The 72,089-nt window shown below is 43.3% G+C and overlaps 1 protein-coding gene, 1 long non-coding RNA gene and 2 gene segments (V, D, J or C); all 4 read left to right on the top strand.

Annotated features, from left to right (window-relative positions):
- Positions 1-1,547, top strand: part of LOC140716299 (uncharacterized) — a 5,683-nt gene extending 4,136 nt beyond the window's left edge. The window contains exon 3 of the mRNA XM_073028895.1: positions 1,538-1,547. Within this exon, the coding sequence (XP_072884996.1) occupies positions 1,538-1,547 (10 nt within the window). The remainder of the gene's footprint in view (positions 1-1,537) is intronic.
- A 13,193-nt stretch (positions 1,548-14,740) lies between these two features.
- LOC140716298 (Ig heavy chain V region 914-like) lies at positions 14,741-15,289 on the top strand. The segment is given in 2 exon segments: positions 14,741-14,812; positions 14,922-15,289. Coding segments are annotated over 2 exon segments (414 nt in total).
- A 328-nt stretch (positions 15,290-15,617) lies between these two features.
- On the top strand, positions 15,618-29,424 carry LOC140716296 (Ig gamma chain C region-like). The segment is given in 6 exon segments: positions 15,618-15,700; positions 22,290-22,601; positions 23,483-23,782; positions 27,360-27,662; positions 27,748-28,071; positions 29,378-29,424. Coding segments are annotated over 5 exon segments (1,092 nt in total).
- Positions 29,425-29,625: 201 nt separating this feature from the next.
- LOC140716235 (uncharacterized) lies at positions 29,626-31,287 on the top strand. Its single transcript, XR_012096273.1, has 2 exons — positions 29,626-29,956; positions 30,587-31,287. It is a non-coding gene; the product is annotated as an uncharacterized lncRNA (long non-coding RNA).
- Positions 31,288-72,089: the final 40,802 nt, after the last annotated feature.

The following is a 72,089-nucleotide window of genomic DNA, read 5'->3' as shown; positions in this document are numbered from 1 at the left end:
TAGGGTCTCTCTATGCACCAAAGACACAGTGAAAGCAACGCTGTAAGTCATTAGATAATCGGTATTTTGAGTTAAAATGTTAACGCCGATTCTGTTAAAAGTAACGACGGTCGGTAAGGTTTACCTTTTCGTCAGTTAAAGAGTCGGGATAGTTTGTATTGAAGTGTATCTAAAGCAGCCAATGGAGCAGCTAGATTCTGACTGTATGCTGCACTTTAATGTAATGTAGTTATTGTAGTTTTACCTTTGCAAGTATTCACAATGTAAATGTGATATTTAGAAGGGAACAAACACTGTACCAATCTTGTATTGTTTTTCAACAGTTTTCACCATGCGTTAATGTGAAGAGTGAACAGTAAATGGTTAATCTTACTGCGGTCTCGTTTGCATTGATTCTGGTTTATCTCGACGTTTACCTCGGCGTTACTTCACACCCGAGCGAGAACGTTACAAAGGGTTATGGGGAAAAGTCAGGTAGATGGAGCTGAGTTTATGGATAGATCAGCCATGATCTTATTTAATGACAAGGCAGTCTCGATGGGCCGGATGTCCTACTCCTGTTCCTATTTCTTATGTTCTTAACATTGTGGGTTGAAGCGTCTCTTCCTGTGCTGTACTGTTCTATGTTCTGATGAATCTGACTTTAGCTTCTCCCTTTCAAATTGCAGCATGAATTCTATCATAATTTGATAACTGTGTCCTAAGGGTTCCTTTACCTTGAGCTCCCAAATCAAATCTGGTTCATTACACAACATCCAATCCAGAATAGTTAGTCCCCTAGTGGACTCAAGCACAAGCTGCTCTAAAAATCCATCTTATAGGTATTCCATAAATTCTCTCTCTTGGAAACCAAAATCAGCAACAAATTCCCAATCTACCTGCCTATTAAATCCTCCATGACTATCATAACTTTGCTCTTTTGAATTTGTTTTCTATCTCTCATTTTAATTTGTAGCCCACATCCTGCCTGCTGTTTGGAGGCCTATATATACCTCCCTTCCCGGTCTTTTAAACCTTGAAGTTCCTGAATTCTACCCTCAACAATTCTATATCTTCTAATCCTCTTTTTAAGGATTTTATTTCAGTTGTTTTTTTACCAACAGAGCCATGCCACCTCTTCTGCCTACCTGTCTATCCTTTTGATACAATGTGTATCCTTGGATGGTAAGCTCCCAACTATAACAGTCTTTCATCCAGGTATCTGAAATCCTGCCCCTTGTACCAGTTTATCTGCCAAATCATCCTATTTTTATCCTCACAGGCATGTGGCACAGTCAGCAATCCAAAGGTTCCTGCACTGGAGGTCCTATTTTCAGCTTTCTACTTGAACTCCAAGGCCCCTCTGTTCCACAACAACCTCCAGGACCCTCTCGTTCACTGTGAAAGTCTTACCTGGTTTTAACTTTCCAAAGTATTACACCTTGAGATTCCCTGAATAGAACTCCATTTGCCACTCTTCAGTCCATTTATTCAGCTGAACAAGATTCCACTGTAATTTTGATAAACTTCGCTCTTGACTTTACCGCTTATTTTTTAGCGGGCTGTAATCAGTGTGAGAGGTCATTCATTGGTGATACAGAGCAAGGTTTAAAAAGAGCTTGGGTGTTTTCAGGACATTACAATGGTTTGTAACCAGCACAAGATGTCATTCGTTGGTGATGCAGTGCTAGGGTTGTAAAGAGCTCAGATCCTTTTGAAACTTTTCGGTGGGCTGCAATCAGCGTGAAAGGTCATTCAAGGGTGTGTGATGAGCAAACCAAGCTGAGATGGGGTCCAGAGTTGACCCCCCTGTGAACTATGCTGCTAATGAGGGAAAGAAAAGAAGAAGAGGGGGAGTCATCCTGCGCAGATGAGAGAGAGAGAGAGAGAGAGAGAGAGAGAGAGAGAGAGAGAGAGAGAGAGAGAGAGAGAGAGATATGATTTAAGATCATGGCTCCCTGACTGATTGTTTACCTTTTCATCAAGGACTTTGCCTGCTTGTTAAGATTCCTGCAGAGATAGCAAGGAAGGATCTGATTGATGGACAGTTGGTATTCAGCATGGGAGATAAAAAGCAGGTCTGTTGAGACACAGACAGACATGCCACGGGACACTGAAAGAGCATTGTGCACCTACAAGTTGGTGGGGGTTTGGAAGATCCATTTGGTAGTGAATCGATCAGTGGCTCACAGTGTGAGAAGGTGCGACCAGTGGGGACTTGTTTGTGTGTCCACCCTCGTCTGGGTGACAGATCTACTACTGAAGAATGGTTGTACGTATCCTGGTCATAGTCAGTGACCAGAACAGGACTTTGGACAACACCGGGAAGATCGACGGCAATGGCATCACCTCTCATCTCCCTCTCTCTCCAACGATACTCAGCTACCTCAAACTGACTTGAACTTTCTTCATTATATCGTAAGACTGTACCAATTTACCCTAGGCTTTGAAAGTGCTTGGTTTTGATTTCTATTTCCACACTTCTATATATATCATTGCTAACCTGTTCCATATATTTGCATTTTTATAGTACTGTATTACTTAGTTTACTAATAAACACTATTAGTTACAGTAATACCAGACTCCATCATGTGTTCCATTTCTGCTGGTTGTGTAACCCGGTCACAGGGTACGTGACAGATGACACAGTGCAAGGGTTAAAAAGTGCTCAGGTTTTTTGGGACTGCAATCATAATCTATTAGGTACTCGGTAGGAATGAATAAAAACAATCAAGGTGAACATGGAGCAGCCATTATGTGAGTGAACAGTGTTAGAGTGATTGGACTTTGATTAAACAGACTTCCTTGAAAACTAGCTTGGGCAAGCACAGTTGGATGTTCTGAGTAAGTTTATAGTAAGTTTATTTTTTTTCTGTTAGTTTACACCTAATGCTCTGACAATGGGTCCAAAGTTAGTGATATATTCCTGCTGTGAGATGTGGAAACTTTGGAAGACCTCCTGTCTCCCTGAGAACTACAACAGCATGAAGTGCACTGAGCTGCAACTCCTTAGAGAAATTGTGTTACAGAACTGGAGCTGCAGCTCGATGACCTTCAGTTCAAACGGGAAAATGATAGAAAAGAGCTACAGGTGGGTAGTCACCCCTAACTTGCAGGAGGCATGTTCCTGGGTGACTGTCAGGAGAAGGAAAGGGAATAGGCAGCCAATTCAGATTACTTCTGTGGCCATTCACATCAATAATAAGTATACTAATTTGGAGACAGTTGGAGGGGATGACCTACCAGGGGCAGCCACAGTGTCCTGTTCTCTGGCACTGAGTCTGTTCCAGTGGCTCAGAAGGGAAGGTGAGAGTGTGGAAGAGGAGTGCAGCAGTGATAGGGGATTCCATAATCAGAAGAGCAGACGGCAGGTTATATGAATGTGAAAGGGACACCCAGAGGTATGTTGCTTCTGTTATGCAGCAATAGATCACAAATGAGTCAGGTTTGAATGTTAGGATCAGGGATGTCTTGGATCAGGTCGACAGCATTCTAAGAGAAGAGGGTGAACAGCTGGAAAACATGGTATATATTGGTACTAACAACATAGGTAGGAAAAGAGAAGAGGTCCTGAAGAGAGAATATAGGGAGTTAGATGGAAAGCTGAAGAACTGGACCTCCAGGGTAGTAATCTCCAGATTGCTTGCTTGTGCCATGAGCCAGTGAGGGTAAGAATAGGATGATTTGGCAGTTGATTATGTGGCAGAAGAACTGGGACAGTGGCAGTGTTTCAGATTTCTGGACCATTTTGAACTCTTCTGGGGAATGTATGACCTGTACAAAAAGGACAGGTTATACCCAAAACTGAGGGGGACGAATATCCTTGCAGGCAAGTTTGCTAGAGCTGTTTGGGAGGGTTAAAGCTATTTTGGCAGGGGGATAGGAAGTAGAGTGATAGGGCTGATGATGGGGCAGTTGGTACACAACTAGATGTGGTGTGTAGTCAGGCTGAGAGGAAAGGACAGGCAAAATTGAAGTCATGTGAATGAGTTAAAGTGCAATAGGGGCGAAAATCAAAAAAAGTGATGAATACAGGACTGAAGGTGTTATATTCGAATGCACACAGTATATGGAATAAGGTCTTGTAGCACAGTTAGAGATTGGCATGTATGACGCTCTGAGCATCACTGAGTCGTGGCTGAAGGAAAATCTTAGCTGGGAGCTTAACATCCAAAGATGCACATAGTATCGAAAGGATAGGCAGGTAGGCAGAGGGGTTGAGGTGGCTTTGTTGGTAAAAAATGAAATCAAATCCTAAGAAAGAGGTGACATATTATCAGAAGATGTAGTATCATTGTAGGCAGAATTAAGAAACTGCAAGGGTAAAAAGATCCTGATGGGAGTTATATACAGGCCTCTGAACAGTAGCCAGGATGTGGGCTACAAATTACAGTGGGAGATAGAAAAGGAATGTAAGAAGGGCAAAGTTACAAAAATCATGGGGTTTCAATATGTAGATAGGTTGGAAAAATGAGGTTGTTGCTGGATTGCAAGAGAAGAAATTTGTAGAATCCCTATGAGATTGTTTTTAGAGCAGCTTGTGGTTGAGTCCAAAAGTGGAACTGTAATTCTGGATTGGGTGTAAGGTAATGAACCAGATTTGATTTGCGAGTTTAAGATAAAGGAACCTTTAGGAGAAAATTATCATAATATAATAAAATTCATTCTACAGTTTGAGAAGAGAAAATAAAATCAGATGTATCGGTATTACAGTAGAGTAAAGGGAATTACAGATGCATGAGACAGGAGCTGGTCACAGTAGATTGGAAGGGGTCAGTAACAGGGACGATGGCGGAACTGCAAAGGCTCGAGTTTCTGGGAGAACTTTGGAAGGCAGAGGAAAGATGCATCTCAAAGATGAAGTATTCTAAAGGGAGGATGAAACAACCATAGCTATCAAAAGAAGTCTAAGACCACACAAAGAAAAAGAGAAGGCATGATATAACAAAAACCAACACAAGGCTTGCTATCTGGTATGTGCTATATGTTGTTTGTGCTGTATATGTCTGTTGGTGCAGCGTTTTGCACCTTGGCCCTGGAGAAACACTGCATTGTTTGTCTGTACTGATGGGCATTCATGTCTGGCTGAATTATAATAAACTTGAACTTAATTTGAAGGCAACTAAAAAAAGGCATAAAGAGAGAAGAGGTGAAATATGAAGATAAGCTAGCCAATAATATAAAAGAGGATGCCAAAAGTTTTTTTCAGATATATATCAAGTAAGTGAGAGACCAGAGTGGCTATCAGACCACGGGAAAATTACACTGAAGAGGTAACAAAGTGGGACAAAGAAATGTCAGGTGAACTGAGTAAATATCTTGTGTCAGTCTTCACAGTGGAACACAGCAGCAGAATGCCAGAAATGCAAGAGTGGTCGGGGGCAGAAGAGAGTGTCATTTCTATTACTAAGAAGGTGCTTGGGATGCTGAAAAGTCTGAAGGTAGTTAAGTCACCTGGAGTAGATGGACGACACCTCAGGGCTCTGAAAGAGGTAGCTTAAGAGACTATGATGCATTAATAATGATCTTTCAACAGTCACTGGATTCTGAAATGGTTCCAGAGGACTGGAAAATTGCAAATGTCACTACACTTTTTTTAAGAGGGGATGGAAGCAGAAGAAAGGAAATTGTGGGCCAGATGGTTAATGGTTAGTACAGACTCGGTGGTTAATGGTTAGACAGACTCAGTGGGATGATGGGCCTGTTTCTGTGCTGTATCTATCTGGACAGGAAACAGTACAGACTGAGTACAGAAGCCCTTGTAAGTGTTCCCCGGACTAACCATCAAAAGAGATAAGTGTGACCCCACTACAATCTGAAGGGGAATGCAGACCTGAATCAACAGTGATTAATGTTCTTTCCCAGACACTGTCTACCTCGCTGTTTTCTGATTTTATTTTCTGCACTCTTGCACATTCTAATAGAAAATGAAACTTCCTTGGGACTCAGCCCCCGTTCATCATCAAGAACTTTTGTGGCTCATTTGTTGACATGGTTGGTCTGCAATGCAAAATAATTGGACAATGTTACCCAAAAGCAACCACTTGCATTTACAGTGTGGCTTTAATATAGGAAATCATCAGAAGGTGTTTCACTGGAGCATGAATCAGATGTCAGGTCATAGAAGGAGAGGGAATGGCAGGTGAGGAAGTGTCTGGTCAGAGGAGGAATCTGGAAGCAATGCCTCAGTCCAACGGGATGATGTGCTGAAATGGTTTGCACCACAATTTACTGACTCACTGAGACGTCTGACACAGAGTGATGGAAGTGTGAAGGGAATGGAAATGACATCCATAAGATGGATTTAAGAGAAAGACACAGACTGCAGGTTTAAATTCATTTGAATGAATCTGTGGACTTTGTTGAGGAAGCTCCTCAGTCAGAGTAATTGACAGCAGTACTGGACTCCCATATGAAGGAGGGTGAGAGGAAACTCAGGAATCATTTGAGAATGAATTCATGGGAAAACATCAGTAAAGTCCATGTAAATTATTTATTTCATTTAATTATTGGCATACAGCATGGAATAGGCCCTTCTGGCCCTTCGAGCCACACTGCCCAGGAATCACAATTTAATCCTCATCTCATCACAGGACAATTTACAATGACCAGTTAAAGTACCAAACTGAGGTAGTTTAGACTTTGGACTGTGAGAGGAAACCGGAGTACCCGGAGGAAACCCACACATTCTTGGGGAGACATTACAAATTCCTTACAGGCAGTGGCAGGATTCGAACCCCAGGTCACCCGCACTGGAAAGCATTCTGCTAACCACAACACTACCATGCCGCCCCAAATGCTGGGTTCCCCAGCCTGTCTGTTGGATTCATTAATCAAAACTTAAACTTGTGTTGGGTCCTGACGGTTTTGCAAACTAAAGTACTTCAGCAATCAAGAAGGGGCATTAAAACCTGCTGCTTATGACCGCTGAATACTGGTAGCAGACATTCCATTCAAATTCCATTGCTTACATTAACAAATAAGATCGTCTCTATTCGAGCAATGAGATACCCGCGACTGAAACTGGGAGTTTCCAGGAGATACACAGGCAATGGCAACCCACTGAATAATTACATGTATATAGGTAATTATTTAAAAACACAAACAAACATAAGAAAATTAAGCTACAATGAAGATATTAAAGTGGTACCATCCCAGTACCTTTGGGACCATTATTTGCAGTTTGTGAGATCTGTCAATCTGTCCTTACCAGAATTGATTCAGAGTTTAAAGAGACTCAAATCCAGTTCAGGTGATGTTATTTTATTCAAGGTGAACACAAAAATCAAACATACAGGAATAAATCTACAGATTTTACTATCCAGATGCCAGGTAAAAGGTTTGGTAGATATCTATACTTGCAGAACTCAACAGCTCACGACCTTTCAATGACAGGTTATTGATTCTCTCTGAATATGCAACATTGTTATCCTTGATCTTCAGGGCCTGAGAGCTTCCAGGCCAATGATAACCCTTAGCTCCCACAGTGATCCATAGTGATAGTGGTATGTGTTGCTTTTCAGTGTAAACTTGATTCACCGGGCAGCTTTCATTCTCATCAACAAACATCAGATCCAGAATGTCACACAGTGATTCTGTAATGTTGACAAGGCAGTCTGTGGCATCTTTTAGTTTTTCCTGCTTTTTCACGTTATTGATGACAATTCACAATTATCTGATCACCAAGATGAACCTCTGTGCTCAGTTTGAGTAAACACACTTTAAGTAGTTGGTGGCAGTCTCCCAACTGCTTCAGAACATAAAGTGCAGGTGTACATATATTTGACCTGCTCATTCCCACAACATAATCAATGAATAAATCAGTAACAGTCAATCATCACTACTGTGAACCCGTTTCTGACACGTGGCAAATGCTCTGTAATGAGAGGGTCTTGCTCTCCCTGTGTCTTTTGCTCATTGATTTTGATTCACTTTGTCTCATTCTGTGTGATAAACATGAACCTGTTGGTTGGTGCAAAGCACAAAGTTAGAATTGTATTTCCATATGTAAAGCAGTGTGTTTATTCTTTGTAGTAACACAGCTCCACTGGGAGGGCCCCCCTGCTCAAATTAAACCTGCCTGTGAAACCGGAGAGGAAGTGTAAGGACTGAATGTTAATGTTATCGCAGAGTTTCAGACATCTGTCAACTATTAATAACAAATAGTTACTGATGACTCTGATGCTTTTATAAGCCTCTATCAGGTTGCCACTCAGCCGACGCTCCCAAGTAAACAGTCAAAGATTGTTCAACCTCTCCTTACAGCTAATATTCTGTAATCCAGGCAACATGCTCGTCAACGTCTTTTACACCCTCTCCAAAGTCTCCACATCCTTCTTACAGTGGAGCAACCAGAACTGAAGGTTCATGAAGTTTCACCCATGAAAACCTATGCTTTAACTTGGACAAAAAGCAATCTGTACTCCCCTCTTACCCAGTCCCATGAAATTCTCCCAGCAGGGACACTGTCTCCTTGATGGTGAAATGTACTGGATTCAACTTTTGGGCTCTTTACTGTGGAAACAGGGACACATTTTTAACCTCATTAGTAATACGTGAATGGTTTAGATGCTCAAATACACCCTGTCATGAGGGTCATGAGAAGGTTGAAGGGTAAAGCATATTTCCACCTCACAGATAATAAAAATCCTTGATAGGGTGGAGGAGAACAGTGGTTCAGTCTTCAGGGGGATTAAAACTATTGTAAATAATCACTAATCATCCACTTTGGATTATTTATCCAGAGAGTGGGGAGAAAGTGGATCTCTCCCACAGAAGTAAATGTGGGGAAAGGTGGCAGAAGGGAAAGTTAATCCAGTTGGACAAAGATGGAGTGACTGGAGGTTCATGTGGAAAATAAACTGTAGCATGAAATAATTGGTCTGAATCTGCTCCTGCGCTGTACTTTTCATTTAAATCTGTGTAGTACCAGAGTCACGGGAGAGAAACAAAATCTATTGGGTTTCCTTTCCTTCACCATGTTCCTCTCCCACTCTCTTTATCTCTTCCTGGGACTTTCACTCTCTTGTTCCCCCTCGCTCTCTGCATATCCACATCATTTCCCTCTCATTTCCTCTTTCTGTCTGCCCTCTCATCACTATATCCCCCATTTCATTCTAATGTCTCATTCACTTCCTCCTTCACTCTCTCTGTATGTTTCTCTCTCTTTATTTTCCCTTCACTTTTCTGTTCATCACCCAATCCCAAACTCTTTCTCAGGAACTCTCTGATGTATAATATGGGTCTTTAATGATGGATGTGTCTTTTTGAGGCATTGCCGTTTGAAGATTTCCTCAATGCTGGGGAAGATGGTGCCCGTGATGGAACTGGCTGAGTCTGCAACTCTCTGCAGCTTTTTCTGATCATGTGCAGTGGCCTGTCTGTACCAGACAGTGATGCAACCACATTGAATGCCCCTCATGGTACATCTGTAGAAATTTACTAGAGTATTTGGTGACACACCAGATCATCTCAAACTCCTAATGAAATTTAACCTCTAATGTTCTTTCTTTGTCATTTCATCAATAAGTTGGACCCAGGATGGACCTTCAGCAATGTTGACAGCCAGGAATTTGAAACTGCTCACCCTTTCCACTGCTGATCCTTCAATGATACCTGGTGTGTGTTCCCCCCATGTTTCCTTCCCAAATGCCCCAATCAATTCATTATTCTGACTGACATTGAGTGAAGGTTGTCATTGTGACACCACTCAACCAGTCAATCTATCTCACTTCTGTACACCTCCTCATCACCATCTGAAATTCTGCCAACAACAGACAAATTTGAAGATGGCAGTTGAGCTGTGCCCAGCCATACAGTCATGGGTGTAGAGAGAGTAGAGTGGAGCATGTCCCGTATCTCAATTCAGAATGGGACAAAGAGGCAGTGGGAACTGGAATGGTATAGCGAGCTGTGAGATTTTTAACTTACAGCTGTAAGTCTAGAAAGTTTTAAACAATCTGTAATAAATACAAGCCAATGGTAGGTCGAGGCAGGTACACATGAAAATACTCAGGTGTGGTGAGAAACATAAGGAAGTAAACTGCCCACAGTCACAGAGGTTGTTGTTTGGTGAGCTCGTGTTTCAAGACAGGTCTTGTTTCTGCTGTGTCAGCTGACTGTTGCAGATTCCATAAGGGAATAACAAATCAGTGGAAAGAGGGAATGTGGAAGGTTTACTTTGGATGAGAGACCACTGGCAGGTTTGTGTTCTAATTAATCCTGATGATAAATGTAAGTTTAGGGTTTCAGTGTGCTGAAGTTAATGGGGAAAACAGGGATACAGAAGGGTGGATATTACACTGCAATGGAGTAGAGATCGAATTAGACCACATCTGGAGCACTCTTCCTTGGAGAGGGGTCGTGTGGATGAGGCACATTGAAGTGCTACTGGGACTGGGATAAAATATTAGGTCTGGTGTCTTGTTCCCTGAAGTGTGGAAAACTGAAGGCCAGTGGAATTAAGGAGTTTAAAAACATTCCAGAATGGCACAGAAGAATAACACAAAGAATCTGTAATTTCAGGATATACAGGTCACTGGAAACCTGGAAGTCTCCCTGGAAAGTGGTCACTTGTGGGGAGGGAAGGGAGTGTCAGTTGAAAATTCAATACTAATATAATTTTGTTTGAGTTCGATTATTCAAATATGTGGAGCCAAGGAGGATAAATGGAGCTCAGACACAGGTCAGCTTTAGAAGGAATAGGCTGGAGGGCTGAACAACCTCCTTCTGACACACAGTGCACGGGATAAATTTGAACAGAATCTCTGTATGTAGCTGTTGATTTACCAGAAACACATTTCATATTTTCATTCTTGACAGGTGGGTGAAACTGAGCGGTGATATAGAGACTATATCCTTCTCAGCGTCCTGTTGGAGATGTGGCTTGACTTCATCTGAAAAGGGAATCTTCCAGAGGAAATAGGCTTACTATAAAGAATAAGCTCACTGCTCAAGGCATAGAAATACATTTTTGATTCAGGGACCAATACCATTAAACAATTCTTGTATTACTGAAAATACATCTCTTGTAATACTATAGATGTACCGTGGAGAATATTCTGGCAGGTTGCATCACTATCTGGTGTTGGGGGGGGGGATAGGGGCTACTGCACAGGACTCAAAGAAGCTGCAGAGGTTTGCAAATTTAGTTGGCTTCATCTTGGGTACTAGTCTACAAAGTACCCAGGGCCTCTTCAAGGAGCAGTGTCTCAGAAAGTCAGCGTCCATTATTAAGGACCTCCAGCACCCAGGGAATGCCCTTTTTTCACTGTTACCATCAGGTAAGAGGTACCCTCTCCAAAGCGTCCACATCATTCCTGTAATGCAATGACTCAAACTTTACCTGCTCCAAATGTGAAATTATCAAACAAACTCAAGATACGCTGGAGAATTTTGGAAGGGATCCTGTATGATCTGAGAATTCGGCAGAGGCTCTCCCTGTGGATGCTATCAAAAGCCTTTTCAAAGTCCATGAAATTTATGTACAGTTGTCTCTGCCACTCTGTGCACTGCTCCATGATATGCAGCATGAAGATCCGGTTGACAGAGCCTCTATTCTTCCTGAAGCCAACTTGCTCCTTCAAGCAAACATCAACAGCATCTGTAATCTATTGGACAATGACTTTGGTGAGAAAAAAGTGTGATGCCACACCAGTTGTTGCAATCACTTGGTACTCCTTTCTTGGAAATCCTAACTCCCTTTGTCCTTGGGCACTTGTCCCCATTACCAGATTATAGTAAACAGTGGATGTAGGATGACTGCTGCAACTTTTGGTTCAGCTTTGAGCAGATCAGCTTTCAAATTGTCAATTTCTGGAGCTTTGCTGTTTCTTAATGAATTAATCACAGTAACAATCTCTTCTTTCTTGTCTGGATCTGTGTTGATATCAAGGTCCTCTGTGACTATTCAGTAAATCTCTGAAATACCCTATCCATCATGCTTTGTGCTCTTGTCAAAAGCAAACTGTTCCTACCTCCTTTCCATATACCAATTTAGAAAGCTTTTCTATATTTTCCTGATCACATCGACTGGCTGCTGCTGTGGCCACAGACTCTCCATGCAGACTCTCTTATCCATTCTTAGAAGCTCTTCACTTTCTTTCTAGCTTCAGTGAATTCCAATGGAAGTTTCACCTTAATTCGTGTTAACTTTGCATTGAACATTTTCTTCCTAATTTTCCAACTTTCCTCTAAGGCTGTCCATATTTCCTGCTGTATCCATTCTTTGTTTTCCTTTCCAGCTCTGTAATGTAGACAAGCCCCGCTGCTCTCGATGAACACTGACACAATCTGTTTCCACATAGTGTTGATCTTGTCCACTGACACATTCTCACCAAAGCCTGAAATCTGTTCTTAAATTTAATGGTGACAGTAGATCTCACACTGGTGTCCTTGAGCTTCACAACATCAAAATGTCCTTGTACACGTGCTCTGGTCCCAGTGCTTCTCAGCTTGAGTTTCATCACTGCTACAGCAAGGTGGTGATTACTTCCTGTATCTGCTCCTCTCTTCACCTTTACACCCTGCAAGGGTCATCTCCACGTACCATTGATCATCCAATGGTCAGTCTGGATCTTGTCACTTCTACTGGGTGAGCACCATGTCAGTTTGTGGATTTCATGGTGTGGAAAGAGGGTCCCTCCTGTGACCAGATTGTTCATGGCACTGAATTCCACCAGTCTTTCACCGTTGTTATTCATTGTTCCACATCCTTGCATACACATGACCCTAGTGAAGTCCGAGTTGTTATTTCCCACTTTGTCATTTAGATCTCCCATGATGATGATGATTATGTCATGGTGCAGTGGTAACTCTACCTCTGCTGTTTGTAGATGTCCTTTTCTTAATGTCACTATTGTTATTTGGAGCATAGCACTGGATCACAGTCATGTTCACTTGCTTCACTCTCAGCCTGACTCTCACCAGCCGACTGTTGATTGGTTTTCACTCCAGCGGGCACTTCTCAATGCCTTTCTTCAAAATGACAGCTACACCATCATGATGCTGACCATCTTCCTTTCCTGAATATAAAACTCTTTCACCAGTTGCTGCCTTTAGTCTGCTAGAACCTGTCCATCTGTTTTCACTGGCGCCAGTGTGTGTTGGCTGTAATGACACATTACTGTGGTTATCAAGTCCCAGGTGGTGACTAGGGAATATCATCACACTCAGATGCAGAAGGATGCTTCATTGCTGTTTCCGTAACTGTGAAGAGAGTCCTTGACGAGGACAATTTGGACCCAAATGCTGGAGTATCCAAGGCAAGGATCAGGACACGGTATCAAAATGGATTGAGAACTGAGCACGATTGGCTGGCTGGTGGTGTTGTGGCGTTCTGGAGCAAATGGTCCCGAGTTTGAATCGAGCCAGCTCCCTTGCACGTTTTCCAACCGTGCTGGGTTCAGCGTCGAGCTAGCAACTCGACCTACTAAAAAAAAACTGGAGAATGCTACAGAAACGGCACATGATGAGCAACCACCAAAAATATTGGTGCAAAAAGCTTGTCATGACGGCACCACCAGGAGTTAAGAGCATTCTTCTCTTGCACTGAGCACAAAATAAACACCAGACGATATCATGAGTAAGGTTACAAATCATCACCGAACATCAGTTCAGATATTCTTTAAATACTCAATTCTTTGGGCCCAGCCCCATTTAGCGCCCCTGATGTCTCCGCCAGGAGTCATTCTCTTCTACTGAGCACAAAATAAACACCAGATGATATCATGAGTAAGGTTACAAATCATCACTGAACATCAGTTCAGATGTTCTTTAAATACTCAATTCTTTGGGCCCATCAATACCAGCTATCCATACACCGGAGAGTTAGAGAGTCTGAATCCTGGAAGCTGGCGCTGCTGGGAGCATCTCGTAATGATAACAATTTTTATTTTTACCTAGTCAGGTTCACTAACCCTGAAACTCCGAACCTGGTGGAATGGTGGACCACTCTTTGTCTGATCTCTACCCTTTGACCTGTTTGGCATGGGTGTCCCTACCTAGAGCTAAAGCACAAGGCAACATAAAACTCCAACCAACACAGATCTCTGGGTCACTGAGGCACTCAAGGCTCCAAACCCTACAGCAAGGTTGTGGTCCTTTGGACGGATCATTTTGATTGCTGTCATGGTGGGGTTGTTGTGTCAGGTTTTGGGAAGTTCTCCACCATCTGTCCCAACATTGATCCCTCAACCAGCACCACAGAATGTCTGATCTCTTTATACTTCATTGCTGTGTCTCTAAGGCAAGCATCTGTGCACTGACTCGTGTCTCTCGGGAGTATCTGTCCACCAACTGTTATCTCTGGGTGATATCTATTCATTGACTGGTGTCTCTCAGTCCCTCTCTCTTAGGGGGATATCTGTCCACTGACTGGTGTCTCTCAGTCCCTGTCTCTCAGGGGGATCTCTGTCCACTGACTGGTGTCTCTCATTCTCTCTCGCTGGGATTCTGTGTGTTTCAGTTTACACAAACTGTTCATCGCTGAAATTGATGAATCGAGCAGAGTGTGACAGATCTTTAATCCGGATCTGGTCACTGCCGCTGACCTGCCGCCTGTTGCAGAGACAAACATCTTTTGGGGAATTGAAATCGCTGCTGTGGGCGGGGACAGGAAGCTGCGCCTCTGGTTTCAGTGTGTGAGAGCCTGTTCAAACCGCGGCTCCCTCTCTCACTCACAGCCCACGTCCCTATTTAAACAGCGCTCACTGCGGCTCCGGACAAAGCCGGCCTGAGCTGAAGCTGCCGATCTCAACAGTGTCCAAGTCCGGCTCAGTGTTCAGGGCGATGGGGGTCGTTCCTTATCTCTGTCTCCTCCTGTCTTGTCTGGCAGGTGGGTGTCCCGCGGCTTGTCGCTCACCCGGGACCGGCTGTTTCTCGGAGGCTTTGTGAATCCCTGCCCGTGGAACATTTTATTAATTTCTGCTCTTTTTTATTGACAGGCGTGCGGTCCGACACCGTGCTGACACAGCCCGAGTCAGCGGTGGTAAAGCCCGGAGAGTCTCACACACTGTCCTGTGCAGTCAGTGTGTTCAGCCTCAGCAGCTATGACATGCACTGGGTGAAACAGGTCCCCGGGAAAGAGCTGGAGTGGGTGGCGGCTATATCGGGTGGCGGTAGCAAGTATTACGCGTCTGAGGTCCGGAGCCGGTTCACTATTTCCAAGGACAGCAGCACCGTTTATCTGCAAATGAACAGCCTGACACTGGACGACACGGCCACCTATTACTGTGCGCGAGAGGCCTATGGGGTGGACACTGGGTATATGGACCACGGTGACGGGGAGCTGAACAGAAACTGGTCCCGATAAAGGAGCGTCTGCAGCGCAGTCTGTCTCCACGGATTCTGCATTGCTGCTTCCCAGAGTCAAATCCCCGAAGCCTGACTCGGACTGCTGGGTGTAAATGTCCATTTCTGGACAAATAAAAGCCTAAAAGGATTCGGCTCTGATCCTGGGGGATGGTGGGAGCCGGTGTCCACAGACAGTAAAACTGTGAAAATGTCTCTTTTATTCACACGCCATGAAGAGACAAGAACGGAGATTGGGATGGAAATCCAGGAACCGGCTGCTCCCGGTCCGGACAGGGATCATGTTGACATTTTACTGAGATTATTGGATGTGACGGGCAAGTGAAGTTACTGCACTGGGTGAATGGGGAGACGGAGCACTGTGATTATCTTGATTACTGGGGCGGAGGAACCTCGCTGACAGTGACTTCAGGTAAGACCAACTTCTCAATTGCATCTTCACGGACTAGAATTTTATTTATTTACGGTTTTGGCGAATTCTGTGATTTAACTGAAATCAGTGAGATATTTAGAGCGAGTACATGAATCTCCCCGAACCGGCGGGTTTCTCTAGAGCCCAGTAACAGTACAAGGGTACATACCCCACCCCACCAGTGAACTGTCCACAGACCGGGAACAGGCTCAGGGGAATGGGGTCGGATCTTGTCACCAGACTCTGCCTTGACACCAGCCGGTTGTGCTGAGTGAGCTCAGTGTTTGGTTCAAGTCTGGCTTCTGATCCTCAGCACCAACTGAAGCCACGTTCAGGGGCTGAGCGTTTCAGTGCAGTTGAACTCGTTCCCTGTCAGTGACAACAATGGATCTGTTCAGTGTCAGGTTATTGGGATCGGGTTTTACTGTCGGCTGCTTTCATGTTGAAGGTAATGGGATTGAGACATAATCTGAGGGAATGGTTACACATGTATGATCTGGTTGATGGCTCAATATCCCCAGGTTACAGGTGGGTGTCAGTCTTATCAATTAATGTCCGGCGTGAGGTCCGTCCCGGGATACAGCAAAAGTATCGGCGATATCCCAGGATTAATTGATGGGATTAAGGTTTTAGATTAATACCCTGATGGGTGAAGAGGTGGGCTACGGTGGGCGAGAATTTTGGAGTTGGGAAGGCAGTGGGGAAGTGGTGCAGGAGGGTAAGGCAGGGAATTGAAATCACAATTCCTTCACACATTCCGGGCAGCCTTGCGGAGGAGGGGGGAGTGGGGCAGGTGGGGTGGGAAGGGAAGCGTTCAAGTCAATAATGTGTAATAGGGGAGCATTTAAGTGCTGGTTTCTTGATGAACGTTTGTGATCTGGAACACACTGCCTGAATGATGGTGCTGGCCAACAGCGAGTGTAGAGAGGGAACAGGACGAAATCCGCCTTTTGTAGGGATACAGGGAAGAGCAGAGAGACCAATGGGTTTATTGGGTTTGCTCAGCTAAAGGGAAGCACAGACACTATGGGATGAATGGCCTCACTCTCTGCTCTGTCATTCAAAGGAATCAGTATTTATCTTGTAAATCTGGGAATTTCTTCCGCAAAGGGATTCCAACAATCACTCAAGGGTACACAGAGCACGAGTTAAATGCAGATTACAGCTCCCATGTGCTATCCTGGCAGCCACGGATTAGATACAAAGATCCTTCTGTACTGTCCCATCCCTCCCAGGGCGGAGGCAGCAGAGGTTAGACACAGAGTGAAGCTTCCCCTAACCTGTCCCATCACACACTCACGGGACGCGAGTTGAACTTTACTGTTCAAATGAACTACTTATTCTCAGTTCACAGACGGAGCAACTGCTCTAATTTCTTGCCCTCCTCCATCCCCCGACTGGGTTTGTTTAACAAGTGTTTTCCTACATCAACCAGTGTTACTGGTGATTCAGTGAAAGTGGTTGTGAGATAAAGTGCTGACATTTACAGACACCTTTCATGGTGTCCCCGAGCTCTTCACAGGTAATGAAGTAGTTTCAAAGTACAGCCCTGTTGTAGAGTCGGGAATGTGGAGCCACTCTGCACACAGCAGAATCCACAATCTGCAAGGTGAGAACGATCAGACAGTCTGTTCTGGTGATGTTATTGAAGGAGAAATATTGTCCAGGACACCGTGGACACAGTGATCCAATGGACAGGCTCAAGGTTGGATTCGGAGTGATGACTCAGTTCACCATAATCTGCAGCAGATTTGGATCTGTGGTCAGATTTCCAACATCTTAATAATTGGTATTATTTTTAAATCTAGTCATTAGTAATGATGACCCTTCAGTTTTACTGATGCCCCTCGGGGAAGGAGATCGCTCATCCTTACCCTTCCAGCCTATTTATGTCTCCAGACGCATTAATGTGTTTGTTTCCAAATGCCCTCTGAATGGCAGCTCAGATGTGTAATTCATTCAGACTTTACCGGCAAAGATGAATAAATAAAATTCCCATCTGTTGTTCATACTACCCGATGTTCTATCCACTTACTGCAATACAGACTAAAATCAGACTGTCTCCCCCGATCTACTGATTCAACATCGATCATTTTGTACAAATACTCAAGTGTCATTAATTGAAAATTTCTTCTGAGCTGATCCAGACAGATTCAGTTCCCCTCTTCACCCCAGCACCCCGTGACCCACCCAGTTCCAGTTCCCCTCCACCCCAGCACCCTGTGACCCACCCAGATCCAGTTCCCCTCCACCCCAGCACCCTGTGACCCACCCAGATCCAGTTCCCCTCTTCACCCCAGCACCCTGTGACCCACCCAGATCCAGTTCCCCTCTTCACCCCAGCACCCTGTGATCCACCCAGATCCAGTTCCCCTCTTCACCCCAGCACCCTGTGACCCACCCAGATCCAGTTCCCCTCTTCACCCCAGCACCCTGTGACCCACCCAGATCCAGTTCCCCTCTTCACCCCAGCACCCTGTGACCCATCCAGATCCAGTTCCCCTCTTCACCCCAGCACCCTGTGATCCACCCAGATCCAGTTCCCCTCTTCACCCCAGCACCCTGTGATCCACCCAGATCCAGTTCCCCTCTTCACCCCAGCACCCTGTGACCCACCCAGATCCAGTTCCCCTCTTCACCCCAGCACCCTGTGACCCACCCAGATCCAGTTCCCCTCTTCACCCCAGCACCCTGTGACCCACCCAGATCCAGTTCCCCTCTTCACCCCAGCACCCTGTGACCCACCCAGATCCAGTTCCCCTCTTCACCCCAGCACCCTGTGATCCACCCAGATCCAGTTCCCCTCCACCCCAGCACCCTGTGACCCACCCAGATCCAGTTCCCCTCTTCACCCCAGCACCCTGTGACCCACCCAGATCCAGTTCCCCTCTTCACCCCAGCACCCTGTGACACATCCAGATCCAGTTCCCCTCTTCACCCCAGCACCCTGTGATCCACCCAGATCCAGTTCCCCTCTTCACCCCAGCACCCTGTGACCCACCCAGATCCAGTTCCCCTCTTCACCCCAGCACCCTGTGACCCACCCAGATCCAGTTCCCCTCTTCACCCCAGCACACTGTGACCCACCCAGATCCAGTTCCCCTCCACCCCAGCACCCTGTGACCCACCCAGATCCAGTTCCTCTCTTCACCTCAGCACCCTGATGTCAGTTTGATGGGTGTTTTTATAAAGGCCCAGAGGAACAATGATCCAGACAGAACTGTACTTACCGTCTGCTGGTCCCGGGATGTAAAAGATCCTCAGCTGCAAATCTCACCGACTGACATTATTGTGCCTCCTGCACTGCCAACACTGAGCAGCTCAGGGAACATCTGTGGGGTGAGAAACAGAGTTAATGTTTCACATCAGTGACCCTTCACCAGACTCTGTCAGTCTGATTTCTGGCAACTCTGCTGCTTCCAGTTTTATTTTACTGGATTTATTTTGATGAGAACAAGTGTTTTTCATTGACTTCTGCAACTCTAGAACATCCCAGAGCCTTTCCCAACCCAGCAAGTACTTCTGCAGTGTGTCACTTCATATGGGGGACTAAACCTGCAACTTGTCTGCATCTTGTTCCCACAAACTGAACTACAACATGACAATCTAGTCTGTGTTTTGTTGGAAGGGAATGGTCACTTTTAGCCTGCAATTCCTAAAGCTCCCCACCACTGCAAATTCCTCATCTGGATCTTGATTGTGCCATAGATGAATAGACAGACACTATTTGGTTGTAGGTTGTCCAAATGGTCCCAGATGCTTGGTCCAGCAATTCTGTTGTTTTCAAGGGTTAACGTCGATAAAGAGCAGTGAGGTTCCTCAGACCTCAGCTGACCAGCTCGTTCCTGAGCTGCTGTGTACCTGGGAGGCTGAGGACAGTGTGGGTGAAATGGTGCTGGCTGTGGCTGGCAATTCCAAAGGGAATCACCAGTGTTCAGCCACTTACACTGGAGTCAGTCCCAGAGTTCCACAGACCACTGTACCCCGGGATTTACTGAGTGACAGATGCCTCCAGAGCTGTTACCACACTCTACCACATGACACCGGGTCCTACTGGAATTCCCAGGGTATCACTGGGAAATCCACCTCCACATTTCCCTCACAGGCTGGACCTGACAAAGGGTCACATTTCCCATTCATCTGACTGGGGATTTTGAGCTTGGGAAGGGATGTGGTCAGGAATGATTTCTGGCAGATTATTATAGTTTAGTGCATTTCAGATGTATAATTTTAAGCAAGATAAGATAAATTAATTGTTGCCACAGGAAGTTACGTCAACTTTAATGTTTCCCAGACATTTCAAACCTGTTAAATTACATGACAGAATTGACACAAGACAATCCCTTCCCCACAATTACCAAGCATAGAAACATAGAAAACCTACAGCACCATATATCGCAATGCTGTGCCGAACATGTACTTACTTTAAAAATTACCTGGGGTTAGCCATAGCCCTCTATTTTTCTAAGCTCCATATACCTATCCAGGAGTCTCTAAAAAGACCCTACAGTATCCACCTCCACTACCATTGCTGGCAGCCACCATACACTCACCACTCTCTGTGTAAAAAAATACCCCTGGCATCTCCTCTGTACCTACTTCCAAGCACCAAGTGTCAGGGTGTTCTGGACCCAGAGTCCCAGCAGGGTGCTGCTTAAGGCTATTTAATGCTGATGCCACGATACATCTCACCACAAGCCTACAGCATCCAGAAACCCAGCGGCGTCCCACCTTTCCCTGTGTAGCAGTGTGGGGAGAGTCCCAGCAGGTTAGAACCAGCACAATTCAGCCTGGTCTGTGTGGACATGGTCCAGTTGGCACCGTGCCCTGTGCTTTCTCTCCTGTGACACTTCACCCACAGCATAGGTCAGCTTGTTCCTCTGTTTCACAGAAGTTGTGTCCCTGGTGGGGAGTCTGACATCAACATTTCACTGGTTGTTTCAGGGTCAGTCTGAAAGGAATGAGAAAGGGACCATTTCTCTGTTCTGCCTGTCCTGTCAACCTGAATCAACTGTTTTTGCTCAGGAAGGCAAATGTTCTGAGTTCACAGTCCCCAGAGACACCTGGAAATGGTTCTAAACAATGCAGCTGTCAGTATTGACCAGTCAAATTATATTGATTCCTATTTACTTGTTATATTTATTTACTTGTATTTATTCTATTTGAAACCCAGATTTCAATATTTTATGGTCTTTGTCCCGGAGTGAATACTGTGAACTGAATATCTCATTATTTGCTCCTGATTGAAATTGGAACCTTCCCACCACTCCACTTCTCCTCCTAATGTTGAGTTTACTGCCCTTTTGATAGCAGAATCAATCTGAAGCTTGTGTGTGTCTGTTGACCATCTTACTGTTGGACAACAAAGTCCTCATCTTCTGTAATTCACACTGTCTGACACATACTCTCCCACTAGTCTCCTACTCCCAGAGTTCCTGCATGTTCTGCTGTGTCCACACTGTCTTTTTGGGTGATTTTAACCTCATCCACCATCAACAATCTGTCACTGACAGAGTCAATCATGAGGTAAATGATGTCACTTCGGTGGGTCAGAACAAATCCCATCCACAACACTGTCCAAGGTAATTCCGACAACTGGTCAAACCACATCTCCTCAACATATCCACCTCTCAAAGCTGTCAATGGGTCAATTAATTAATTGATCTTGACGCTTTTACCTACCTTGGTAAGTCAACACATCTCATTTTCCAGTTAATTGAATTGAGAACCAGTGCTTTCAAGTGTATTTTGCACCTTAAGTGGCTGGGAATTGACACAACCCGCATTTCCTCACAGGACTCTCTGGGCTGGTTGTTCAGTGAGAATATCACCTACATCTAACGGCATTTTGAGATTTCTCCATCTGCCCAGGAATCTCATGTGTTGGCCGACACTGCTCCACAGAGTCTGGACTAATATATTTCCACAGTTCCTCGTCCTTTCTGATGCAAGTTACCATTCCCTCCCAGTTACTCAGTAGTTTCCACAGGCTCAGTGGGGTTGAAATTCTTGCTCAGTCACACATGGTAAATATGTGAGGCAGTGTCAGCTGTATCATGTAGTCTGTTGAGTTGAATTTCAGAAGCAGAGTCCATTTCTCAACCTCCACTATATTGCACACATGGTGATGGAGACCAGGTACCACTATATCCACACCAATCACTCCTCTCATCAACAGCAACACCGAACTGATCAGAAGAATTCAAATAAGTTACTTCTAAATCTTACTTCTTCTGTAAACTCCACTGATCAGGGGCTAACAGACTTTTCAGAATCAGCAATTGTATTTGGATGAGAGACAGATTGTCACTTTGGTATTTTGACTGAAATCCGACCAATCGGACATTGGGTCACTGCCTCAGTCCTGCACTGAAGTGTTGGCCTGGACTGTGTGTCCAAGTTGCCACTGTGGGATTGATCCACACCCTCCTACCTCAGCGACACAGACTCACAGCTGAGTGTTAAAGTGATATCAGCTTTGTTTGATGGGGTGAATAATTTTGAGAACTACTGCTTTATATAATGTCTCCTTTCTCTGTCGGTAATGCATTTATTCAGGGAACCATCTGTGAATTTCTTTCTATTTCAGAGGTCAAGTCTGTGCCATCAGTCTACATCACATCTTCCTGCAACACAGAATCTGACCAAGGCATCAGGCTCCTCTGTCTGGTCAAGGACTATCAGCCTGAGAGCATCAGTCAGACATGGTCCACTAACAGTGGGGACATCACCACTGGAATCAAGAAATACCCGGCAGTGTTGGGGCAAAATTCAAAGTACACGATGAGCAGCTTGCTCGAAGTCTCTGTGGCGGACTGGAAGAATAAAGTCTACTACTGCAAGGCAGGATACAAGCCAAACGAGATTGAGACAGCGGAGTGGCAGAAACGTCAACCTCAACGTTAGTATCAGAAATGATTTATATTTAAAGCTGAACTGATGTCAGAACATAAATCTGGAGTAGGAAGCTTTGTCAGATAATGTAGGAGCATGGCAACTAACTCCTTTATTTTGCTCTAACAATGGCAGTGAGAAACGTATGAAAGTCGATATGAGCACGAAACTGGGTATCAGGATCTGCCTCCATTGTATCCACTCCATTGTCTAATTTCAGGAGCCTCTCCACCACCCCCCCCCCACTAAACCCCTCCCTACAGATCAGCTCCTGTACACATACAGAGACCACTGGCCCATTTTCACCCTGCACACAGAACAAAAATTTAAACTTTACCCCACTCCTCCTGCACTTTCCCCTCCACCCTGCAGCTGCCCCCTCTTCTGGTAAAAGCAATCCCTGGTGAATGTGATAAAGGAATCCACCCCACTGCCCTTCTTTAACCATCTTCTCACAGATCTGAACCAGCCTTTGCCGTTACAACAAAATAATTCCCTCCTGTCCATCTGTTCTTCTTTCCCATTGAAAGTAAAATTGTGTTTCCCAAACTCGCCAGTGGAAACAGTACCACACCATGTCCTCCTGCTCACAGGAGCTGGTATCAGTCATTCTCCATTAAACAATTAGATCACGGCAGGTCTGCACCTCAACCCCATGACCCACCTCTCTGCATTATCATAGCATAGCGGGACACACTGCTGGGAGGCCCAAGTGATACACCCAGCCCTCCCACTCACTGGTGTGAGCCATCAGATCGTCAGATCAGCTGTAAATTAACAACATTCTTGAGAGGGCTGGAACTGGGGAACTAGCCCGGTATGAGGGGGAATGAAATCCAAAGCATGGGCCAAGCAATCATGTACTGACAGATATTAAATGTGTTACAGCTCCGAAGCTCAGCTCCCTTGTTCCATCCCGGGAGGTGATCCACAGTCAAACAAACGCTGTCCTGGGCTGTGTGATATCTGGATTCTCTCCTGACAACGTTACAGTGTCCTGGAAAAAAGCTGGATCTGCCCAAGAAGGCATCGTTCTCCCTTCCACTCAGAGATCTAATGGTACATTTGAAACAATCACTTACCTGACAGTGTCTATGCAGGAATGGACCAAGAAACAGAAATATACTTGTGAAGTGAAGCACGCACTTTCCGGTTTCAGTGGTCAGGTCAACATGACGTATCAAGAGGGTGAGTAATGTCTGAAGAAAAATTAATTAACTTACAGCACTGAACTACCTAACTGATACTCCCACACAATTCCTGTCCCTCCTGTCAATCTTGCTGAGTGATGTACAGATGATCTTTGCACTTTGAATCAACTCATATCACCAGCAGCTTTAACCCCATCTACTGGGCAGGAAAGGTGTAAGATTAGGGTCACCTGTCCATTGTGTCTCAATAGTTTTAGTTGTCTCTGTTTGTAGTCATATTGAAAATAAGTTAGTGAGCAAAGCTCACATTCATGCTTTAGAATCTGGAGAAAATCTCCCTTTCCCCTTTTCACTGTCTTCTCAGTGTTAGTTGCTCAAAAAATATCTCTGCAGTTTTGTATTTGCTTCAGTCCCCAGACTTTGTTTCCAGTGTTTCCTGAGAGACTCTTCTGTCGATTGTCCACTCACTGAAATGTAGGTGCCTGGATTATTTTTGAATTGATGCCCAATCCTCGAGTGAATGTTGTGAACTTGTGTCCTCAGATCCTTGACCAGGTTCAGAGAGCACATGCATTTATCATGGCTGACACAACCTCATCTCGATAGGATGCGATATACAGAGGACAGAGAGTGGGAATATGTGGGGCTCCCTTTTTCCAAGCATGGGAAAAGAGCTGAAAGTATCTAACACTTAAATCTATGAATCTTCCATTTCCAGGTGGAAACTGTTCCAGCTGTTTTTTGAAGCCTGTGCCAAGGTTCTTTTACCAGAGTAATCTCAATGCAACATTCTCAGATGGTTCAACCCAAGAGTATCATTGTTCAGCAGGAAACTGTGAAATAAAGTGATTGGCTGTGTATACAATTCGTCATTGATTTCATTACAATCCACTTACTGGATTCCAGACTTGCCCCTGGTATCCATTGGGATGGAAATTTAACAGAGAGAGAAGAAAACACATTATTCAAACTGACTACCTCTCCAATCACATTTCTATTCGACTTACTACTATCCTGAAGGCCACCGTTTTCAATTTGACTTCCCATTCCCATTCTGACATGTCTGTCCATGGTCTCCTCTACTGCCCTGGTGAGGCCAAAGTCAGGTTGGAGTAGCAACACCTCATATTCCATCCAGATATCTGCCAATCTGATAGCTTGAGTTCTAATTTCTGCAACCTCCAGTAATCTCCCCCAGTTCTTTATTCCCCTTTTTTTCTAATCGCCATATTAGATACCGCCTCATTCTATCACTTCTCCTCATCTGCCCATCATCTACATTTGGTTCCCCTCCTCTTGAACACTTTCCTCCATGGTGCACTGTCCTGTCAGATTCCTTCTGCTTCAGCCATTTATCTCTTCCACTTACCCCCCACCAGCTTCTTACTTCATACCCCCTCCCCATTCACATCCTTTCCCCCTCACCTGGTCTCACCTCTCATCTGACAGAATGTATTCCTCTCCACTCTACTCACCTCTTATTCTGGCTTCTGTGCATTTCCTTTCCAGTACCGGTGAAGCCATTCGGCCAGAAAGATCGACTGTTTATTTCCCTGCATAGATGCTGCCTGACTTCCCGTGTTCCTCCAGCATTTTGTGTGTGTTGTTCAAGATCTCCAGCATCTGTAGAATCTCTTGTGTTTCTGGTTGTCCATACATTCATTCATTTGTGTACATTGTTGCTTCAGTGTGACACAGATCCCAATTCCAGTTTCCTTGGCCAGATTCCCTCCTGTCTGACTCCAGTTGGCAAGAACTGGAACCTGTTTTTCACCCAGTGGCTGTGAGGCACGAGGTGATGAAGGTGAACGGGGCAGAAATTCCAAATTGACTCAGTCAAAGGACAGATGACCCTTTGATAATGTTGGGCACAAGACAAATTGGTGAGACAAGGCACAGGGGTCTAACCAGTCTCCTGTCCAATTGCAAAGTTACATTGATCCATGTGCTGGACACTGAATTCAGTCCAAAAGGGAAACTCAGTGATCCCAAGGAATGTCCAAAGGAGAATGTTTTGATAGAATTACCTAAGCATTGACAGGATTATATGCTTCTTGTGGAATAACACCAGCATTCAGCAATAAGGGGAGCGATCTTGACTCGGTCAGATTTTATGAGAGGATCACATTTCCCAGGGACTGCTGAACATCAGGACCAGGCTGATATGGGAACGAACTGAGAAACCTGCAGAAAACATGTTTAACAACATCACAGTGCTGATTAAACTGGGATTCACAATTCTGTGACCCTTCAGTGTACACCTAGGTTTGCAGATTTGTGATATTACACGACAGCAATGATCATCTAGACTACATGCATGGACTTCCTGTTTTAAAGGAAAATTGCTCATAATCTTACTGAAATGGGAAAGGTTAAGAAATACATATCATACTTTGTCAGATGATCTGTCCCAGACAGACTGGACAGTGTGTGTTACATCTGCTCTTTCTTCAGACAAAGACACAGTCTCACTGAAGGACTCAACCATGACACAAACACAATCAGCCTCCATACTAAATGTCAAAGAACAAAAACACCCACGTGCCCGAAGATGACTGAGTGTGTAAATGGTATACACAAAGTGCAGAGAGCTGCAATGTCCGTGAACTGAAGATCGTGCATTGGGAGACGGCCTCAACAACTTCACACAAAACCGACACTAACCCAGAGGACAGGTGACCCAACACTTGATCAAAGAGCTGTTTTATTCATTTATCATTTCCTGTCAATCACTGATCACTCTGGAACTGAGGGACTTGCTGCCTCATTTCTGATGGTGATTCAGGTTCAGCCATGTTGCTGCAGGTCTGGAGTCACAGACCAGCCGGATCAGATGGGACTTCTCTCCGGAAGATATCACAGGGAATGACACTACAAATACCTCCGTAGACATCTTTGTATTTCAAAAAAAATTGATGAATTGAATTTAAACTCCCATCCACCAGGTTGGGATTTGAACCCATTTTGCCAGTTCATCAGCCCAACAACTTAATGATACACTGTGACCATGGCTGCTCATTTCAAGAGAGACAGTGGTTTCAATGTTTGTAAGCACGAATACTAAAATCACAGGCACCAGCAGAAGTAGTGCCCATTTATGAATGAGCAGAGTTGAAAGAATATGATGTTTTCCGAAGTTTGTGTGGGTTTTGAAGGTTGCAGGGATGAGGAGAGGCACAGCCACAGTAAGACTGGAATGTCGGGATGTGAAGTTATTAAACTGAGTGAATTCCAGGCTTAGCCCAGATGGAGAAAGGGATTATCATTGATTCACAGTGTTCATTGATACTGATCAATGGCACTGAGTCTTCAAGCAAAGAATATACTGAGCTGTGTCTCTGCTGAGAAATCTGCATGCTTCTCTGTCTCACAGTGAACTAATTGATGCAGTTATTAGAAAGGGATTCAAAACCGAGTTAGCATATCCTTTGTTCTGATTTTCTTTTCTGAATCAAAACTTGGAGGAATATGAGACACGTGATTCAGCCCTGGGTGTTTCTGTTATTCTGTTTGCATTAAATGCATCTGTCATGTACTGATGATCTGTCTTGACCTAACACATCCAATAGAAATATCTCCATAAGATTCTGAGCATTTCCATTTCTAATCCACAGAATTGTCTGTCTTTATTCAAAGTCCCGACATTGAAAAGATGTGGATCGACAAGACTGCTACCGTGAAGTGCATGGTTCTCTGTACAGATCCTGAAGATATCCACATCTCTTGGCATGTGGGTGGGAAGGAGAAAACTAAAGGAATTCACACCCATCAAGCGGAGAGGGACGGGTCCCAATACAGAGTGCTCAGCGAACTCCAGATCAGTGTGGAGGAGTGGTTCAGTGGGGTAGAGTATGAGTGCTCTGCTCAGGAATCTCCTTCATCTTCCCGGGTGTCAGCACGGACCAACAGTACCAAAGGTGGGCAAGAGTCCAGTGATTAAAGGGCCAGCATTAGTTACCTGAGTCAAAATGTTTGACATTTCTGTTTTCTTGTCTCTTCCAGTCGAGATAAAAGGTCCCAAGGTCAGACTGCTGCCTCCACCTCAGGAAGAGACCAAGAAAAGGCAAACGGCCACACTGGAGTGTGTGGTCTCTGGATTCTTCCCGGACCAAATAAATGTCATTTGGAAGAAAGGCAGCTTTCTTTGGAAGATCACCTCCAACACCAGCGCTACACCGAGTGCTCTGGAGCAGGGGTGGACTTTCAGTGTCAAACACTTCCTGACCGTGAGTTTACAGGAGTGGAAGACAGAATCAGTCTTCAGCTGTACAGTGAATCATCCCCCCTCCAACACCCGTATCAAGAAGCAAGTGAAGAACGTCCCAGGTAAGGTCCTGGTACTCACACCATCATCGAAATTGTTTACATTGTGCTATGAATTCAAGGTAAACACTAAATCACAGTGTAGTTCTGGCTTAGTTAATTGAGGGAACTGATAAAGTTCAAAGTACAAAGTACATTTATCATCAAAGTCTGTGCACCACATACAACCTTGAGATTCTCTTCTTGCAGGCAGCCACAAAACAAAGAAACACAATAGAATTCAGAGTCAAACATCCAATGTGTGAAAATGAACAAACAGTTGGACAGGTACATGGATTGGAAGTGCTCCCAACCTTTTTCTATGCCATGGACTCCGACCATTAACCAAGGGGTTTGTGCACTCCAGTTTGTGAACCTCTTGTTTAGAAGGATATGGGTCAAACAGTGGCAAATGGGACTAGTTTGGATGGGGAATCTTGGTCAGAATGGACTTCTTGGACCAAAGGGTATGTTTCCATGCAGTGTAACTCTATAATTCTAAAATTCAAGTTGTGCAAACAATAAAATTTAAACAAACAATCAACAGAACCTGAACCGCAGAGTCCCCTAAGGTAAATCCACAGCCACGTCACCAGTTCAGGACTGCAACCGGTCCAGGAGACCGATGGCTGCAGGCCACGGCCACGGAACCAGGCTCAGTGCTGAGGTGAGTGCCGATGGCTGCAGGTCGCAGCTGCAGAGTCAGTTCAGTGCTGAGGTGAGTGAAGCCTCACAGAGTAGTGAGCCGAATTCCTAATTCACCTTCACCTTCAACGCCTTAATCTTTTTAATCTCAAATGGCACTGAAAAATGGCCAATCATCTGTTTGTTTCTGCTTTCAACCAACATGATCCAGGCTTTCACCATAGAAATAAGTGTATCCCAGAAAATACTTTCATAACCTGAGGGGAATCTGGATCATTTCACTGGACAGGCACTCTGGAGATCACTGATACTTGTCTTCAAAATGCTCCCTCCCTCTGCCGTTGAACATAATCCCAGCCACTGATTAGTGCCTCAGTTGTGACTGAATTTCCAGCAGAGCAGCTCTCCCTCTGCTCCTGTGTGGGAATAGTCAGCCTGGACAATGTGTAGAAGCCCCTGGAGGGCGGCTTGAACACACAACATTCCGACAATGCAGATGCAAATGTTAGTTACACCTTGAGGAAAAAAGGTATTTTTAAGCATTTGTGACAAAAAGTAAATCTTTCTGCTACTCCCATTTTGAAATATGAAGTGTATTTTCAGAAATATTTTCACTTGAAACTTTGCTCCTGTTCCACCGACACAATCTGAAATACTGGTTATTTTCTGTATTTGTCTTAATTAGTTGCTGGTAACAGTTCAAGTGACCATGAAACTACAAAAACAATGTAAGGGCCAATCTTGTTCATTTACATTCCCTCAGGGTGTTTACCCTGTCTACTCAATAGGGGCGATTCCTTTCTTCACCAATGTAGATTGGTCTCATCTCGCCTTGATGGGACTGGCAAATCATTGACCAGAGATGAACGGAAATGCTGGTCTTGTCAGTGACAAACTCATCTATTGGGGAATGGTGAAATAATAATTATGACATTTCTCCCAGATGAATGTCCAGATACCCACCCCTCAGTCACTTTAAGCAAACCTTCCCTCGAAGAGATCTGGACAAAGAGGACAGCAACCATTCTGTGTGAGGTGGTTCACAGTGATTTACAGGGATTCAGTGTAACCTGGCAGGTGGACGGAAGGAAGAGGGAAGATGGGGTGAGGACTGTGGGTCCAGACAGCAACGGAGGTGAAGACATGATCACCAGCAGACTGACAGTCCCTGGTGCAGAGTGGAACAGTGGGGCTGAGTACTCGTGTGTGATACAGGATGAGAGTTTGCCAACACCGGTGAAGAAATCCATCAGGAAGGACACAGGTACGTGTGGACAGAATTCAATGTGAGTCCGATCTCAGTAATATGACATATTTATCACCATCCAGCAGGGTGATAGACTATAGAAAATGAGAACAGGAGTAGGTCATTGGGTCTCTCGATCTGCTCAACCATTCAGTCTGTTCTCAGCTGATCATCCAAATTCAATTCCTGTTCCTGCTTTCTCCAGATATCCTTTGAGCCATTCACATGAAGAACTATATACAATCCACTCGAGAATGTATTAGATAATAATTCTTCAACAGGTTCTCACTCCCTCTCACACGTACACAGCTGAGACTGCCACCCCTGCTCCAGGGGAGATGGAACAAACAGCACAGGATGATGCAAGTCCAGGGGCTGAGTTCCACTTACTGTCGAGTTGCTGTGTTCAGCGACTCCCATTGATTGAACTGTATGGACTAACCTTGCTGGAAGCTGTAAAATGCAGCAGGTTCAAGATTTCCACTCCACAAATCCCAATGATGAACAGAAAGGGAAAAGCCTTTAGTTTCAGATAAAGTGAAGTCTCTCAGATTTAGAAATTGTTCATGTTGGTACAAGACCAGAATCTGTCGGGTAAGGAGGGAATTATTGGAAGATTCATTCTAACTGAGATTCTCTCTGTTCCAGGGTGTGTTCTGACTCGTCCTCACGTCTACCTCCTCCCCCTTCATCAGATGAGGTAGACACCGATCAGACTGTGACCTTGATGTGTCTGGTCACCAAGTTCTCTCCCACAGAGATCTATGTGGCCTGGATGGCCAATGACACCCTTCTGAAGACAGGGTTTATGAATCAGCCGGTGACCAAGGACCCCAGAAAAGGCTGGAACACAATGACCAGTCAGCTGAAGGTTTCTCCTGAGGAGTGGAAGAGCGGCACCACTTTCTCCTGTGTGGTGGGTCATGAGTCGCTCACAACCAACCTGTTCCGAAGCATCAATAAATCTCACAGCAAACCCACCCTGGTCAATGTCTCACTTGTTCTGACTGATAGTTTTAAATCTTGTGTGTAACACTGTGTGATTCAATCCATGAAACCCTAGTTTTGTTAGTTTTATTATTATTAATTATTAGAGAGGATTATTTAGCTGATTAAAACATGATTAAAATCTGGACCTTTCAAAATAATTAAGAATGAAATTAAGATCAACAACCAAATTAAACTACAAACATGATTCACCACAAATCTCTGAGTTTGTGTGTACATTCTCAGACCTTCTTCTGCCATGCTTGAATGGATTTCAACCCTGTCTGGGACTGCACAATGTATTAAATCTTTGTATCTGTCAATGTACTGATCCAAGTTCAATAAATATAACTTGAAAATGTCTTGGTTGTGATTTTTGGAAATGGCAAATAAGGAACTTTCAACATGAGGTGTCGTTGGTGACCCACACAGTGAGAAATCGGTGTCTTTATATCTCTGGTGTCTAAACCCTTCCTGCATCAGCTGTAAACTAATGGTCAAAGAAATTAGAACCTACGGTATCTGAGAAAGAGTTGAGAGTTGAAACCACTTACCAAACGTCATATCTGTGTCAAATATGTCGGATTGCTGTTTGAGGGCTCCTTGTCCCCACTAAGATTGCTGCTCCTCACCTGGTGCCTGTGTGTCACAAACTAAATGAAATGTATCATTGTTGGGAACTGTACTATTGCAAAGGCGCAGTTAAACCTCCATCTATCATGGCAGACAGTTTGCATCTGTACTGAAGGGGGACTAATATCCTAGTGGGAAGGTTTGCTTGTGCTGCAGGGTAGGGGTGGGGGCTGGTTAAACTAAAGTTGCTGGAGATGAGAACCAGAGTATAGGAACAGATCATGGAGAGGTTGTGGAGTCAGAGTTTGTTCAGACATCAGACAAAGTCAGGAATCAAAATGTTGAGTGTGGTGTGAGTGTTATGTACCCCTAGGTTTCATATTTTCTGTGGTTTATCACTTTAAAATGTCGGGGGAATGAGACTGGCTTTTGGACACTGTTTGGGCTGTTAGAAAGAGAGAGAGGGAGGTGTCCATTGCAATGAGAGAGACAGAAATTGCTCGAAGGATTGATGTTATGGTTTCTCTACAAGTTGTTTACCTTTCCAAGGACATTTGTCTGCTTGCAAAGTTCTTGCAGAGAGAGGAGGATGGTGCAGGTTGATGGACAGCTGGTGTCCAACATGTGGAGATAAGAACCAGGTCCACAGAGACACAGAGACACACAGTTTCGGATACTGAATGAGCATTATTGCGCCCACAGGAAGGTGGGGGCTTTTGGAGGATCGATTTGGGGAAATAGATCAGTGGCTCTAGCAGTGTGAAAAGGTGTGACCAGTGGGGAATCATTTGTGTGTCCACCCTCGCCTGGGTGATAATTCCATCACTGAAGAATGGTCACATGTTATTATAATCACAGTCGGTGACTTCTACAGGACTTCGGAGAACAACAGGGATTTCGGAAGACCACGGAAGACAATGGGAAGATCGATGGCATCATCTCTCTCTCTCTCTACAACGCTACTCAAATAACGACCTCGAACTGAACTGAACTCTCTTCATCAGCGTAAAACTCTATCCATTTACCCCAGGTTTGAAAGAGCCTAGTTTTGCTCCTAGTTCCACACACACACACACCTCTCACTGCTAATCTGTTCAAATATATCTACATTTATAGTACTGTATTGCGTAGTTACTAATAAACATTATTAGTTTAGAGCAATACCAGACTCCAATGTGTTTTCCATTTCTGCTGGTTCTTTGACCCGTCACGTGACAGTGGGTAATGTTCTGAGCTGCGTATATTTCAAAGCAAGTATTATTGTAGGAAAGGCAGATGAGCTCAGGGCAGAGCTCAACACAAGAAATTATGATATGGTGGCCATTGGTGAGACTTGGTTGCAGGAGAGGCAAGACAGGCAGCTCAGTATTCTGGGGTTCCATTGTTTTAGATGCAACCGAGTGGGAGGGATTGAAGGCGGAGGTGTGGCATCAGACATCAGTGAAATTGTCACAGCAGTATTCAATCAGGTTAGACTGGAGAACTCCTCTTGTGAGGCTTTACAGGTGGAAATGAGGAATAAGAAAGATATGGCCATGTTAATGCGGCTATATTGTAAACCATCCTGCAGGATATAGAGGTACAAATTGTGGGGAGATCACACACTATTGCAAGAAACATAAGATTGTGATAGTAGGTGATTTCAACTTTCCACATTTTGACTTGGACTCCCGTACTACAAAAGGGATTGAGTTTGTCAAATGTATTCAGGAAAGTTTCCTTAATCAGTACATAGAAATCCCAACAGAGTGTGTGTGATACTTGATTTCTTATTCAGTCTCTGGTTAAGAAGTACAAGGAAGTGCTCAGCAGGTATAGGCAGGTAGGGACAAATGAGGTACTTATGGAATATAAGAAATGCAAGGGAACACATAAGAAAAAAATAAGAAGGGCTAAAAGCAAGGACAAGGTAGTCCTAGCGGACAAAGTGAAGGGGAATCCCAAAGGACTCGACAGATATGTCAAGAGCACAATGATTGCAAGGGAAGAAATTGGTTCTCCAGAAGATCAGAATGGTAATCTATGTGTGGTGCCAAAAGTGATGGGGAGATCATCAATGGATTTTTTGTGTCTGTATTTATTTGGGAGATGGACAGAGAGTCTATAGAAGTGAGGCAAAGCAGAAGCGAGGACATGGACCCTTTACAGATTACAGAGGAGGAGGTTTACTGTCTTTAAGCAAATTAAGGATTGTGGGGAGTGGGCGGGTGGCTAGCAGAGAAATTTAAAACATCTTTAACACCAGGTGAGATACTGGAGAATAGCTGACGTTCCATAGGTTAAAAAAGGCAGTAAAAATAAACCAGGAAATTTAGGCCAGTGAGCCTGACACCTGTTGTGGGAAGGCAATCGGAAGGTCTTCTAAGGGACTGGATATATGTGTATTTGGATAGACATGGACAGATGAAGGATAGTCAGCGTGGCTTTATATGTGTAGGGCATGTTTAACCAATCTTATGGAGGTTATTGAGGAAGTTACGAGGAAAGTTGATGAAGGAAACGCTGTGGATGTTATATACATGGGCCTTAACAAGGCATTTGACAAGATCCCAAATGGGAGGGTGATCAGGAAGGTTCAGTCGCATGGCATTCAAAATGAGGCAGCAAGTTAGATTGGATATTGGCTTTGTGGGAGAAGCCAGAGAGTGATAGTAGATGGTTGCCTCTCTGACTCGAGGCCTGTGACGAGTGGAGTCTCGCAGGGATCGGTGCTGGGTCCATTGTTGTTTGCCATCTGTATCAATGATCTGGATGATAACATGGTTAACTGGATCAGCAAATTTGCTATTGACACCAAAATTGTGGCTGTTGTGGGCAGCAAGAAAGACTATCAGATCTTGTAATGCGATCTGGAAAATTTGGTAAAATAGTTTGAAAAATGGCTGATGGAATTTAATGCAGACAAGTGTGAGGTGTTGCACTTTGGTAGGACTAGCTAAGACAGGTCTTACACAGTGAACGATAGGACAATGAGGAGTGCAGTAGAACAAAGGGATGTGGGAATATAGGTCCATAATTTATTGAAAATGGAGGCACAGCTAGAATGGATCATAATGAAATATTTTGGCACATTGGCCTTCAGAAATCAAAGTACTGAGTACAGGAGATAGGATGTTATGTTCAAGTTGTATAAGACATTCATGAGGCCGAATTTGAGTTGAATTGAATTTAATTAACTTTATTAATTACATCCTTCATATACATGAAGAATAAAAATCTTCAGCTGTTCAGTTTTGGTCTTTTACCTGTAGGAAAGATGTAAATAAGCTTGAAATAGTACAGAGAAAGATTAAAATGATGCTACCAGGACTGGAGAAACTGAGTTATCAGGAAAGATTATATAGGTTAGGCCTTTATTCCTTGGAACTTAGAAGACTGAGGGGAGATTTGATGGTGGTATGCAAAATTATCAGGAGTATAGTTAGGATAAATGCAAGCAGGCTTTTTCCACTCAGGTTGGGTGGGACTAGAACTTGAGATCATGGGTTAAAGGTGAAATGTTTAAGGGAAACCTGAGGGGAAAATTCTACACTTAGAGATTTGAGAGAGTGTGGAATGAGCTGCCAGAGAAAGTGGTGCTTGCAAGCTCGATTTCAATGTTTAAGAGAAGTTTGGATGGTTACATGGATGGGAGGGGTATGGAGGGTAATGGTCTGGGTGCAAGTCAATGGGACTTGGCAGTTTAAATGGTTCGGCACAGACCAGATGGGCCAAAGGGCCTGTTTCTGTGCTGTACCTTTCTGAGACTCAATGATTATCAGACAATGACCAAGACCAGACAGTCTGCATCTGCATTGAGTGCAGTTGAGAAGAATCCAGATTTCTGGACTCAAACATATCAAATGTAAAAGGGGCATGAGAGGGTAAATGTTGAGAGAATTTCACCTGTCACCGAGCAATAAACAATGAGACAGAGTTACAAGGTAAGCGACAGGACATTTGAAACTGCAATGCAGAGAAATTTCTTCCCTCAGAGGGAATGAATCCCCAGAAATCTCAGCCCAGAGGATGGAATCTGGTGGTCTGCACTTTCTCCTGTTTTCGTCTTGTGAGTTCAGCAGAGACAGAGACAGAGAGAATTGGAAGAAGAGACAACGGGTGAGATCAGAACTGTGCAAATAAAGAAATAGGTGTGTTGGACCCAGGATCGAACTTCAAAGATTTTGACACCCAGGAACCAGAAACTGCTCACCCTCTCCACGGCTGATCCTTCAATGAAGACTGATGTGTGTTCCCATGACTTCCCCTTCCTGAAGTTTACAATCAATTACTTCATCTTACTAATGTTGAATGTAAGGTTGTTGTTGCAACACCATTTACCCAGCTGATCTATCCTGCTCTTGTGTGCCTCCTCATCACCCTGAAATTCTGCCCACAACAGTTCATCAGCAAATGTATAAATGCCACTTGAGCTGTACCTAGCCATACAGTCATGTGTGCAGAGACAGTAGAACAGTCGTTTAAGCACACATCCCTGAGGTTCTCTAGTGTTGATTGTCAGTGAGGAGAAGATGCTCCTGTGGTCTCCCAGTGAGGATGTCAAGGATCCAGTTGTGGAGAAGAGGTCTCAAGGCCCAGGTTTTGGAGTTTGTTGATTAGAACTGAGGGTATAATTGTGTTGAATGTTGAGCTGTATTCAGTAAACAACATCCTGACATACAGCAGGTATTGTTATTGTCCAGGTGATCCAAGGTCGAGTGGAAAGCCAGTGAGATTCCATCTGCTATAGACCTATTCTGGCAATAGGCAAATTGCAGTGGGCCCAGGTCCTTGCTTAGGCAAGAGTTGTTTCTGGCCATAACCAACCTCACAAAGCATTTCATCACAGTAGATGTGGGTACAACTGTGCAATAGTCAATGAGGCAGCTACCCTGCTCTTCTTGGGCACTGGTATGATTCTCACTCTTTTGAAACAGGTGGAACCTCTGACTGCAGCAGTGAGATATTGAAGATGTCCTTTAACACTCTCAATAGTTGGTTGGCACAGGTTTTCAATTCCCTACCAGGTACACCATCAGGGCCTGATGCCTTATGAGGGTTCACCCTCTTGAAAGCTGTTTTGCCGTTGGTGTCCGAGTCAAAGATGACAGGGTCACCAGACACTGCAGGGATCTGCCCACATGTAGTTTTATTTTCCCTTTCAAAGTGTGCTTAAATGGCATTGAGCTCATCTGGGAATGAAGCATCACTGCCATTCATGTTGTTGGCTTTCACCTTGTAGGAAGTAATGGCCTGAAAACTTTGCCAGAGCTGAAGGGGATCTGATTCCTTCTCTAAGCTCAATTGGAATTGTTCAAAGCTTCATTTATTATCAAAGCTTGTATCCACATAAAACTTGAAATTTGTGTTCTCCAGATAGCCATGAAAACAAGAAAGAATATGAAAGTTGTTCAGACAGAAACATCAAACACACCCTTTCCCCTCCATGACCAACAAAAACAACATCCCAACAACATCCCAATAACCAACATCCCAACAACATCCCAATAATCAATCCCTCCCCCCAATATCCCTCTCTCCAAAATGGAACAGGAACATAACCCCCCAAAAACAACTCCTCCCCTGCACAAAAAACTAACAGACCAACCCCAAAACACCTTGCCCTCGTACAACAAACGGAAAAGGAATGGGTGATAAAAAAACACAGAGTATAAAACGTTAAGTCTGAAAATGTCCACAGTCCATAAACACAACAGACCAATTCATAAACACAGAACCACAATACCATCTCCGATATCACCGACATTCATTGAAAGAGCAGAGCGGGACACCACACGAGGCAGAGAGGCTGACCCGCCTGTCACAGCGAGCCACACAGTAACAGGCCGCTCACAGGGCATCTTGTCTAATGCAGGATCACCAGCCTAGACTGCCACAGATCGACCCCTCAGCAGACTAAAAATCTCCTGCTCCATCCACAACTTTTTCTTTGGGTATGTCTGGTATGTTCTCGAATGGACACACTCTCCACACAGGTCTTGATGAAGTTGGTGATAACTGTGGCATATTCATTCCGATTTGAAGATAAGTCTCTGAATATTGTCCAGTTCACCAAATCAAAAGTCCAGTAAGCATACTTCTGCCTTCCCTGATGATATCTTCTTGGTCCTCACTACCATCACTGTGGTCTTTAGTCTCTGCCTATATGCCTGGAGTTGAAGTACAGCCAGTTGATCACCCTTACCAAAGTGTGCCCATGGGCTGACACGGTAACAATTGTTGATGGTGGTATAACAGTGATTAAGTGTTGGCTCCTCTGTTTCCACAGGTGATATGTTAGTGGACATTTTTCAGAGACTTCCTCGAGATGTCCTGGTTTGAATACAGGTGTGCTATTTCATGTTTACTGATCATGGTGCTCAGCTCTTCCAGTGACTACAGAATGCTGGCCTGAGGTAGCTGCCCCCACACCATGCCAGGATCTGCTGTACACTAATGGACTGAAATTGTTTACAATCATTCACCAACAACTCCATTATCACTGTGTCACGTATCAGGGGACTGAACCCAGCAGCATTTAATTGTGAGCAGTGTTCTTTGTAAGCCCTGCAACTATTCACTGATATTACTAATGATGTGAATGATGGGACACAAAGCCGTGTCTATGAGTGTCCAGCAAATGAAAAACAGACCCCACAGTAAATAGAACGGCAGGGAGGTTTAAGGTGTAGAGATGGAAATAGATGAAGAGAACAGGACAACTGTAACAAAGTGAGATCATTGACTGCGGCAGAGAAGTTACAGAGATGAAAGGAGAGATTTTTCATGGGAGATCCGAAAGTCAGCATCAGAATTTTCAATCTGGAGGAATCCAAGGCTCAGTCTGAACAGATATGAGGCAGCTCTTTGATTCAGGTCACTGTCAGAAATGGATCTACAGACTCTCACATGCACCGAGACAAGAAGATTGCAGGAAATGTTGTCTTTGATGAGAATCTGCATCTCTCATTGCAATTCGCTGCTCCAATAGCATATTTCATTGGCATTCCAGCAGCTAACTGTCACGTAGCTGGGCAACTGTCCTGCAGTCCCTGTTGTGACCTGAAAAGGGCCTAAGGAAATAAGCTCCTTGATGTTCGATTTTGTTTTCTCAGTAAAAGGTTGTAAGCAGAGATGAGCAACCCACTCTGCAAACAAACCTGATTTCATTCCAATGTACAATTCTGTACAAATTGAGCTTCAGGATAAGTCTGAGCTGAAGTTGTCAAGCCAGCTGACAGCAGATATTATCCAGTTTGTAAATTTTCTATTTCTCATCTACAGAGTTGTCTGTCTTTATCCAAAATCCCACCATTGAAGAGATGTGGATCAACCAGACTGCTACTCTGGTGTGTATGATTGTGGGTGCTGATCTGAGCCAGGTCCAAATCCACTGGCAGATGAACGAGGGGGAGAAAATCAAAGCAAATGTGACCAAAAAACTGAGAGAGGAAGGAACCCGAGACACAGTGATCAGCCAACTCCAGACCAGTGTGGAGGAGTGGGCCAGAGGGGTGGAGTACACTTGCTCTGCCCAACAACCTTCTTCAACCTCACCAGTATCAGCACAGACAAAAAGTCCCAAAGGTGGGCAAGAGATCAGCGATTAAAATGGACAACATTGGTTACCTCAGTAAAAATGTTTGACATTTCCATTGTTTGCCCATCAGTTCCAGTGGAGACAAAAGGTCCCAAAGTCAGACTGCTACCACCACCAGAGGGAGAGACCAAGAGTGGGAACACGGTCACCCTCGAGTGTGTTGCCTCTGGATTCTACCCGCAACAAATAACCTTCACCTGGGAGAAAGGGGACTCTCTGATCTCTTCCAACGTCAGTGTGAGACCAACTGCTCTGGAACAGGCGGGGACTTTCATTGCCAGCTACGTCCTGACCGTGAGCACAGAGGAGTGGAAGGAAGGCTCAGTTTTCAGATGCACAGTGTCTCATCCCCCCTCCAACACCAGCGTCAGGCAGGATGTGAAAAACATTCAAGGTATGATTCTGAGATTCACTCCACTGTTGACATCCTCTGCCACAGCCACAACCCAGGGCCAAGCAAGGTCAATAGGTAACGGCAAGAGTGTCATTGTTGTAGTTGTCTGAGTGGATTAATAATGCAGAGGCAGAGAGTGGGAAAGAATCAGAGTTCATCCGATGCTTTCAAAACGTGACTCTCTTCCAAACTACCAACACAAGGTCTGTCTGTTCATCAGTAAGTGCCCGTCTGGGCCCCTCTGTCGCATCTCAGACAGATGTGTGAGAGTGCAGTACTCCCTCAGTACTAGTACCAGGATCACTGACCTACAGTCTGTTCCCAAGCCTCAGGACAATGGCGTGAACACACAACCAGAGGTGACTGTGCCAGATTCTAGTTTGAGATTACAAACTATTTCTCTGATGTTCTTTGGTGAAGTACAGTGGCCTTCCTACCCTCTTTACACATATCCATCAGTCCCACACCAAACTCTTCACTGCTCTGTGATTGGCCGGCTGGAGCAGAGCAAGGAATGCCGGCCTTGTCAGTGAGGGAATGATGAAATAATGACTGCAGGATCAATGTTTGCTCACCAGCGTCTCAGAAACATGAAGCAAGTCTATCTGTCAGCAGAATTGGAGGAACTGAGTTTCACTGGAGCAGGCATTGTGGAATGTAACTGGACACCAGACAGTTGCTGAGTTCCAGTAAACCAGAGAGATGCACAGTACTCAGCCAGGCACAGAACTAGCGCTGAAGCAATGGTACACAGTACACTTGTGATGATATCTCAGTGTTAGCCCTTTCTCTGTCCTTAAATGTTCTCTAACCTGCTGAACACTTTCTGCAATTTCTCTTTCATTTCCAAAAGTAAAAACCTTTACATTTTAGATGCAGAGAGATCACTAATGGTCTAAACATTGGCATGGATGGTGTAAGAGCAGAATATTTCCGGTAAACATCATATATTAAAAAAATCCCAAAAGTTACCCTCTAAAGTTACCCTTCCCCACCAGATGAGATGGAAAGAAGTTGGGTCACTGGGTTCTCTGCAGCAGACATTCCCATGGACAGAGTGGCTGACAACTTTAATTGTCAACCTTCAATTGATGGCTGATCCTACAGCAGTGTGGTTCACATCACTGAAACAAGCAAGACTACCTGCAAGTCCTTTCTCGTTAGCTCAAAATGGAAATATGTATTTCATGATTAAATACATCAAAATAAATTACCAACATTTCTGAGATCCTGCAGTTTGTTTTAACTTGCCAGTGTCAGGTCTGATCCTGTTGGAAACTTGTGTAGACTACTTGAGAGGTTAAATGTCAGCCTGTGTTTGTGTAATCAAAGTTCAATAAAGAAAGTATGGAAAGCATTCGGCTGCCAGTGTTCTGTGCCAGTACTTTTGGGATACAATGTGTGACTTAAAAATGAGGGGTGGGAAGTGTTGCCTGGTTGGTTCTGTTCCTCACTGTATAAGCAGATAAACAAACATTCAAGTATATAGGTCTAGGTCTATAGAAATAGGTATATGTGTATTGTAGTTTCCACTATGCAAATGATAGAACATTCTGAAGTTCTACAGTTGTACAGATAGAACATTTGGTCCACAGTTTCAAATATACAAAGTTAATTGAGAGGGAAAGGTATTTTATCAACTTTGTGAAGGCATTTGGTGAACTCATTCAGAAAGTGGAACGTTGCAGAAAGAAGGGACAATATGTAGCCAGTGATTCCCTGGGACCTGCAGCAATGTGTTGAATGCTGACACTATTCACTAGATTTATTCATGGTTTCGATATTGGGCAGAAACACCCGTGACCAACTTTGCCACTCACTCAAGGCTGGCAGATCTGTCAGCAGTCTGGAAGGCTTTAACTACAGGGATGATAATCAATGAAATGAATAACCAACTCCAGGTCTTTGAACAAACTGTCTTGGAGGGACTGCTGAACATACATGCACTCCCCAGTGGAAATTATACGTTGGGATGATGGTAAATGAATGCTAAGTGAAGATCTTGTTCATATTTTTAGCAGAGCGAAAATAGTCGATTCGGAGAAACTAGATCATTTTGTTCTGTCCAGGGGCTCCCAGGTTACAAGTGACATGCTGTGAGGAAACATGACTCAAGTCATCAAGTTTACTCAAGTTTATTGCCATGTTGATCTTCATGAAACATTGACAAGAAACTAACGCTCTCACTTTCTCAATTCTTTCAGAAACCTGCACAGACTTGACAGGAGAGGAGGTGAAGGAAGAACAGGGACACGTGGATGGAGATGACAATGTGCCTACAGTTGCTGCCTTTGCCATTCTGTTCATCATCAGTTTCCTCTACAGCACATTCGTCACCGTTGTCAAGGTAACTAATTGACTAACGTAGGCATCCCATGAAACCCAAACTTTCACCTTCCTTGTCTCACCACATTGCATTCTCTGACACTGCAACCCCAACGACAGCACAATCAACAGACAATGCAGTCTGAGGCCCCTCACAACCCCTGGGACTTTACACCTTTCCTCTTTACTCCGAGCCTCTGGGCCTTGATAAGCAGAAGTTATGACCTGTGCAAAAGGGATGGGTTACACCTGAATCCATGGGAGACAAATAGATTTGCAGACTGGTTTGTTGGAGCAGTTCAGAAGGGTTTAAACAAATTTGGCAGGGGGATGGGAAATGAAGTGAAAGGGTTGAGGATCAAATTGTTGGTTTACAAACAGAGGCAGTGTGTAGTGAGACTGCTAGTAAGAAGCTGATGTTCGGGTATAATTGCAGTTGGATGAGTTGCAATGTAAAAGGGGACAAAATTTTAAACTGTGATTAATACAGGACTGAAGGTGTTATATTTGAATGCACATAGTATACAGAATAAGCTAGATGAACTTGTAGCACAGCTACAGATTGGCATGCATGACCTTGTGGGCATTACTGAATTGTGGCTGAAAGAAGATTATAGCTGGGAGCTTGATGTCTAAGGATACCCATTGTATCAAAAGGACGAGGAGGTAGGCAGAAGGTGTGGTGTGGCTGTGTTGGTTAAAAATTAAATAAGATCATTAGAAAGAGATAACATATGATCAGATGGTGTAGAATCATTCTAGGTAGAGCTAAGAATTTGCAAGGGTGAAAGACTCTGATTGGATTTATAAACAGACCTGCAAACAGTGTAGCAAATATGTGGTCTACAAATTACAACGAGAGGCAGAAAATGCATGTCAAAAATGCAATGTTAAGATAATCATCAGGAATTTCAATGAGCAGGTTGATTGGGATGGATTGCACAGGAACTGCAGGGGAACCATTACCCTGGCTTCAAGATTTGCTGATGCTACATGGGAGAGTTTAAAGGATTCCAACAGGGCTGAATTTGTTAAGTGCATCCAGGAAGGTTTCTCAAATCACTATGTGTACGGTCCAATGAAAGGAGGGGCCACCCTGCTCCTGGTACTGGAGAATGAGCCTGGCCAAGTGACTGACATTTCAGTGGGTGAACGGTAACGGAAGAGTGACAACTCGTTAACTTTTAGGATAACTATCCACAAAGATAGGTATTATCCTTGTGGAACAATTTTAAATTGGCATGGGGCAACTTACAAGGACATTCAGCAGGAACTAAGAAGTGTTAATTGGAAACACCTTTTCTCTGGCAAGTCCACATCAGACATGTGGAGGGTGTTTAAAGAGCAATTGCACACAGTACAGGAAAAGTATGTTCCTGTCAGAAGGAAGGATGGGGATGGAAAGATATGGGAACCCTGGATGTTCAGAGAGATGATGAATTTAGTCAAGAAGAAAATGATAAATTATGTAAAGTTTCAGATGGTCAAATCAAACAAAGCACATGAGCAGTATAAAGAAACCAGAAAGGAACTAAAGGGAATTAGGAAAGCCATGAGGGGCCATGAAAAGTCCTGGTAAATTGGATTAAGGTGAATCCCAAGGCATTCTATACATATGTCAATGGTGCAAGGATAACTCAGGAGAGGGTGGGACCACTCAATGATAAAGGGGGAAATATCAGCTTGGATGCAGAGAATGGGAGTGAGGTACTTAATGAGAACGTTGCTTCAGTATTTACAAAGGAAAAGGATGTGGAGGACCAAGAGATCAGTGCTGAGTGTATAAATAAATTCGGGCATTTCAAGGTAAAGTTGGAGGAAGTATTGGGCATCCGAAAAAGGATTAAGATACATAAGTCCTCTGTACTAATGCTGTACCTCTATTTATGAAGGGAAAAAGGATACACCTTTAAGGGCAAGGTCCTTAATAGTGCTGCTGAGCAGAGAGATCTTGGAATCCAAGTTCAAACTCCTTAAAAATAGCTGCACAGGTCAATAAGAGGGTTAACAAGGTTTACTGAAGGCTTGCTTTTATTAGTCGTGGCATTGAGTTCAAAGGTCAGGAGGTTATGTTGCAACTTTACAGAACTCTGGTTCGATCACATCTCGAGTATTGTGCAGAGTTCTGGTTGCCCCACTACAGGAAATATGCTGAGGCTTTGGAGGGGGTGCAGAAGAGGTTTACAAAGATGTTGCCTGGTTTACAGGTCATGTGCTATCATGAGAGGCTGGATCAACTAGGTTTGTTTTCTCTGGAGCATCAGAGTCAAAGGGGGATCTGATTGAGGTTTACAAGATTATGAGAGGCATAGATAATGTGGGCAGAGATTATCTCTTTCCCGATTGTTGTAAGGAAGTAGGAGGGCTGTGGACATGGTGTAATTAGGAGGGATTGATGTCTGGATGATTTTGATTTGCTTTATAGCTGGTTCAGCACAACACTGTGGGCTGAATGGCCTGTGCTGTATGAAATCATTTTGGTGCCAGATCCCAAGCAAAGGAATTTGTAGAATGCCTACTAGCTTGTTTTTTTAGAGCAGCTGGTGATTGAGCCCACTAGACAATTAGCTGTTCTGGATTGAGGGTTCTGCAATGAACCGGAGTTAAAAATAAAGGAACCTTTCGGAGCCAGTGATCATAATATGATAGAATTCACCCTGCAGTTATTTTGAGAAGGTGAGCTAAAGTCATACTTATCAGTATTACTGTGGAGTGAAGGAAATTTCAGAGGCATTGAGAGGAGCTGGCCAAAATTGATTGGAAGGGGACACTAGCAGGGATGATGGCAGAGAAGCAATAGCTGGAGATGCTGGGAGCAAACTGAAATGCTTAAAATAGATGCATGCTAAAGGAGAAATCTTCTGAAGGCTAGATGGTGCCAGGCAGTATCTATGGAAAAGAGTAAACAAATGATGTTTCGGGCCAAGTCCCTTCATCAGACTGAAACATAAGAATGTTGACTCTTTTACACAGAGGCTGCCAGGCCTGTTAAGCTCAACCAGCATTTTGTGGTGTTGCCTTAGAACCCAAGGTACTACAGGAAAGATACTGGGGTGGTTAGAACCCTGACTGATTGGCAGGAGGCAATGATTAGGAATAAAGGGAGCCTTTTCTGGTTAGCTGCCGGTGACCGGTGACTATATTCGACAACATCTCTTCATGTAAAATATCAATAACTTGGATAATGGAATTGATGGCTTTTGTGACAGGTTTGCAAATGATACAAAGGTAGGTGGAGGGGCAGGCAGAGTTGAGGAAGCTTCTTATGGTGGAAGAGTCTACGACCAGAAAACACAGCATCAAAATTGAGGGGCCTGTTTTAGAAAGGAGATCAGGACAAATTTTTTTTCAGCACAGAGTGATGAACCTGTGGAATTCGCTGTCACATGTGGCTGTGGAGGCAAATTCTTTAGGTATATTCAAGGCAAAGGTTGTTAGATTCTTGATTAGTCAGGGCATGAAGGGGTACAGCAAGAAGGCAGGAGATTGGGGCTGGTGGGTCTCATCAGCAAAACGACGAGTCAGCTTACAGAGAGGAGGTGCAGCAGCTAATGGACTGGTGCAGAGCCAACAACCTTTCTTTGAATGTGAACTAAACAAAGGAGATGGTTGTTGACTTCAAGAGGGCACGGAGCGACCACTCCACACTGAACATCAATGGCTCCTCGGTGGAGATCGTTAAGAGCACCAAATTTCTTGGTGTTGACCTGGCAGAGGATCTCACCTGGTCCCTCAAAACCAGCTCTGTAGCAAAGAAAGCCCAGTAGTATCTCTACTTTCTGTGAAGGCTGAGGAAAGTCCATCTCCCACCCACCATCCTAAACACATTCTGCAGGGGTTGTATTGAGAGTATCCTGAGCAGCTGCATCACTGCCTGATTCGGAAATTGTGCAATATCGGATCGCAAGACCCTGCAGCAGATAGTGAGGTCAGCTCAGATCATCGGGGTCTCTCTTCCCGCCATTACGGACATTTACACTACACGCTGCATCCGCAACGCAAACAGCATTTACGAAGGACCCCACGCACCCCTCATACAAACTCTTCTCCCTCCTGCCATCTGGGAAAAGGCACCGAGGCATTCGGGCTCTCACAACCAGACTATGTAATAGTTTCTTCCACCAAGCTATCAGACTCCTCAATACCCAGAGCCTGGACTGACACCTTACTGCCCTATTGTCTTGTTTATTATTTATTGTAATGCCTGCACTGCTGTGTGCACTTCATGCAGTCCTGGGTAGGTCTGTAGTCTAGTGTAGTTTTTTTCTGTGTTGTTTTTTATGTAGTTCAGTCTAGTTTTTGTACTTTGTCATGTAACACCATGGTCCTGAAAAAAACGTTATCTCATTTTTACTATGAAATACCAGCAGTTATGGTTGAAATGACAATAAAAGTGACTTGACTTGAGAAGGAAAATGGATCAGCCATAATGAAATAGTGAAGCAGACTTGATGGGCCAAATTGGCCTAATGCTACTGCTATATCTTATGGTCTTAACGGAGGAGTTCTGAGGGTTAAGAGCTATTTCAATAAACTGGAGTTGATTAGGATTAGTCAACAAGGCTCTGTTTCTGGTACATTATGTCTCTTGAATTTCCTCCATTTCATCCCTGCTCCACCTTCCATAAGACCATAAGGTTTCTCTCTCTTTCTGTTCCCGTCTGTTCATTCCTCATCTATTAGGTCATGGTAGTTTAGTGAGATGGCTCCAGGGGCAGTGTTTTGCAATCTGTGTGGGATGTGGGAAGTCGGGAAGACTCCAGTCTCCCAGGTGAACACATCTGTACCAGGTGCATTGAGCTGCAGCAACTGAGAGAATTTATTAAAGAACTGGAGCTGCAGCTCGATGACCTTAGACTCATATGGGAGAATGATGAGGTGATAGACACGAGCTACAGGGAGGAAGTTACCCCAAGGTTGCAGAAGATAGGTAACTGGGTGAATGTCTGGAAAAGAAGGGCAAATGCACAACCAGTGCAGAGAACACCTGTGGCTGTTCCGCTCAATAATAAGTATTTAACTTTAGATACAATGGAGAGGAATTGACCTACTGGGGGGATCCAGAATGACGGGGCTTTTGGCACTGGGTCTGGTGATGTGGCTCAGAAGAGGAGAGAGGTTTTGGGGAATGAAGTGAGGATAGGAGATTCCTTCATCAGAAGGACAGAGACGAGGTTCTGTGGGCTCGATACAGACACACAGATGGTATGTTGCATCCCTGCTGCCAGGAACAGGGATGTCACAGATCATGTCCATGGCATTCTCAACGGCAAGTGTGAACAGCCAGAAGTCTATGTTGCAAGACACTCCCAACTGCACCAGCTTCCGAGAGTACGGATATCTGGCACGGCCCCTTTAAGGGTTCAGGATGGTCCTGCTAATTGATAATCGTGTATGGGCACCAAAAACTGCGTACGTAAGGAACAGCTGAACAGAGGTTTGGTGCTCAATCGTGAGCCAACTGGTGATATCATTCAGCATTTGTTTTGTGCTCAGATCTAATTTGATACCATGTTTAGAACCTTGCTTCATTTACCCCGGCAATTGGGTCCAAACCATTCCCATCAAGGACTCCTGTCACATTACAATTGAGCCAACATGGACCCAGTGGGATATCAAAATCTTTCAGGCACTGTGGTAATGAGGATTTCCAGACAAGTCCTGGAGATTCACGAACTCCTGGTAGCAATTCAACACTTTCACAAGGCGGAAGCCAGGGTCACTTGGAAGAGCCAGTTCATGCTTGTATGGAGCCAGCACATCATTCAACCCCAGAGAGATTCGTCAGTGTCTTGGGTTCCTGCCGTGGCTCTTCACCCGATGCTCATTCATGTTTGAACTACAGCTGTCCCAGTTCCCTGCAGAGCGAGGAAAGATGGCCCTCATTATCTCTCTCCGGTCTGGAAGAGCCCTGGCCTGGGCCACTGAGCATTGGGAACGTAGGTCAGAGATCTGCTTGGATTCAGAGGAATTCCTGGCCGCCATGAGGAAGGTGTTTAATCACTTCACCGGAGCCAGCGAGCCTTGGACCACCTGATGAATATTCAACCGTGGTATGGCCACAGCCAATCAAATTTTGGACCTTGGCCCAGAAGAGTGGATGGAATAGGAGCGCTGTGGCCATATTCTACCACCACGGATGAACTGAAGGACGCCTCGACTTGGCAGAGCTAGCTAAAATCTTAGATGCTTTGAGTAATCAGTTCATCCATCTTAATAATTGTCTGGCAGAGCAAAAATGGGACCACTTCAGGAAATCAAAGTGAGCCGGTTGAATGCCAGTCCCTACACATCGCAGTTTCATCCCCCAACTTCAGACCATAAACAGTCCGTTAGCTACTCAAGATCCAGTCGAACCCATGCAGGTTGGTTGTATTGGACTCTCTGCTGATGAAATGTCCCGGCATCAGAGTCAAGGTCGCTGCTTTTACTGTGGGGAAGTATGTCACTGGTGGGCGGAATGTCCCAGGCTGTGGACTGGAGGGAGGGGAGAATCATTGCTTGCTCCAGTCATCAGAAGAGGGTTTGTTTGTGCCATGGTGTTCTGAGACTCAGACTCTCCCATGACCAACAACCAATAAGAGAGCAGCCTTCAGTGTGAGGTAACCTGAGACCTTCTAGAGACCAAGTCCAGCCCTCAAGGATGAACAAGCTGTCTTCAGTCGATACTCTGAGAGTCCCAACACTATCTAGTCGGGTCCTCTAGTTCAGGAGAGGACCAAGCAAATATCTGAAGTCTGGGGAACTTGCAGCCATGCTTATGGAATCCAGCCACCAGATCTAAAGGAAGGGAAAAGACTCCTTTACACTGAACCCTGAAGCCTATTTCCAAGAGGGGAATAACCCTCTGTCATGCCTCATTACCGTTGCCTGAGGATTCAGAGAGGGATTTAAGGAGGAAGAAGTGTTCAAAAGGCAAGATGACACAACCATGGCAAACAAGGGAAGTCAAGGCAACATAACAACCAAAGAGAGGGCATATCATTGAGATGGCATTGTTGGGAAGTTAGAGCATTAGTAAGCATTTAAAACCAACAGAAGGCAACTAAAAAAGTCAGTAAGAAGTGTAATATGGAATACTAAAGTTAGCTACTCAACAATATTAAAGAGAACACCAAATGTTTCTTCAGATACCTAAAGAGTAAACGAGAGGTGACAGTGGGTATTGGACAACTGGAAAACAATGCTGAAAAGTTAATAATGGGGGACAAGAAAATGGTAGACAAACTGAATAAATATCTTGCATCAGTGATGAAGACACTAGCAGTCTGGTAGAAGTTCCAGGTGTCGGGGTCATGAAGTGTGTGAAGCTACCATGACTACAGAGGAGATTCTTGAGAAATTGAAAGGTCTGAACATAGATAAGTCACGTGGACCAAATGGTGCACACCACTACATTCAGAGAAATTGTATCTTTTCACATTATATATCAGTGATTTGGATTTTGGACTTGATGGCTTTGTTGGAAAGTTTGTAGACGATACGAAGATAAGTCGAGGGGCAGGTAGTTTTGAGGAAGTACAGGCGATTCAGATACAGTTAAATAGATTAGGAGAATGGGCAAAGACGAGGCAGATGGAATACAGTTTTGGGAAGTGTATGGTCATGCTCTTTGGTAGAAGAAATGAAACAGTTGACTCTTTTCTACATGGACAGAAAATACAAAACGCTGAGGAGCAAATGGATTTGCAAATCCTTGTGCAGGATTCCTTCATGGTTAACTTGCAGGATGAGTCTGTGCTGAGGAACTGAACGTTTCTGAAAAATTTTCATGCAATTCAACCCCCGCCACAACTTTAAAACAATGTGACCACTGGTAGGTCAAGGGCAAGCCGCATGTCGGATCTGTGCACAGGCCAATGGAGATAAAAAGGGAGGGTGGGAACATGCAGACCTCCAACCAATAGAGGTAGATGGTCTGCAAGTTTCTCTAACCAGATGTAAGACCGGTCTTTTTAACTAATGGTGGCAGGAATAGAAACAGGTAGGTGGGAGGTCTGGTTTACAGTGTCTGCCTGACTTTTTCTCTTTTTCTTGGGTGTTTCCCTTCTCTGTCTTCCCTCGGCAAACAGCCTATGGTGGGAATAGCCTGTGTACACTTACATCCCGACACTCTCGCAAACATCCCCTCCACATCAACCCGATCTGAGCCTTTCAATAGTCGATAATGTTCTGAGGTTTTTATGGCAGTTGGCAAAAAATTTTAAGGTGCATTATCGCCACTACAGACCGGAGTGTGGGTCAACATATCATGACACACATTTTAAAATTTGATCCCATATTGATATTTGTATCAAATTTATAAAAAGTCCTGTGTTCTTCAGGAACTGCACTATTTATTTAAAGCAATAATCCTGCAATCCTTTCCGCAAAGTGCTATTAATTTTAAATTGAATTTCCTTCTGTGATAACTCTAAGAACAACCAACCCCTCTCTTGATTATGTCTTGTTGATTACAATATTCACAACTCCCATTATTGTGTTTCTTCATGAAAAACAATGTACTTTAACCCTGTGTGCCCAAACCTCAATCTTGATGTTATCACCTCCTGCCTCCTGCTCTTTCCTGCATCCCTTAACTATCCCATTTCTTTTGGGATATTATTATATAGTCAAAATAATGTTTGTATTATCTTACTTACAATGTCTCGTTTTACCTCTGAATGTAAATATTTTCGACTCCTGGTTGTTGTCCTTGAATCAGACAATATTACAACTCTCATCAGTCTTACTTCCTCCACCCACTGGAAAGCGAATAGTCCAGCTGTCATTTCACCTGTATACACTGAGAAATCATCATTTATCCTCACCTGCTTTTTCATGTTCAAATCAGGCACTATCAATCCTCCCCCTAATCTACTATTGCCATTCTTGAAGCATTTGTTTGCATTTGTAAACATACATAATGTTCATTATTTACATAAGATTCAACTATATCTTGATTTAAAATCACTTCTCTATTTTTCTGTCTCTTTGAATACTTTAAGTTCCATCTCTGCTACTTCACACAGTCATGGAGACAGCCCAGGAAAAGACACTGGATCACTCACTGCCTTATTACTAAATCTTGTTCTTTATGCTTTTCCTTCAATAGTCCATGTAAAACTTCAGAATTTCCTTCTTTCCTTTTCCCAGCATGGATCTAAAAGCTGTTTACTTGGATGATGTTCTCCAGGCCCTTGTAGGTTTACCCAATGTGTTAACACAAGCTGTTCTTCTGAGTTCCAGAGGTGTCTCTCCCAACTCCACCTGCATTACCACCACTGGTGTTGTCCATTACCCCACTGATTAACCTTAATGCTTGACTATGAATTATATCCAGTTTATTGAGCACACAGTGTGATGCTGATCCATATACCATACTTCCATAGTCCAGTATTGATCTTATTAATCCTGTATATATTGCTTTCAAGGGTTTCCTATCAGCTCCCCATTCCTTTCCTGTTAAACACCTCATAACATTAGTACTACCTTATTTTTGGTTATTATTTATTTAATATGTGTTGACCATGTGAGTCTTTTATCAAACCAAATTCCTAAAAATTTAAAGGAATCCACACTTTCTAATTCCATACCATAAAATTTTAGTTTCAAGTGTTATTCTGTATTCTTCCCAGTGAAAAACATTATTTTGGATTTCTCTGCTGAAAATCTGAATTCCCATTTTCATGCCCAATCTTCCACCTTAACCTATGACTCTTGAAGTTTCCGTGTTATAAATTCCACATTCCCAACCCTTTTGCACATAGCTCCATCACCTAGAAATAATGATATTCCAATACTACTATTTCTATTGGAAAATATATTGTTTATTATGATAGTAAATAATATTCTGTCATTGGTTTACAAACAGAGACAGTGTGCAGTGAGACTGCTCTCCACGGTGACACACCAAATCTGCTCAAGCTCCTAAAGAAATATAGCAGCTGTTGTGCCTTCTCTGAAGCTGCATCAATAAGTTGGGTCGTCTGGGTCTTGATAGGGAAAAGGTGGAAGAATATTCACGGGTTGCACGTGAATCCAAGGAAAATAAATATCTTTGTGGGCAGCTTTGCTGGAGCTGTTCAGAAGGGTTTGAACTAATTTGACAGGGGATGGGAAATGGAGTGATAGGGCTGAGCTTCCAGTCGTTGGTTTAACAACAGAGGCAGTGTGTACTGAGTCTGCAAGCAAGCAAAGGCTGATGAAAGGGCAAAATTGCAGTCAATGGGATAAGTTGAAATGTAAAAGGGGGACAAAATCGTGAAGGGTGATGAACATTGGGGTGATGCCCAAGGATACACATTGTATTGAAAGGACAGGGAGGTAGGCAGGGGGTGTGGTGCAGCTGTGTTGGGAAAAAATTAAATCAAATGATTAGAAAGAAGTGACAAAGGATTGGAAGGTGTAGAATTGTTGTGGGTAGAGCTGAGAAACAGTAAGGGTAAAGTCCTTGATGGGAGTTATATACAAACCTCCGAAAAGTAGCAAAGATGTGGTCTACAAGTTACAATGAGAGATAGAAAATGCATGTCAACAGTGCAGTGTTAAAAGAGTCATCAGGAATCTCAATATGCAGATAGATTGGGCTGGTTTGCACTTGAACTGGAGAGGAGCCAATATCCTGGCTGTGAGATTTACTGATGCTACCTGGGAGAGTTTAAACTAGTTTTGTAGGGGGCTGAGAACCAGATTCCCATGTCAGTAGGGAAAGGATCTGACCAGAAGTTAGATGTCAGAGAAGGTATTGAAAGGCAGAATTGAAATAACAGGTAGGATGGGTCGGATAGTTTGAGGGGTGTATATTTTAATGCTGGGAGTATTATAGGTAAGGGTGATGGATCAGTACATGAAACTACAGTGTTGTAGCCATTACTGAAACTTAGTTGACAGAGCGGCAGGAATGGGTGATAAATGTGCCAGGTTTTTGGAGTTTTAGAAAAGATAGAGGAGTAGGTAAGGGATGGGGGAGTTGCACTCCTTATCAGGGACAATATCACAGCTGCACTCAGAGGAGACATAATGGAGGGGTCAGAAACAGTTCATTTGGGTGAAACTCAGGAATAGGCAGGGTGCAATCCCACTGATGGGATTGTACTATGGACCCCCTGATAGCCACTGGGACATTGAGGAGCAGATATGTAATCAGATCAAGGAGAAGTGTAATAATAATAGGGTTGGTGTCATGGGAAATTTCAGCTTCCCTAATATAAACTGGGAGCTTCTGAGTGTAAGGGGTCAGATGGGTTTGAATCTGTTAATTAGGTTTCTTAAATCAATGTGTGACAGTCCAATGAAAGGAGGGACCATACTGTACCTGGTTTGGGGGAATGACCCTGGCCAGGTGACTGACCTTTCAATGGGAGAACAGTTCGGGAATCTTGACCACAACTGGTTAACTTTCAGTATAGGTATCGACAAGGATAGGTATGGACCTTGTGGAAGAGATTTAAATTGACACAGGACAATTTACAAGGGCATTAGACAGGAACAAAGAAGCGTTAATTTGGGAACATCTTTTCTCTGGCAAGTCCACATCAGATGTAAGACCATGAGACAGGAGCAGTATTAGGCCATTCAGCCCATCAATGCCATCCTGCCATTCCATCATGGCTGATCCCGGACTCCACTCAACCCCATACACCGTCCTTCTCAACATATTCTTTGATGCCCTGACCGATAAGGAAACTATTAACTTCTACCTTAAATATATCCACGATTTAGCCTCCACTGCAGTTTGTGGCAGAGCATTCCACAGATTCAGCATTCTCAGGCTAAAAAAATCATTCCTTACCTTTGTTCTAAAAGATTGCACCTCTATTTTGAGGCTGTGCTCTTCTGTTCCAGATACCCCCACCAGAGGAAACATCGACTCCACATCCATCCTATCTATTCTTTTCAGCATTCGGTAGGTTTCAATAAGATTGCCCCACATTCTTCTAAATTCCAGTGAGTGCAGGCCCAAAGCTCCCATATGCTTCTCATATGTTAACCCCTTCATTCCTGTACTCATCCTCATGAAACTCCTCTGTACTCTCTCCAATGAAAACACATCCTTTCTGAGATATTGGGTTCAAAACTGATGACAGTACTCCAAGTGTAGCCTGATTAGTGTCTTATGAAGCCTCAACATTATCTCTTTGCTTTTATACTCTATTCCCCTTGAAATAAATGCCAACATTCCATTTGCTTTCTTTACCACAGACTCGACCTGTAAATTAACCTCCTGGGAGTCTTACACAAGGACTCCTAAGTCACTTTGCACCTCTGATGTTTGAACCTTCTTCCCATTTCAATAATAGTCTGCACTATTGCTCCTTTTGCTAAAATGAATTATCATACATTTCCCAAGATTGTAATTCATCTGCCACTTTTTGCCCATTCTTCCAATTTTTCTAAGTGGTACAGCAATTGCATTGCCCAAGTAGCATAATTCTGCTCCTATACCTTATCTTATGGTTTTACTCAGGAACTGAAACATTAGCCCAACTGTGGATCACCCTAAAGGTCTGAACTGGTATTCATATTTTTGTTTTGGAGTGACCTCAGAGAATAATGACAGACATCTCTTCATGGGATTCCATCTCGTGCAATGAGGACAGACCATCTGTTATTTAGTTCACCTGTCCTCACAGGTTAAGGTTTGTGCTGCACCTTGTCACACACAATATCATACTCTCCTGTCTATATTTCAGGCTCAACAGTGACCAGCAGATACACGCCCCACATTCAGACAAGAAATCCCCATGTGGCTGCGATGTTTGGAAATGGAGTCTCCATCTCACTCACTCGGCAATCCGAGGCTACTGCACTGCAACTGCCCATTTCAGAATATAAACCTCTAAATGCACCGGGGATGCCAGATGGGAAATGGGGGCACAGAGCCAGTTAGGTGGCCGGAGGGACAGCAGTGGATGATACATTGGGAAAATGGCAGGATATGTGACGCTGGAGGAGGTATACAAGAGGGGAGAGGAAGGCAGCATTAAGCCTTGGGAATGGGGAGCAAGGGTTGGGAGTTTTGTTAGTGAAGGAGAAGAGGGATGTGAGGAAATGGATTTTATTGTTAAGGAGCAAGAAATTGATGTGGGGGGGTGATTGTGGTGGAGGGTGGGCTCAGTGTATTGTTCTGTGATATTTTGTACATCAGACATTACGGAAATCATTGCCTGTAGCATTTCTTTCATTATTCTGCTGGAGTTTATTTCATGATTTGAAATTGTATTAATTAAAAACAAAGACAATGAGAAAATGAAGTGTCTGGAGTTGATAAAACTGAGAGAAGCCATTCATCCCATCTTAGTTCCCTCATCACTGCAGTGACTTCACCTGCCTACAAGTACAACAAGTGGGTATTGCATCCCATAAGACCATAAGACAAAGGAGCAGAAGTCTGCCATTTGGCCCATCGAGTCTGCTCCGCCATTCCATCATGAGCTGATCCAATCTCCCCTTTAGTCCCATTCCTCCACCTTCTCACCATAACCTTTGATACCCTGACTACTCAGATATCTATCAATCTCTGCCTTAAATACACCCAATGACCCGGCCTCCACAGCCGCCCGTGGCAACAAATTCCACAGATTCACCACCCTCGGGCTAAAAATTTTTTTTCGCATCTCTGTTCTGAATGGGCGCCCTGCAATCCTCAAGTCATTTCCTCTCGTACTAGACTCTCCTACCATGGGAAAAAACTTTGCCACATCCACTCTGTCCGTGCCTTTCAACATTCGAAATTTTTCTATGAGGTCCCCCCCTCATTCTTCTAAACTCCAAGGAGTACAGTCCAAGAGCGGTCAAACATTCCTCATATGTTAACCCTCTTATTCCCTGAATCATTCTAGTAAATCTTCTCTGAACCCTCTCCAACATCAGCACATCCTTTCTTAAATAAGGAGCCCAAACCTGCACACAGTATTCCAAGTGAGGTCTTACCAGTGCTTTATACAGCCTCAACATCACATCCCTGCTCCTATACTCTATTCCTCGAGAAATGAATGCCAACATTGCATTCGCCTTCTTCACCACTGACTCAACCTGGAGGTTAACCTTAAGGGTATCCTGCATGAAAACTCCCAAGTCCCATTGCATCTCCGAACTTTGAATTCTCTCCCCATTTAAATAACAGTCTGCCCATTTATTTCTTCTACCAAAGTGCATGACCGTAAACTTTCTGACATTGTAATTCATTTGCCACTTCTTTGCCCATTCCCCCAATCTATCCAAGGCTCTCTGCAGACTCTCTGTTTCCTCAGCACTACCGGCCCCTCCACCTATCTTTGTATCTTCAGAAAATTTAGTCACAAAGCCACCTATCCCATAATTCAAATCATTGATATACAACGTAAGAAGAAGCGGCCCCAACACAAACCCCTGCGGAACTCCACTGGTAACCGGCAGCCAACCAGAAGGGGATCCCTTTATTTCAACTCTCTGTTTCCTGCCAATCAACCAATGCTCTATCCACATATGTAACTTTCCTGTAATTCCATGGGCTGTTATCTTGTTTAGCAGCCTCAAGTGCGGCACCTTGTCAAAGGCCTTCTGAAAATCCGAATACACAACATCCACTACATCTCCCTTGTCTAGCCTACTTGTAATTTCCTCAAAAAATTGCACTAGGTTTGCTAATGCCTCTGTAATCTCCACTGCAACTTCCTTCAGAACACCAGGGTGCATTCCATCTGGTCCAGGAGATTTATCTACCCTTAGACTATTCAGCTTCCTGAGTACTTGCTCTGTCATAATTGTGACTTCTGACTGAGCACATTTCTCTTCCCCGACACCCTTGAATGTCTGGTATATTGCTGAAGTCTTCCTCAGTGAAGACTGATGCAAAATACTTGTTCAGTTCCTCCACAATCTCCTTATCTCCCATTACAGTTTCTCCAGCATCATTTTCTATCAGTCCTATATCTACTCTCACCTGTCTTTTACTCTTTATATATTTGAAAAAGCTTTTAGTATCCTCTTTGATATTATTTGCTAGCTTCCTTTCATAGTTCATCTTTTCCCTCTTAATGACCTTCTTAGTTTCCTTTTGAAAGCTTTTAAAAACTTCCCAATCCTCTGTCTTCCCACTAAGTTTTGCTTCCTTGTATGCCCTCTGCTTTGCTTTTACTTTAGCTTTGACTTCTCTTGTCAGCCACGGTTGCATCTTTTTTCCATTCGAAAATTTCTTTTTCTTTGGAATATATCTGTCTTGCACCTTCCTCACTTCTCGCACAAACTCCAGCCACTGCTGCTCTGCCGTCATTCCCGCTAGTGTCCCTTTCCAGTCAACTTTGGCTCGTTCCTCTCTCACGCCACTGTAATTTCCTTTACTACACTGAAATACCAACACATCAGATTTTGGCTTCTCTTTCTCAAATTTCACAGTGAACTCAAACATGTTGTGATCACTGCCTCCTAAGGGTTCCTTCACTTCCATCTCTCTAATTACCTCTGGTTCATTACACAATACCCAATCCAGTACAGCCAATCCCCTAGTGGGCTCAACAACAAGCTGTTCTAAAAAGCCATCTTGTAGACATTCTACAAATTCTCTCTCTTGAGATCCAGTGCCGACCTGATTTTCCCAATCCACTCGCATGTTAAAATCCCCTACAATTATCGTAACACTGCCCTTCTGGAAAGCCTTTTCTATTTCCTGCTGTAATTTGTAGTCCACATCACTGCAGCTATTTGGAAGCCTGTAGATAACTGCCATCAGTGTCCTTTTACCCCTGCGATTTCTTAGCTCAACCCATAAAGTTTCTGTACCTTCCGATCCTATGTCAACTCTTTCTTTCTTTTTGTAATTTATTTTTTTATTGAAGTTCATCATCAAACAAACATTTCCATAAGATGTGTTTCAGACAATGTACATATATATCATATAATCATATATATCACAAATCTCCAAAAAGTATTTATCTGAGGTATACACTTATAGAAAAGAGCGGAAAGAGAAAACAAACAAAAGGAAAAAACTATGTGCAAGTAGGGAGTAATCTTTTTTTACAACATATTCATTGATTTGTGAGAATAAAATTAGGCCTATGAGGCATTATGTAGTTAAACCATTTTTCCCAGTATGAATCAAATTGTTCCAGCTTATGATTAACAGATGCTGTTATCTTCTCCATTTTGTAAATGTCCATTGAAATTTCCATCCATGTATTTAAAGTTGGGCTCTCCTGTGTTAACCATTTCCTAGTAAGAATCTTTTTACCAGCCACCAACAGTATATTCATTAAATATTTATCTCTTTTCAACTATTCTTGAGGTATATATCCAAAATATATGGTCTTACTCTCTAAGGGTATTTCACATTTAAAGATGTCTTGTAGGGCATTGTGTGTCACCCTCCAATAGTTTTTAATAACAGGGCAGTCCCAAAAAATATGATAATGATTTGCATTTTGATTTCCACAATTTCTGCAGCAAACAGGGAGGTTACTATCATAATGGGATTTCTGAGAGGGTGTAATAAAATATCTTATCAACTTTTTCCATCCAAACTCCCTCCATTTCTGTGAACTGGTACACTTACATTGATACCTCCATATTATCGTCTGTTCTTCCTCAGATATAATTATCCCTCCTTCCTTCTCCCATTTTGATTTAATGTATGAAATCAGATGTGTTTTAAGATCTGACAATCCCTTATACATGCTTGAAATGATTTTACTACCATTATCTGAATTATATGCTTTTCTAAATAGCTCTATCAAGCATGTACTTGCCTTGGTTACATTTTTAAGCGTTTTATTAACATATTGTCGCATCTGTAAATATCAATAACAATCTTGTTTTTCTAATAAGTGTTTCTCTTTAAGCATTTCAAAACTGAGCAGTGTTCCTTCTTTCATTATGTTGCAAAGAACTGTTATTCCTTTAGCTGTCCAGTCCTTAAATGTAGCATCCAATTTATTTGGTGCAAAATCCCAGTCATATGCACACCATTTAAGAATTGCAATATCTCCCTCTAGATTATATTCTTTTATAGTAGTTTTCCATATTTTAAGAGTCAATTTCACCCATGGATTATCAATAGTATTTATGTACCTTTGCAGGTTGTTATCAACCAAAATTGCTTGTATGGGGATGGGAATTACCCGCTGCTCAATGTTTTTCCATTGAGCATAATATGATGGGTTGCACCAACATATCACGGCTCACAACTGTGCTGCAAATTAATAATCTCTAATAGAAGGTAGGGCCATCTCCCCTTTTCCTTTGCTAATTGTAAAGTTTTGAGATGAACTCTAGGCCTTTTACCCTGCCAAATATACCTTGATAACATCTTGTTCCATTCATTGAATTGATTTTGATTAATGTCTATTGGTCGGGTCTGAAACAGATATAACAGTCTGGGCAGTATATTCATTTTAATAGACTCAGTCCTTGAACTGAGACCGAAAAAAGGAATCAGCCTCCATCTTGCCACATCTTTCTTAATTTTTTAATATAGAGGCTGATAATCTCCCCTTTTCCTTTGCTAATGGTTCCAGAAATAATGCGAAGAGTAGTGGTGACCATGCACAACCCTGAATTGTGCCCCTTTCTAGGGTAAGAATATTAGATACATATCCATTGATTTTAATCCTAGCAGTAGGGTTGTCATATAGTTTCTGTATAGTTTTAATAATTGTGTCTTGGAAACCAAATCTATGTAAAACTCTGTAAAGAAAATTCCAATTAACCAAATCAAATGCCTTTTCAGTGTCCACACTTATCACTATTGCTTCGATTTTATTTTTTTGTAGATGATCCATAATGAGAAGTGCCCTTTGTATATTGTCTTGTGTTTGGCTTTGTCGTATAAAACCTATCTGATCGTTATGTATTTGCATGGGTAGAAACTACTCTAATCGTTTGGCCATGAAGGAGGTAAATAATCTATAATCTACATTAAGAACAGATATTGGTCCAAATGACCAGCATTCCATTTTATCCTTCCCTTTTTTGGTATAGTTGAGATTATCACTTCCTTCCAACTGGGTGGCATTTGTGCCTTTTTTAGAGCCCAGTTCAGTGTGGGGAGTAAAACAGGAATTAACTCATTTTTAAATTCTTTGTACCACTCTGCCATATATCAATCTGATCCTGGTGGCTTGCTTAATTTAAGCCTACTTACTGCAGCTTTTAATTCAACTTCAGTTACGTCAGCAGTCATCATTCTATTTTGTTCTTCGCTTAAAGTGGGTAACTCTAGAGAGTTCAAGAAGGTGTCAATTTGGGTTATGCTTTCCCTTGGAACTATGGAATATAGAGTTTTGTAAAACACTTCAAAAGCTTCTTGAATTTCACTTAGCTTAGTTTTTTTTAATGATTTTTGTTCTTGGGTCCCTAATTCTATGAATTGTATTTTCTACTATCTTTTTTTTCAGTTTCCATGCCAGTACTTTCATAGACTTTGATCCACTTTCATAATGTCTCTGTTTCAGAAACATTAAATTTTTCCTGATTTCTTGCATAGCCAAACTACTAATTTCATTCCTAACTTTTTTTTTAATTTCCCCTAATGTATCCTGTGCCAAATTTATTTTTTTCTCTATTTTCTTCAGCCTATTTTGTAACTCCTCTAATGTTTTATTCCTTTTTTTTTCTTATATGAAGATATCACTATAATTTTCCCTCTTAAGACAGCCTTCAGAGTATCCCATAGAATGGGAGGTGAAACCTCTCCATTATCATTAGATTCTAAGTAGAGACCAATTTCTTTTTTTTAATTTGTTCCTCAAAGTACGGATCATTGAGTAGACTTGAATTTAGTTTCCAAATAGTATTCTTTGGTTGTAGGTCAAAATCAACCGATAAATATATAGGTGCATGGTCAATTACATCTATTGTCCCAATTCCACAGGTGTTTATTTTGTCTTTGTCTTTTCCAAATGTTATGAAATAGTCTATTCTTGTATATACAGAATGGGGAGCAGAATAATGAGTGTAATTACTTCTGTCGGGGAAAAGGTCCCTCCATATATCAATGAAACCAACATCCTCAAAAAGTATATTAACTTCCTTATGTAAAGATTTTGTTTCATAGGTTTTTCTATTGGAAAAGTCTAAGTTTGGTTGTAATTGTAAATTTAAGTCTCCCCCACATATCAGGAGACCTTCTGTTTCCGCTACCATAATATCAGTAGTTTTCTGAAAGAAACCAATATCACTTCCCAGGGGTGCATATATATTCAATAGAGTAACTGAATTTCCATCTATATTCCCCCTTACCAGAATATATCTGCCCTCTTTATCTCCCATTTCGAATACTTTTTCAAAATTTAGCTTACTTGAAATAAGAATAGCTACTCCTCTCCTATGTTCTGATTTATATGAGGAGAAAAACAAATTAGTGAAGCCCATTCTCTTTAGTTTTCTATGATCATTATCACTAAAATGAGTTTCCTGTAAATATACTACATGGGCTTGTTCTTTTATCATTTTGGATAAAATTGTATTACATTTGATTGGATTTAATAGCCCATTGAAATTAAAAGAAATGAATTTTACTTTGTCCTTAGCCGTCAATGTATCCTTGAAATAAAACTTAATCGATCTACTACCTGAACAAATAAGAACCAAGAAATGCAAATAATAACAAAAATGGCAATGAACATGTGATTCCAAGGCTGAGGTCTCTAGTAGATGACCCTGCGTTGAGCTAGAGGAGATGTCGAGCTGTGGGGGATAACCCCTCCTACTTGTGAGTTGAGGGCCCCCATTGCAGTATTCATAAAAGTCAGTGAACAAATCCATTACACAGAAAATATTTCCCTGTGTGCTCCTATATATATATATATATATATAGATATATATGCACACACACCCCCCCACACACATATATATCTTACATACATACAAACATATATATATATATATATATATATATTCTCATTTTGGTGGGGAAAAAGGAGTGAGTGAACAAAGAATAACAACTAAGTAATATAAAATCCACATTATAATAAGTATTTCTCGAGATAGGTATATCACTGTCTACTTTTGCTTCCATTTAGCTTCTCAACATCTTTAAAGTTAGCCAAACCTTATGGCTCTTCTGGAGGGGATGAGGGCTGTCTTCGGAAAACTCCCGGTCTCTTCCTGATATACTTCTCTTGGCCTCCTTCCATCTCCTGCCTTCTCGATTCTTGCACTATTTCCTAAGCGGAGCGAGATAATTCCTCTGCCAGGCTTTCCCTCAGTTTGATCATGTTGATGGGCAACCCTCTGGCCTTCATATCTGTAGTCGCCTTTTCCACTGTCTGGTACAACCGTGTTTCGTCTTCATAAAACACTCGAAATTTAGCAGGGTCCAGAGTTTAAAATCTAATCTTTCTTTGCTTTAATATTCACTTTACTTCAGAGTATTCCTTACATTTCTGCAGGACCACGGGGGGTAATCTTGGTTGAAATATATTAATTTATGGTCTAAAAGCACCCTCTTCTTACCCCAGGCCCTTTGTAAAATCTCCGCCTTGGTATTGTACCAAAGGAATTGAATTATTATTGAGCGTGGCTTATCTGCTCTATCTTGGGTAGGCTTTGGGATAAGCGCACGATGGGCTCTCTCAATTTCCAGCTCCATAGTCGAGAGAAGCTCCAGCGCATCCCGCAGCAACTTTCAGACGATCTCCGTCATAGACAACCCCTCCACTCCTTTGGGAACATTGTATATTCTGATATTTTTCCACCGTGATCTTCCCTCCAGGTCAAGGTTCTTGGTGATTTAATATTTTTATCATCTCACTCAGTATCCATTCCACATTTTGAAAACGATCTTCCACCTTCTCAGTTTGAGTCTCTGCCACCACTATTTTTTGATTGACGTTGGCGAGCTCTGACTTAATATCATGTAGCTGCTGCTTTATATCTTTCTGGAACTCCCTTATCTCCTTCAAATTTTCAGTCATATTCGCCGCTTCTCTTGAACGAGGCCCAGCATCCGCCACGCTAGCACACAGTCGGGTAGGAGAGCTGCTCGCTGCACTCCTCTCGGCCGCAGTTTCAGCAGTGTTGCTTTTTAAATTTTCATTCTTTTTCCCCATTCTTGCTCCTCTTTTCAGTTCAAATATTTTTCAAAAAATATTATATTTGATGGGTTAACGGGGCTTAATACGTGTTTTTCCAGAGGAGCTAGTGACTTAAGCTGTCAGTCTCGATGATGACGTCACCGGAAAACATGTCAACTCTTTCTAATGATTTAATATAATTTCTTAGCATTAACGCCATGCCACCCCCTCTATCTAACTGCCTATCCTTCTGATACACCGTGTATCCTTGGACATTCAGCTCCCAGAGACATGCATCCTTTAGCCACGTCTCAGTGATGGCCACACTATCATACCTGCCAATCTGTAACTGTACAACAAGATCATCCACCTGTTAGGGTTAATGTTAGGGTTAATTCGAAACTGCCATTACAGGTCAGGAGTGGCTCACGTAATGAGAGGGAGGGGGGAGCGAAACTGGGGACCCTGCTACACCGAAACTACCAGTGTCACGCGATTCAGTAAACAAAAGAAACAGGTAACTCGTGAGCATATGGCTGCGGGCCAATAAGATGGACACAAGTGTCCGATATTACCTAATATGTAGCGGGGGGTTGTGCTGGGGGGAAAAGGGATATAAATAAGAGCAGATTGTAAGGGGAAGTCGGAACGCGCCTTCTCCAGCGACTCCGTCAATTCGCTGTGCCGGTTACGAATTCTGCAATAAACCCAAGTTTTGTAATATTCCGGTGTTGGTTGTCTCTCTTCCTAAACGAACACAGGGCAGAATTTCAAGCCCAACACACCTTATTCCTTATGCTGCGTGTATTTAAGTATAACACCTTAAGTCCAGTATTTGGTACGTTTTGCATTGATTGCACTGCAACTCATCTCAATGGCTGCAAATTTGCTCCATCATCTGCCTGACCTTCCTGACATCCTTACTGCTCACTACCTTAGATCTATTTCTGTTTTCCCTCTCCTCCGCTCCATCATTCTGGTTCCGATCCCCCTGCCAAATTAGTTTAAACCCTCCCTTACAGCTCTATTAAACCTACCCGCCAGGATATTGTTTCCCCCTAGGATTCAAGTGTAACCCATACTTTTTGTACAGGTCACACCTGTCCCCAAAGTGGTCCCAATGATCCAGAAACTTGAATCCTTGCCCTCTGCTCCAATCCCTCAGCCACGCATTTATCCTCCACCTCATTTCATTCCTACTCTCACTGTCGTGTGGCATAAGCAGTAATCCCGAGATTACTACCTTTGCGGTCCTTCTTCTCCACTGCCTTCCTAACTCCCTATACTCTCCTTTCAGGACCTCTTCCCTTTTTCTACCTATGTCATTGGTACCTACATGTACCATGACCTCTGGCTGCTGACCCTCCTCACACTTCAGGATATCTTGGACGTGAGCAGAAACATCATGAACCCTGGCACCAGGGAGGAAAACTACCATCCGGGTCTCCTGATCGCGTCCACAGAAACGCCTGTCTGACCCCCTAACTATCGAGTCCCCTATTACTTGGCCAGTTATTCTGATCTTGGATTTTGGAGTCGATTGTTAAGGTTATAGTTTCCGGGTACTTGGAGGCACATCATGAAATAGGCCACAGTCAGCATGGTTTTCTCAAGGAAAACCTTGCCTGAGAAATTTGTTGGAATTCTTTGAAGACTGACCAACCAGAATTGTGGATATTGTGTACTTGGATTTTCAAAAAAAATTTGACAAGGCGCTGCACACGAGGTTACATCACAAGTTAAGAGCCCATGGTATTACAAGGTAAACACTAGCATGGATACAGTGGCTGATTGCCACGAGGCAAGGAATGGGAAAACAGGGAGCCTTTTCTGGTTGGCTGACAATGACTAGTGGTGGGACTGCTTCTTTTAACGAAAAATGTCAATGACTTGGATGATGGTAATGTTGGCTTTGTTGCAATGTTTGTGTATGAATCAAGATGGATGGAGGGGCAGGTAGTTTTGAGGAAGTAGAGAGGCTACAGAAGGACAAAGACAGATTGGGAGAGTGGGCAATGAAGCAGCAGATGGAACACAAGGTTCAGAATTGTATGGCCATGCACTTCGGTAGAAGAAATAAAAGGGCAGGCTGTTTTCTAAATGGACAGAAAATTCAAAACTCTAAAGTGCAAAGGAACTTGGGAGTCCTTGTGTGAGATTTCCTAAAGGTTAGTTTGCAGGTTGAGTCTGTGGTGAGGGAGGCAAATGTGATGTCAGCATTCATTCCAAGAGGACTACAAGATAAAAGCAAGGATGTAATGTTGAGGCTTTAGAAAGAATTGGTGAGGCCCAACTTGGAGTACTGTGAGCACTTTTGGGCTCCTTATCTAAGAAAGAATGTGCTGACATTGGGGAGAGTTCAGAGGAGATTCACAAAAATGATTCTGGGATTGAAAGGTTTGTCATACGGAGAGCATTTCATATACTCAATGGAATTCAGAAGAATGAGCAGTGACCCTATTGAAACCAATCAAATGTTGAAAAGCCTTGATAAGAGTGGATGTGGAGAGGACTGTGGCAGAGTCTAAGACTGAAGGACAGAATAGAGGGGACTCCTCTTAGAATGGAGATGAGGATGATTTTTTTTCAGCAGAGCGTAGAGAGTCTGTGGAATTTGCTACCACAGGCAGCTGTGGAGGCCAAGTCTGGACAAATTCAAGGCAGAGGTTAATTTTTCTTGATTAATCAGTGCTTGATGGGATATAGGTAGCAGACAGGAGATTGGCGCTGAGAGGGAAAATGGATCAGTCATGATGAAATGGTGGAACAGACTTGATGGGCCAAATGGCCTAATTCTGCTCCTATATCATATGGTCTTAATGGAGGAGTTCTGAGGGTTAAGAGCTATTTCAAAAACGGGTTGATTAGGATTAGTCAAAAAGGCTCTGTTTCTGGGAGATCATGTCTCATGAATTTCCTGTTTAGTCCCTGCTCCACCTTCCATAAGTCTATAAGGTTTCTCTCTCTATCTGTTCCCATTTGTCCATTCCTCATCTATTAGGTCATGGTTGTTTAGTGAGAATGGCTCCTGGGGCAGTGTCTTGCACTCTGTGTGGGATGTGGGAAGTCTGGGAGATCTCCAGTCTCCTAGATGAACATATCTACACCAGGTGCACTGAATTACAGCAACTGAGAGAATGTATTAAGGAACTGGAGATGCATCTTGATGACCTTCAACTCATACAGGAGAATGAGGAGGTGACAAACAGGAGCTACAGGGAGGTAGTTACCCCAAGATTGCAGGAGACAGGTAACTGGGTGACTGTCAGGAGAAGGAGGGGAAATACACAGCCAGTCCAGAGAACACCTGTGGCTGTTCCACTCAATAATACATATTTAACTTTAGATACTATTGAGGGGCTGACCTAACAGTGGAGAGGAAGAGTGACCAGGTCTCTTGCACTGAGTCTGGTGATGTTGTTCAGAAGAGGAGAGAGGTCAAGAGGAATGCAGTGTTGGTAGGAGATTCCTTAGTCAGAGGAACAGGTATAGATAGTCAGAAGGCACGATTGAATGTCCCAGGATGCAACAGTTGGGACTGCTAAGACTGTTCAGTATCAGGAGGACGGTGACGGTAGCAGACACTACTCCAATCCCATTGACTCATTGGTTGGTTCAACATCCAGAATCAGAATCAGAATAAGGTTTATTATCAACAGCAAATTTGTTAACTTAGCAGCAGCATTTCAATGTAATATATAATATAGAACCATAGAACATTACAGCACAGAAACAGGCCTTTTAGCCCTTCTTGGCTGTGCTGAACCATTTTTCTTCCTAGTCCTACTGACCTGCACCTGGACCATACCCCTCCATACACCTCTCATCCATGTACCTGTCCAAGTTTTTCTTAAATGTTAAAACTGAGCATGCATTTACCACTTCATCTGGCAGCTAATTCCACACACTCACCACTCTCTGTGTAAAGAAGCTCCACAACCCCCCCCCCCATGTTCCCTTTAAACTTTTCCCCCTTCACCCTTAACCCATATCCTCTGGTTTTTCTCTTCCCTAACCTCTGCAGAAAAAGCCTGCTTGCATTCATTCTATCTATACCCATCATAATTTTATATACCTCTGTCAAGGCTCCCCTCATTCTTCTACGCTCCAGGGAATAAAGTCCTTACCTATTCAAACTTTCTCTGTAACTCAGTTTCTCAAGTCCCGGCAATATCCTTGTAAACCTTCTCTACACTCTTTCAACCTTATTAGTATCCTTCCTGTAATTTGGTGACAAAAACTGCACACAATGCTCCAAATTCAGCCTCACCAATGCTTTATACAACCTCACCATAACATTCCAACTCATATACTCAATACTTTGATTTATAAAGGCTGATGTACCAAAAGCTTTCTTTACTACCCTATCTACCAGTGATGCCACTTTTAGGGAATTTTGTATCTGTATTCCCAGATCCCTCTGTTCTACTGCACTCCTCAGTGCCCTACCATTTACCTTGTATGTTCAACTTTGGTTTGTCCTTCTAAAGTGCAATACCTCACACTTGTCTGTATTAAACTCCATCTGCCATTTTTCAGCCCATTTTTCCAGCTGGTCGAAATCACTCTGCAAGCTTTCAAAACCTTCCTCACTGTCCATTATATCTCCAGTCTTTGTATCATTCGCAAATTTGCTGATCCAATTTAACACATTATCATCCAGGTCATTGATATAGATGACAAATAACAATGGACCCAGCACTGATCCCTGTGGCACACCACTAGTCACAGGCCTCCACTCAGAGAAGCAATCCTCCACTACCACTCTCTGACTTCTCCCATGGAGTCAATGTCTAATCCAACTTACTACCTCACCATGTATACCTAGTGACTGGATCTTCCTAACTGACCCCTCATGCGGGACCCTGCCAAATGCCTTACTAAAATCCATGAAGACAACATCCACTGCCTTCCTGTCATCCACTTTCCTGGTAACCTCCTCGAAAACCTCTAATAGATTTGTTAAACATGACCTACCATGCACAAAGCCATGTTGACTCTCCTTAATAAGTCCCTGTCTATCCAAATACTTGTCGATCCTATCTCTTAGTACTCCTTCCAGTAATTTCCCTACTACCAACATCAAACTTATTGGCTTATAATCTCCCAGATTACTTTTAGAGCATTTTTAAACAACGGAAGAACATGAGCTATCCTCCAATCCTCCGGCACCTCACCCATAGATACTGACATTTTAAATATATCTGCCAGGGCCCCTGCAATTTTAACACTTGTCTCCTTCAAAGTCCTGGGGAATACGCTGTCAGGTCCTGTGGAGTTATCCACTCTGATTTGCCTCAAGATAGCAAGCACCTCCTCCTCTTCAATCTGTGTAGGTTCCATGACCTCACTACCTGTTTGCCTTATTTCCATTGTCTCCATGCTAGTTTACTTAGTAAATACAAATACAAAACCTATTTAAGATCTCTACCATTTCTTTAGGTTCCATACATAGCTGACCACTCTGATCTTCATGAGGACCAAATTTATCCCTTACTATCCTTTTGCTCTTAGTATACCTGTAGAAGCTTTTTGGTTTATCCTTCACCTTGACTGCCAAAGCAACCTCATGCAAAACCTCATAAGTTTTTTTTGCACTTTTTATACTCCTCAAGCATTTTATTTTCTCCGTTCCCTGTACATGTCATACATCTTTCTCTTCTTCTTTATCAGATTTCCAATATCCCTTGAGAACCAAGGTTTCTTATCTTTATTCACTTTGCCTTTAATCCTGACAGGAGCATACAAACTCTGCACTCTCAAAATTGCTCCTTTGAAGGCCTCCCACTTACCAATCACATCTTTGCCAGAGAACAATCTGTCCCAATCCACACTTTTTAGATCCTTTCTCAACCCGAGGTTTAGAACCTCAAACCAAGGACCCGATCTATCTTTTTCCATGATCAAGTTGAAACTAATGGTGTTATGATCACTGGAACCAAAGTGTTCCCCTACACACACTTCCTTCACCTGTCCTAACTCGTTTCCTAATAGGAGATCTAATATTGCATCCTCTCTAGTTGGTACCTCTATATATTGATTTAGAAAACTTTCCTGAACACATTTTACAAACTGTAACTTGTCTAAACATTTAACAGTATAGGAGTCCCAATCAATATGTGGAAAATTAAAATCCCCTGCTATCACAACTTTATGTTTCCTGCAGCTGTCTGCTATCTCTCTGCAGATTTGCTCCTCCAATTCTAGCTGACTATTGGGTGGTCTATAATACAACTCCATTAATGTGGCCATACCTTTCCTGTTTCTCAGCTCCACCCATATGGCCTCAGTAGACAAGCCCTCTAATCTGTCCTGACTGAGCACTGCTGTAACATTTTCCCTGACTAGCAATGCCACCCCCCTCCACCCTTCATTCCTCTGCCTCTAACATGTCTGAAACATCAGAACCCTGGAACATTAAGCTGCCAGTCCTGCCCCTCCTGTAGCCAAGTTTCACTAATGGCTATAATGTTGTAATTCCATCTGTCAATCCACACCCTCAGCTCGCCAGCCTTCCCCACAATACTCCTCGCATTGAAATAGACACACCTCAGAAGATTATAACCACCACACACAATCCTTCTATTTGTCACTTTGCATGAACTTTTAACATCATTTATTTTCACCCCCACTCCACTATCTACTCTGGCACTCTGGTTCCCATCCCCCTGCAAATCTAGTTTAAACCCTCCCCAATAGCACTAACAGACCTCCCTGCAAGGATATTAGTCCCCATGTAGTTCAGGTGTAACCTATCTCTCTTGTACAGGTCCCCCCTGCCCCAGAATAGGTCCCAATGATACTGAAATCTGAAACCCTGCACCCTACACCCGTTCCTCAGCTATGTGTTCATCCACCAGAGCATCCTATACTTACCCTCACTGGCACGTGGCACAGGTAGCAATCCTGAGATTACCACCCTAGAGGTCCTGCTTTTCAAATTCCTACCTAGCTCTCTATCCATTTGTACAAATGTGTACCATGACATCCAGCTGCTCACCCACCCACTTCAGAATGCTGAGCACGCGATCAGAGACATCCCTGAACCTGGCACCCGGGAGGCAACAAACCATCCGGGAGTCTGTCATGACCACAGAACCACCTGTCTGTAGCTCTAACTATCGAGTCCCCTATCACTACCACTTTCCTCTTCTTCCACCCTCCCTTCTGCACTGCAGAACTAGACTCAGTGCCAGAGATCCGGCTGCTGCAGTTTGTCCCAGGTAGGTCATCCCCCCAACAGTATCCAAATCAGTATACTTTTTGTTGAGGGGAATGGCCACAGGGGATCCCTGCTCTGCCTTCCCTTTCCCCTTCCCTCACTTGACGGTAACCCAATTACCTGTGCATTGCTCCTTTTGCGTAACTACCTCACTGAAACTACTAACTATTGTTATGATCCCAGCCCCCTCCTTTGTGAGAATCGCCAGAGCCCTAGTGAAGGGGGGGTCAATGACCCAAGAGAAGAGAGAGATACGTGCAGTGTCCCTTGTTTCACGGCGAGGCAAAGCTGGCGACTGTGGTCATTGTCTCGTGGAGACACCTTTGTGAATTGGGAACTGTACTACGTGTATACCCTCAGGGCAATGTGGGTAGAGAGATGGAGAGAGATTGTATCATCCCAACCTGATTGACATCTGAGACCCCGTGAGTTCAGATAAAAGAGGGGTTGTAAAGACGGCCCCCCAGACGCACCAGAAGACACGCTAGAAATCCTGCGACAGCGTTTAATAGCGACAGCCTATGGGGGGGTTCATGTACGTCTTTTCCTTGCCTGGGATTGGCGACCTCACCATGAAAGAACGGCTTTAGCTACTGGAGAGGTCACAAGTGAACGGCCACCCCCCAATGAGACTCCGACGTATCAAACTCCTAAAGGTTGGAAAAAACCCGCCGGGTAACTGTTTCATTCAATCTCTATCTCTCTCTCTCTAACAAAAGTGCACAACCGCGACCCCCCAGAAGACGGCAGCTGGTGGAACTGTAGTGAACGCAAGAGACTGTTAGATATACAGCGGACAATATGTACCTTACCCCTAGACAACGATAGAGCTTATTTCTTATTGATTATTACTATACCTGCGCTTTAGATTGAGTATTGACGACGTATGTTATCTGAATGTTTGTATTAACCTTACTTTTGTGCCCCTTTATAAATAAAAACATTTAAAAATGGTACCATCAGACTTCAGTGGACCTCTCTATCTTTGCTGGTAAGTGATCCAGTTACGGGATACGTAACACTATAAACTCCTCATACTCCTGAATGATCCGGCGGTCATACAGCTCCTGCTCTAGTTCCCTGATGCAGTTTGTTAGGAGCTGCAGCTGGATGCACTTCTTGCAAGTGTCGTTGTCAGGGACACCAGAGGTCTCCCTGACTTCCCACATCCTGCAACAGGAGCATTCCAACATCCTGCCTGGCATTCTCTCTACTCTAAATAAACAAAACAAAACTTACCCACCCTTGCCTCTGCCTGTCCACACCGAAGCCTGTTGACCCAAAGCCATCCCACTCTGCTCCCTCTCACTCCGCTGTCCACTGTATATGGTGGTCTTTTTTTAAACCATTGGCACTCTACGTCACACACCTGTGAAGTCTAGCCTCTTTTCCCCGAGCAGTGTAGAAAAAAACCTCTCTCTGAGATTCCTTTACTCTTTCAGTCTCAGCCTCTTGCTTTAATTTAAAAAGGACCATTGAAAATTCCTCTCCTTTTTAAACCTCTGGCTCTCTACATCATGCACCTACGCACACTAGCCTCTTTCCCCCAAGCAGTGTTAAAATCTCTAAACAAATTAAAGAATTAGATAACATTAATGCAATCTCTCCAAATGTTGTTTCATTTAAAAGAAGAGTAGAATTATAATCACAGTATAATTTATTACTAACATATCCTATTGAAGGATATTTGCTTAAATTGAAAAGTCAATTTTATATCTTTGGTGATAAAAATAATAAGCTTTTAGCTTCTCAATTAAGAACAGATAGAGCAAAAAGACAAATCTTAAAGATTTGTAAAAATAATGGAGATGTAGTAAGTAATGATGAGGACGTTAATAATACTTATCAAGATTTTACTCTGATCTTTATAGATCTCAATTTCTTGCAGATTCCTCTAAAATTAAGGCTTTTTTACATAAGATTAAATTTCCACAAATTTCTTTTGAAGTTCAACAGATGCTTGATGCTCCAATTACTGAGCATGAAATTCAGAAAACTATTTTATCAATGCAATCAGGTAAAGCTCCTGGACTTGATGATTATTCAGTGGGATTTTACAAAAAAATTGAAAGATTACTTTCTCCGTATCTTTCGGAAAT

This window comes from Hemitrygon akajei, chromosome 25 (assembly GCF_048418815.1).
Source record: "Hemitrygon akajei chromosome 25, sHemAka1.3, whole genome shotgun sequence".
In the NCBI taxonomy this organism is placed as follows: domain Eukaryota; kingdom Metazoa; phylum Chordata; class Chondrichthyes; order Myliobatiformes; family Dasyatidae; genus Hemitrygon; species Hemitrygon akajei.
Note: the sequence above shows the minus strand (reverse complement) of the source record. Positions and strands in the feature narration are given on the sequence as shown.